Source organism: Nicotiana tomentosiformis, chromosome 5 (genome assembly GCF_000390325.3).
Source record: "Nicotiana tomentosiformis chromosome 5, ASM39032v3, whole genome shotgun sequence".
NCBI classification, from domain to species: Eukaryota; Viridiplantae; Streptophyta; class Magnoliopsida; order Solanales; family Solanaceae; genus Nicotiana; species Nicotiana tomentosiformis.
In genome coordinates this window covers 109314137-109386225 of record NC_090816.1, presented here as the reverse complement: position 1 = coordinate 109386225, position 72089 = coordinate 109314137, and the positions used below count along the sequence as shown (strand labels likewise).

Here is a 72089-nt window from a genome sequence, read left to right as displayed (position 1 = left end):
TTTACGGTTCTTAGGTCCTTGTATTCACTGTCTATACTGTTGTTATGTTATGAATACGTCTCTTAATTACTAGTTTCACCTCTATATGCTTTAATTAGAATTAATTGCTTCATGATCCACTCTTGTTGCTTATTTGATTCATCTGTGCCTTAACTGAAATTGTTATCTCTTCTATCGCCATGTTATCCTTTCCTAACTGCTTATCTTTGTTTGAAGTTATAATTATCTCTTCTGTAATTGTTCACCCTTACTCGAGGCTATGATTATCTTTCTGCTGCTTATCCTTATTGAATTTGTTGTATCTCTTTCCTAATTGCCCAATCTTAAAAAAAGTTAGATATCCTATAATTTAGGTGACTTGTCCTTATTTGGAATTATTCGACTTGTGTTAACTCTCTCGTTGTCGAACTGTATATTGTGGACCGTTGTTACATAGTATTTCCTTTCTTATTGAGTTTTTCTTATTATGACTAGCATTCTCTATTATGGCTACTCCTTGTGAATTAGTTCCTCCGTTTTTTTGAGTTCTGGAATTTCTGAGTTGACTTATTTGTCGTACCCTTGTATTATTGTCATTGTTGTTGTTGTACTTGTTGTGGTGATGCATGAGGTTTCTGCCGTGCGATTATTATTATTATGATGCATGAGGTTTCTGCCGTGCGATTGTTGTTATGAGGTTGCACGAGGTTTCTGCCGTGCTATTGTTACTATTGATATTTGCACATGAGGCGTGACAAGGCGGGATATATATATATATATATATATATGTGGATATATATATATATATGTGGGTTGCGCATTGGCGAGACAAGGTGGGAACATTGTTATGCACGTGTGGCGAGACAAGGCAGGTACTTACTATATTATTGCACACGTGGCGAGACAAGGTGGGCCGTATCAGGGATTGATTTGTGATGACTTGTGATGGCCTGGGGGCATTCTTGTGGTTGATATTTGTGTAGTGGTACACTTACCTGTGTGAGCTTTATCTTGTGAAAAGTTATGAGAAAACATCCTACGTGCTGTCCATTTCTTTTCCTATACTTACTAGCTGGCATGAACTATGTTTGGACACTTGCACAAACATACACGTAGTTAAATACTCTTATCGGTTAAGAGGTTTTCTTGATATTGTTGAGTATAGATGCACACCCTTGTTTATTTTCCTTCTATGTGAGAATGGCTCTATTTGGCACGTGAGTCGTCAGTGTAGTTATAAAGTGTAATGAGGGCACAGGATGTCAAGTATTAGGGTTCAGGTATTGGGACCCGTGAGTGGTGAGTAGTCTGAGGTTCGGTACCTCGTGGAGTCTATTGACTAAAACCTGGTGTGAAAGGGGTCGTTTTGTTGAGTTGTTACTTGTCCTTTTTTATCTGTGATTATCGAATTTAGGTTGTATTTCTGTTCATCCTTCTATGTCACTATTACGGTGTTCCGCTAATAGTTGTTGTTGTCCTTCCTTACTGAAATTTTTGTATTATTTGCCATTTCGCGTAGTCTTTATGTAGAATTATACTCTGTTATTCCTATACTTATACTTGTTCAGGTTATTTAGTCCAGTAGGTGTCTTGATTGTTCCTCGTCACTACTCCACTGAGGTTAGTCTTGATACTTGTTGGGTACCGTTGTTGTGTACTCATACTATACTTCTGCACATTTTTGTGCAGATCCAGGTATTTCGAAGTCAGTTGATCATTAGCTAGTTGTGCGGACTGTTGCTGTGGAGACTCAAGGTAAACCTGTTGCTGCATTCGCAGGCTTCGGAGTCACCTTCTAATTTGTATTCACACTATTTACTTTATTTCAAACAGTTGTATTTAGAAAATTGTAGCAAACTCTGTAGAGCTTATGACTTGTACTACCGGTTTTGAGAATTGTAAATTTTATAGAGATTTCTATTTCAAATATTGCTAGATGTTATTTAATTATTTCTGTTATTCAGTAAATGTTAGGCTTACCTAGTCCCTAAGACTAGGTGCCATCACGATACCTAACGGAGGAAAAATTAGGTCGTGACATTGATTCATGCTATCTTTCTTGTTATCGAATTGCACTCTCGTGAAATCATTGTTACACATTACCTCTCCCTTGTTGAATTATTCTTGTTGAGACTATTATTTCCCTGTTGTGTCTTTCTTTGTGAGTTCGTTCTTCCGTTTCTTTCTGTTCTGAAGTTCTTGTGTTGATTTACTTGACGTATCCTCGTGTTATTGTTGTTGTTGATGTTGTATTAAGTGTTATTGAGCCGAGGACTATGCGTGGTTATGATATTTAAACTGTTTTGAGGAAATGTTGTGACATATGGGCACATATTGTGAAAGTCATTTTGTTGATTTGTTATGTTTTGGCACGCATGTTATTGTTGAAAAGATTATTATTGTGTTTGCACGAGGTTTTAGCCGTGCGGTTGTTATTGTGTTTGCATGAGGTTTCTGTCATGCGGTTGTTATTGTGTTTGCACGAGGTTTCTTCTGTGCGGTTGTTATTATATTTGCACGAGGTTTCTGCAGTGCGGTTGTTATTGTGTTTACACGAGGTTTCTGTCGTGCGGTTGTTATTGTGTTGCACGAGGTTTCTCCCGTACTGTTGTTATTATTAATACGCATACGGTGGTATAAGGTCTGGGTGTTGAAACACATGCGGTGAGATAAGGTGGGTTTGATATGCATGGCTAGTAGGGGAACTACTAGAAGCCATGAGGTGTGATAAGGTGGGCTAAAATGCGGGATGCTATTTCGGAAAAATAATTTCAAAACTAAATATAAAGGCTACCGCGGTGATATAAGGAAAGTTGTGATTCCTTTTATGATTTGAGACTACGAGGTGGTACCTCGGGAGGGCTCTTGTTGTCATTTCTCCTTTTCTGTGCACTTGTCTTTGATTGTTGTTTTCCTTAGCATACTACTATTTGTTTTCCTCCGTGATGCACTTTTTACTCAGTTCTATATAGCTAATCTTGTTGTGTTAATCGCTACTTCAAACTTCATTGCTGCTTTTATTACACTGTACATTTCATGGTGATCGTTTCTTAGGTGTCATTCATTGTCTCTACTCCTATTTGTTGACAGGAATTGTGGTAGAATACTTGCACAAGCATATGCGTAGTTAAATCACCCATATCGGTTTCATAAGGTGAATCCTGGCGTCATTAACCATTATACGTACTATTGTCTACTTGACTTTTGTGTGAGGAATGTTCTATTGACATGTGAGTCGTCTGTGCGGATATGAGTTGTAATGTGGGCACAAGATGCCAAGTGATTAAGGTTCAAGAATTGGGACCCGTGAGCTGTGATTATGAGGTTCGGTACTTCGTGGAAATGCTTGAACAAATCTGGTGTGACAGCGGTTGTTCTTATTGAGTTATTGTTGGTTTTTCCTTTACTTTGATTTCACCGGACTTAGACTGTATCCATTTCACCGGACTTAGACTGTATCCATCTTACTCTACGACATTATTACCTGACTGATTCATGTTAAATATTGTTGTTATTGGTGTCTCGTTGCAAGTATTGTTTGGTATTCCTTATCCTACTTAGTTGTATATTAATAATGTTTTTCTCTGTTAGTTCACCTTCACACTTGTTCAGGTTGTTTAGTCCGATAGGTGTCTTGACTGTCCCTCATCACTACTCCATCAAGGTTAGTCTTGATATTTACTGGGTACCGCTATGGTGTATTCATACTACGCTTCTGTACATTTTGTGTAGATCTAAGTGCCACGGTTATTGCTGATTATTAGTTAGCTGGTTGAGGTGTGGAAACTCGAGGTAAACTTGTCATCGCATTCGCAGGCCTCGGAGTCATCTCTTGATATTTTCATTGTACTGTTAATTCTATCCCGAACAATTGCATTTAGGGATTTTTCTAGCAAACTCGGTAGAGCTTATGACTTGTACTATCGATTTTGGGAATTGTAATTGTGTATAAAATTTTTATCTCGTATTTATCATTCGATGGTTGAATTCTTCTATTTATTTAGTAAGTGTTAGGCTTACCTAGTCTTAAAGACTAGGTGTCGTCACGACATCCTACGGAGGAAAATTGGGGTCGTGACAGCAAAGCAGTAAACTAATGAAAATAACTAAATCCTCGAAATCAATAAATCCAAAAATACCAGTGCTCAGAATCTCATATGATAAATACTGAAAGCTAACACAATACAACAATGAATACAACACACACAATCCGTTGCGGCGCGCAACCCGATTCCGCCGTACAAACACAATCCTCCCTTATTTTACCATATCAATATCAAGAATATCATATAAAATCTGTTGTGACGCACAACCCAATCCCGCCATATCAATATCAAATCCTCTCTTATTTCACTTGTTGCAGCGTTCAACTCGATCCCACTGTATCATCATATCACAATCCTCCCTTATTTTACCTATTGCGGCGTTCAACCCGATCCACAAATAATTTAAATTAACAACAATAATCCAATAACTCCATTTACAAGAATTTCTATAATCAAAGGGTATGAGTACACAGCAATAAAGGAACCATGTAATAATCAAAGGAATGCAATAAATATTGCAAAAATGGCAGGACAAGTAAAGTACGTGACAACTAAGGTGTGCAAGTAAAGTAGTTAAGACAAGTAGCAAATAGGCACGGAGTCATGGAAGGGACTAAACAATTGAAAGATAACAAGACAATAACTTCAACTAAAACATGTAAGAGCAAAATGACAAGTAAGGGGTACAATAAGTACTAACAATGTCAAATAACACATGTAAGAGTAGATTAACAATGAGAGACATAACACATCAGTACAATTCAATTAAAGGCATGAAAAGAGTCCAGATACCTAAACCAGTCAAATACCATATATAGCCCGAGTACCCACTCGTCACCTTGCATGCACGGCTTTCATGTAACACAAATAGTATAATCAACTCGAATCCTAAGGGGTAGTTTCCCCCACACAAAGTTAGACAAGACACTTACCTCGAAGAAGCTAAACCAATACTCTAAAATGACCCTCTCATGTGAAACAATCTCCGGACGGCTCAAATCTAGCCAAAATAACTTCATATCATAAATAAAAGCGATATGAAACAATTCTGAGCTTCGATCTTTAAAAATAACTAAAAAGTTAACCCCGGGCCCGCACATCAGAACCCGATAAAATTTATAAAATCAAAACACCCATTCTGATACGAGTCCAACCATACCAAAATTATCAAATTCCGACATCAAATCGGCCTTCAAATCCTCATTTTATATTTTTGAAAGATTTTATAAAAAAATTCCATTTTCTCCCATTCAAATAACTAATTTAATGTTAAAAACAAAGATGGAATCACAAAATATAATCAAATTCGGATAAAGAACACTTACCCCAAACCAATACTTGAATACCCCTTCCAAAATCGCTCAAATCCGAGCTCTCTAACTCAAAAAGTGATAAAATATCAAAAGCCCTCGAAATAGAGTACTTATATTCTGCCTAGTGATTTACTCATCGCGATCGCGGAACATCACTCGTGATCGCGAGGACAAAATGATGACAGCTGACCAAACCTTCTTCGCGGACGCGTAAAAGAAGTCGCGGTTGCACCCACGCGATCACGGACAATAAAGGCCTGGGGCCCATCCAACTTCCCTTATACGCGATCGCGTAACTAAGAACGCAAATGCGATAGCATAAATTCCTCAACTTCGCGAACGTGGTCGCCTCCTCGCGGCCGCGAAGAATAACGTACCTGAGACCACCATAACACTACGCGAACGCTGAAGTAAAGGGGCGAACGCGATGAAGAACACCAAGTGACAGAAACCAGCAGTCCAGAATAGAAAGAAATGGCCCGTAGCCCATCCGGAACACACCCGAGGCTCTGGGAACCCGTCGAAACATACCAACACGTTCCATATTATAAAAGGGGCCTACTCGAGACCTCAAATCACATCAAATAACGTCAAAACTACGAATCGCACCTCAAATCGAACCAAATAAACTTATGAACTTTCAACTTCTACAACTCGCGCCGAATCATATAAAATCAACCCGGAATGACGCCAAATTTTGCATGCAAGTTCCAAATGACACAACGGAGCTATACCAACTCCCGAAATCAAAATCTTAACCCGATATCAACAAGGTCAACTCCCGTCAACCCTATGAATATTCCAAACCTTCAAATTTTCAACATTCGCCAAATAGTGTCGAAACCTTCTAGAAATATCCAAATGCAAATCTAGCATACGCCCAAGTCCAAAATTATCATCCGGACCTAACGGAACCATCAAAACTCTGACATGGGATCAAACACATAACAAACTTGGTCAACTCTTCTAACTTAAAGTTTCAATAATGAAATTTTTTCTTCCAAACTAATTCTGAATCACCCGAAAATCAGAACCGACGATACACACAAGTCGTAATACATCATACAGAGCTACTCACGCCCTCCAACTACCGAGCGAAGTGCAAATGCTCAAAACGACCAGTCGGGTCATTATAATTGTGAGGTTGCCCCTTGGCTTAAGGTGGAGGAATTTTCTTCTTCTTTTAATAATATATAGATTATGCGATATAATTATAAATTTATTACCTATTTGTAGGTAATTTTCACAAATTAGATTTGTTAACTGTTTTAAAGATTCGGGAATTAATAGCATACAAGAGAAGAAATTATAAATGATTATTTGTAAGAAGAGAATTGATAATCCAAAGAAGGATATAGATAATTTGCTTTAGTATGGAAAAACAACAACAACAACAACAACAACAACAACAACAACAACAACAGCAAAAACCCAGTATAATCCCACTAGTGGGGTCTGGAGAGGGTAGTGTGTACGCAGACCTTACCCATACCTTGGGGTAGAGAGGTTGTTTCCGATAGACCATCGGCTTCCTCCCTCCAAGAAGTCCCCATCTTGCTCTTGGGGTGACTCGAACTCACAACCTCTTGGTTAGAAGTGGAGGATGCTTACCGAAAAAGAAGAAGATAATTTAAAAAGTTACAAGACATTACACAAAGAAAAAAATCAAAAACAAGAAAGTCAATAAATAGTATGGAAAGTTACAATATGATTCAAGTATATGATATCTTTAAATTTAAAAGAATGGTAAAAACTAGAAACAAAAATGAAAAATAAAAAACTTAAATCAATAAGGGATAATTTGGAAAATATAAATTTATAGTGAGGATAGTTTTGTCTTGAATAAATTAATTTTTTGCTTCTGCTTCTTGGAAAAAGTTAGAATTTTTTATTTCTTCCCAAAAGCAGAAAAATTGCTTCTGCTATTGGCCAAAAATACTTCTCCGTCTTAACCAAACATAATACTTTTGAACTCCTAGAAACTTGGTCAAACAAGCTCTAATTTACAAACTTGAAGCTCTTAAGATATGGTGCTACGAGAGAAATGCTTCGCTCGTTCATCTACGCTCGCTTACGCTATGAGTAATTTAAACTTTGTGCGAAACAAATTATATGAGCAGCTTACCTAGCTAGTTAGGTAAGTGTAAATGAGCTGCAGTTGGGGAAAAAGGTATGTAAATTAGATAACATAAAGATTTAACTTACTAGCGATTTATCTTATATTGTTGTAATATGTTTTTTGCCTTATTTTTGAGTTAACTAATAGGGATAGGAAATAAATTAACTAGAGCATAATAGTAGAGTTCCTAACTCGCATCTTCGATGATGCAATATTATTCTTTTTCCTCTTCTATTATCCTAACTCTTCGACATACTATGTATTTTGGAACTCGTTTTAGTTTTTTTTTTTTATAGGGATTTAAACCTTCCTATACTATATATGAAACTTTATTACCCTCCTTAATCAAGTTTTAACTTAATTATATGGTCATATATAATTTACCAATTATATACAAATAAGTTTTAAATGAGTATCCCTTTATATTAGGAATTGAATAAGGAATATCAGTTATTTTCTTATTCCTTTATACTTGCAACCATAACACTACGCGAACGCTGAAGTAAAGGGGCGAACGCGATGAAGAACACCAAGTGACAGAAACCAGCAGTCCAGAATAGAAAGAAATGGCCCTTAGCCCATCCGGAACACACCTGAGGCTCTGGGAACCCGTCGAAACATACCAACACGTTCCATATTATAAAAGGGGCCTACTCGAGACCTCAAATCACATCAAATAACGTCAAAACTACGAATCGCACCTCAAATCGAACCAAATAAACTTATGAACTTTCAACTTCTACAACTCGCGCCGAATCATATAAAATCAACCCGGAATGACGTCAAATTTTGCATGCAAGTTCCAAATGGCACAACGGAGCTATACCAACTCCCGAAATCAAAATCTTAACCCGATATCAACAAGGTCAACTCCCGTCAACCCTATGAATATTCCAAACCTTCAAATTTTCAACATTCGCCAAATAGTGTCGAAACCTTCTAGAAATATCCAAATGCAAATCTAGCATACGCCCAAGTCCAAAATTATCATCCGGACCTAACGGAACCATCAAAACTCTGACATGGGATCAAACACATAACAAACTTGGTCAACTCTTCTAACTTAAAGTTTCAATAATGAAATTTTTTCTTCCAAACTAATTCTGAATCACCCGAAAATCGGAACCGACGATACACATAAGTCGTAATACATCATACAGAGCTACTCACGCCCTCCAACTACCGAGCGAAGTGCAAATGCTCAAAACGACCAGTCGGGTCATTATAATTGTGAGGTTGCCCCTTGGCTTAAGGTGGAGGAATTTTCTTCTTCTTTTAATAATATATAGATTATGCGATATAATTATAAATTTATTACCTATTTGTAGGTAATTTTCACAAATTAGATTTGTTAACTGTTTTAAAGATTCGGGAATTAATAGCATACAAGAGAAGAAATTATAAATGATTATTTGTAAGAAGAGAATTGATAATCCAAAGAAGGATATAGATAATTTGCTTTAGTATGGAAAAACAACAACAACAACAACAACAACAACAACAGCAAAAACCCAGTATAATCCCACTAGTGGGGTCTGGAGAGGGTAGTGTGTACGCAGACCTTACCCATACCTTGGGGTAGAGAGGTTGTTTCCGATAGACCATCGGCTTCCTCCCTCCAAGAAGTCCCCATCTTGCTCTTGGGGTGACTCGAACTCACAACCTCTTGGTTAGAAGTGGAGGATGCTTACCGAAAAAGAAGAAGATAATTTAAAAAGTTACAAGACATTACACAAAGAAAAAAATCAAAAACAAGAAAGTCAATAAATAGTATGGAAAGTTACAATATGATTCAAGTATATGATATCTTTAAATTTAAAAGAATGGTAAAAACTAGAAACAAAAATGAAAAATAAAAAACTTAAATCAATAAGGGATAATTTGGAAAATATAAATTTATAGTGAGGATAGTTTTGTCTTGAATAAATTAATTTTTTGCTTCTGCTTCTTGGAAAAAGTTAGAATTTTTTATTTCTTCCCAAAAGCAGAAAAATTGCTTCTGCTATTGGCCAAAAATACTTCTCCGTCTTAACCAAACATAATACTTTTGAACTCCTAGAAACTTGGTCAAACAAGCTCTAATTTACAAACTTGAAGCTCTTAAGATATGGTGCTACGAGAGAAATGCTTCGCTCGTTCATCTACGCTCGCTTACGCTATGAGTAATTTAAACTTTGTGCGAAACAAATTATATGAGCAGCTTACCTAGCTAGTTAGGTAAGTGTAAATGAGCTGCAGTTGGGGAAAAAGGTATGTAAATTAGATAACATAAAGATTTAACTTACTAGCGATTTATCTTATATTGTTGTAATATGTTTTTTGCCTTATTTTTGAGTTAACTAATAGGGATAGGAAATAAATTAACTAGAGCATAATAGTAGAGTTCCTAACTCGCATCTTCGATGATGCAATATTATTCTTTTTCCTCTTCTATTATCCTAACTCTTCGACATACTATGTATTTTGGAACTCGTTTTAGTTTTTTTTTTTTATAGGGATTTAAACCTTCCTATACTATATATGAAACTTTATTACCCTCCTTAATCAAGTTTTAACTTAATTATATGGTCATATATAATTTACCAATTATATACAAATAAGTTTTAAATGAGTATCCCTTTATATTAGGAATTGAATAAGGAATATCAGTTATTTTCTTATTCCTTTATACTTGCAACCATAACACTACGCCTCTTCGTCTCTCTCTCTCTTCGTCTCTCTACTCTCCTTCTCTTTTCTTTTTTTTTTCAATTTTTCTTCCTTTGATGTTCTCTGTTTTTTTATGCTTTCTTGTTGCATAGAATTTTAATAGAATTCATCAATGGATTTCAATCGTTTTAACTTAGCAATTCCCTTTCATGTTGCACAATTGATGTTCGAATTAAAATTGTCAATCAATAAATTTTGAAGATGTTTGATTCTCCACCATTGACAGCCATTAAAAAGCGTTGAAGCTTTGAATTCGAATTTGAGTTTTCAAAAACTATAATTTATTTGGATTGGATGTTGTTGCAAATAATTGAGAAATTTTTTTGGAGTTTATATCTCAATTTTGAGGGTGTTTGGTGAAGATTAGACTTTATTTTAGCCGAATTTCAGATTTAATAATGGAATGTATATAATTTGTAAGTAATCCTTATTTAGGGCGGGTAATATATAAAACTATGATAATTTTAGTAAATAAATTTCAAATATTATATAGAAAGGAAAAAATCTCTTTTTTATATTAGTATGTTAGAAAAACTAATTAAAATCCATATCCTCTTCATTGACCAGCTCGTAATATCAAAATTTAAAAAATTTCCAAAGTTTATTTTTAAGATTGTTTTTGGTTTGGGCGAGACAAAATCCAACTTCTTCTCAAGGTCAAAATATAATAAATCATTCTCTTAAAGTCTATGCTTGTTTTTAGGTGATCAAATGGTTTTGTTTGGATCCTTTCCCTTATCCCGTTCCACCTTGTTAATTTTCTACCAATTTTTGACTTTATTATTTAAAGTCATAATAAATCATTTAACTAGAATCATCTAGTAACAAAAAACTTCCATCGATGGCAAATTTTTAATCAATCCCTCTATCTCATTTACATGGTAATGTTTGGATTTTGAGAGTCAAACGAGTTTTTCAATTATCGCGATTTTTTCATATGCCTTTTAGTTGTTTGAATTGTTAATTATTGTGACTTATAATATACTTTTTACGTAATTTTTAAATATGTAGATTTTATTTTAAAATATTATATAATTTGAATTTACGATCAATATTAAAAAGTTTAAGTTTGACTCTCAAAATTCATGAACGACGGCGCGAGTATTCTTTTTGCGTATCAGTATTTAAACACTTAGCATCTTCTGAGTTGATTAAAGAGACAGCTATTAGGGATAGTACAATGTACTTCACTACTATCTGCAAATTGAAAAGCTTGTAAATGTTGCCATTTGGCACAATTTTGTAATATTATGAGTTAAGCTGAGCTGGTAGTAATATAATTAAATTATAGTAGATGGCCCTTTTGAAACTGAAGTTACCAGTTTTTATTGTTGAACTAGAACATTTAGCTCAGCAAACCCTTAGCAAAGTGTGAATAAAGACTATAAAATAAATAGTTGATTAGAAGTAGCTAGAATAAAACCAACTTATTTGATGACAGATCTCCCTCCTAGAGAAGCAAAATCTGAAAATTGCTATTTGGCAATTTTCTTTTTAGTATTTAATTTGAAGGAGCGGTAGGGCCGTGAATAAGGGATCAGAGAAAAAAATCCTTGACAATAGTTTACTTGTTGGATACAAATCTAAAAATAGAACTCAATACTCAACACTGAAATACACTTGTATATTGACCCCATTAATTTAGATTTGCGTCACGTTGGACTCATTAGAAAGAATCCTACATGATTTTTTTCTCGACGCTTGAACTGGTTACATCTTGTTAAGAGGGAGAGGGTTGGGGGCGGCTTGCTCAATTATATTATTTCATGAATTGATCTTTAGGTTTGGTTTGCAACATCATGTTTGATACCTTACTAAAACCGGTTTTGAGACATACGAAGAGTCATTATTTTTAAGATAGGTCGACTCCTGACTTGTCCATGATATAACTCTTAATTAGAATATCAAAATTCAAAGAGGCTCAGCTCCTGACCTTTTAACCTGTTTATGACATCTTTTTTTCTTAATAGATTTGGAAGACCTGAATTGAAGCTGGTTTTGACAATCCCAATCACCTATTTGAAACTCAAGCAATGAAATTGGATTCTTAATCCCTACTCAAACTAAAATTAAACCTATGAAAGTCAAGAAAAAATGAGCAATGAGTACATTTTCGAGTCAAAATAGAATTTATCTACAAAACTAGCTTTTTCAGCATGCTTTGTAGGCGTTTGGACATAAAATTGTAATTTTTGAAAAAAGTACTATTTAGAGTTAAGTTGAAAAATGATATTTGGAATTTAAATATGTTTAGACATGCATTTTACTTGAAAAATATTGCAGTTTTGTGAGTGGAGAATTTTTGAAAAACTCGTTTTCGAAAATTTTTTAAAAACTTGCAAATTTTCATGAACAAACGTATTTTTGAAATTATTTTTGAAAAAAAAAAAATTACGGACAAACGGGGCCTTTATATCGCTAAGCCAAAAATACCTCGAGATAAGAAAAAAAATAGTAGTGTAGAGCATGATCAAGAAATCCTTGTCATGCAACAACTTTCAAAAGTACTTTTTAAAATATGATCTCAAAACACATAACAACAAAGTAAAGATTAGCACGCATCTTTGTGTCTCTTCAATTTTAACTTCTTCAAATAACAAGATCTGAAGAATACAATGTCAAATCATAGCCTTAAGTGATTGATTTAATACATGGAATCTAGGGGGACACCCACAAATACAAAGGAGGAAAATAAGAAAGAAAAGAACTTATGCACTTCCCTCCCCTTTTTCTCTACTTTTATTTTCTTTGCCGCGCAAAGATATATACCTTTGTCACGCATCCAACGCTGCGGTCAAGTGGTTAATAAAATTGGTGCAAGTCTTTTAGATTAGGGTTCAAAATTCGATAAAAATATATTACATGATTTTTTTCAATCTTTATATCTTGGTGGACGGAAAAAGTTAGTTTGGATACTATCATTATAAGAAAAATAAAAAACAAAAATACCTTTATCACCTTATTGTGCATTTTAGTGCAAACACCATCCAAGAATTTGAACCCCATGATCTTCACAAATCTTCAAAATATTAATTGCATGTGAGGTGAAGGATTGCATAATATATTTTGCCAAACATAAATATGATCCTCAAATGCCAAATAAGAAAGAATTTTGTTCAATTTTTAACTAGCACCCATGAATAGCCATATATGGCCAAGGGTAAAGCTTTTTCATAATAGGAATGGGAAGCTTTTAATAGGATACCTTTGTTCGGGAACTTGTTGAGGCAGAAATGGAGATAGAATGTATTTTTATGTACTATCAGACATCTTTACTAAGATCAAGTAGTAAAAGTTATTGAAAAGAAGGCCAATATATGAATTCTTTGTCATATGATTTTATTATGATTTGAAGGAATATTTACCACTGAACTTTTGTACGCTCGCAAACTGTTATGATATTATTTAGATTTTAACCTATATATATATTGATCATGTAAAAAGCTTTTAACCTTTTTATAAGAAGTAATCTATCTTATTTTCTACGTTACTAGCCTCACTTTTTATGGAAAATTGCTCATAATATACAAAGAACCGTCATCATAAATAATAAGTATGTAAATAGAAGTATAGAGTATAATGTGTAAGAATTGAAATATGTCAATTTCCACAAATTAAAAGGCAAAACCAGCATTGATTCCAAGAGCATTACAAGGAACCATGATCCTACCCTCTTTGAAAAGAAAAAATATACCAAAAACTCGTTTTTGATAATCAAATATCCAACATTAATTTTTAACTTGAAATTATGTCGGATAGACCTTTTATAACTAGTTAACTACCGTTATATTTTGACGACATTAAGAAAATTTTGGTAAAATAACCTCCCTGCCATAATTTTGAAGTATGTTGCAGTCAGAATTTTCCCATATGAAAAATTTCGACGATTGTCATATTTTGTGTCAAATGGTGACCACCAAATGAAAATTTCTGGTGATTGCTATATTTTTGCAAATTTTAGTGATCAACATATGAAAATTTCCGGCGATTTGTCATATTTTTTCACATCCTGGTGCTACCCTATGAAAATTTCTAGCGATTGTCATGTTTTATGGCAAATCGTGTTGATAACCATATGAATAATTCTGGAGATTGTCAAGAGCACATCCCAATATTAAGGCGTTGGCTATTTTTTCCAGACCTTTCTGCCAGTAAAAAAATCAATAGTGGGACCGAAGTATCTTATTTCTGCCAATCGCCCAATTTTTAATAACTTTTACATCTGACAACAAATAAAAGATTCCAAAGATCGGAGGGTCAAAGTATAAATTAATCCTAACATTCTCCATTAAATATATTGCGCAAAATTCACAATAAAGGTTCATCTCAAACGGTTAAGCTAAGGTCCTTGACGAAGAAAACACATATGCTTTAGTTTATTATTAGTTATAATTGTCCGTTTATTGTGGATTATGTAAATAGAAGTATATATTATACCCTTGGCAATTCGCGTAAGAAAACTACTAACAAACAAACAAAACACAGATTTACACACTGAAGTAAATTGTATTATTAGTTCGCTTAAAATATACTAGTTAATCATTCGTAATAAGTTGGATTAGTTTTTTGAAAAGTATGACAAGTTACTTATTACAACGTAACATCGTAAAATACACTGTATATAAATCTTTTTTAAACTATCAAACGTCCAGCAATAAGAAAAAGTTTAGGACCATATATAAGCCAAGGAGATTCCTCAACAGTGTATCAGTTTTGTTGCGTGCATTTTCATTCTTGTTAAAACTCTACTAAAAGTGTGATGTGGTTAAACAGAAGGAGCTAAAAGTTAATTAAGTTATTTTGTCAACTTAAGCAAAAAGAGTCAGATAGTGATTAGTTATTAATTAAAGCATCAATCTCTACTACCAAGCCGCCCCTCCCACTCACCTTATAGTGGAGTTTGTGAAAAAAGTTTTCATGTCCAAAACAATAAGAAAGAGCTCATAATACACGAATAAAATATATAAATTATTAAGCAATAGAGCTCATATTTGTAGTATTAAAATAATCCCCCCATCTTTTCTTGTTAACTTTCTATGACTTTCTTCTTTTTCCACTTTTACTCGACAACTTTTTTAGTAATAGCAAATATTGAACTTTTGCGCACACACTCGTGACTAAGTGAGATGCAATTTCGCTTTAATTTTTACCTACTAAAATTATATTGCTTGAACATGTAAATATTAAGTGCGAATAAATATTCATATATTTATATAGTTTTTACTAGTGAGGGTGAATTCCACAACTTCCTACTCCATCCTTTTGAAGATCAACTCATATTTTAAATATATCCTTTTTCTGTCCCCATCAAACCGCCTGTCCACTCTTTTTCTATTGTTTCTTTTTCCTTCTATTGTTAGCTTAAAAAGCCCCCCTCTCATCCCTTTCAATATTCCATATACTAACAACACTATCATATCCCAAAATTTCCAAACATCTCCTCTTTTCTTCTTCTTCTTCTTAACTATGACCGGAAAAAGAAGCCAAAACAGCCCGGTTGGTAGCCCGTTATCGGGCAACGTGTCCGATAACTCCTCCAAAGAGCTAGACAAATTCCTCCCTATAGCCAATGTTAGCAGAATAATGAAAAAATCCCTTCCTGCTAATGCAAAAATCTCAAAAGAAGCCAAAGAAACTGTCCAAGAATGTGTGTCTGAGTTCATTAGCTTCATCACAGGCGAAGCATCGGATAAATGCCAGAGGGAGAAGAGGAAGACCATTAATGGAGACGATCTTTTGTGGGCTATGACAACATTAGGGTTTGAGAATTATGTTGGACCCTTAAAAGGTTATCTCAATAAGTATAGAGAAACTGAAGGGGAAAAAAATATCATGGCTAGAAATGAAGAACCTTCTAGATCAACCAATGATAATAATATTATAACTACTAGTAATACTACTACTAGTTATAATAATAATATTGGTGTTCATGGTCATGAACATGTTACAAAATTCGCAAAAAGACCTGAATTTATTCAGAGTTTAAATAATGGCAATTTTGCACAAAGTTTTGGAGATTATGGAAGGGTTAATGTCTATGGTGAAAATCTGGCTAATTTTCATGGGGTTGAATGGTAGACTATTTTGGAACTGTTATTCAATTTGTGTGTATCATCCTTGCGCAAAGGCCATACTAATTGTTTCCAATTTTATTATATGTAATGGTTGACTTATTTGGAAAGTAAGGTTAAAAAGTGTCCTCGTTTCTTAATTTATTGCATAACTTTTTTTTATGTTATTTTCTTTTTCAAATTAACACATTTTATGTACCTTTTAAATGTGTTACGTATGATAGTTGAATTTATATAGGTCTGATTATGTATCTTTCTTATGTAATGAATGAGCTGATTCATTAATGTCATGCTATTATTTATGTCTAGTCAACTTATTGTTGGATATAATTAAGCATCAAATGCTTACTTCTATCTTGAGAAAACCTCATATGATCCTGGAGAGTTTTAAGAGGGTTAAAATTAAGGATTCCCTCTATATTCATCATTATCAATTCTAATTAACTAACTAGTATATATATGAAGTTTGTGAATATCAACAACAACAACCCAGTATAATCTCATTAGTGAGGTCTGGGGAGAGTAGTGTGTACGCAGACCTTACCCCTACCATGAGGTAAAGAGGTTGTTTCCAATAAACTCTCGGCATCCTTCCCTCCAAGAACTCCCCACCTTGCTCTTTGTGAATATCAAGATTAGGATTTCAACTTTATTGGCTCCACATTTTAGAACGACGACTTCAAGTGCTAATAACTGGGTTAATACTTTTATATATTTAATAAATTTCTTAGCACAAATTTATTGTTTGAGCAAAAAATATTGGGCAATGTAATTAATTAGATAGTTTCTTGATTGGGATATATGTGTAGATCTTAATGAATTAATTAATTCCCACTGTTTTACTGTAGAAAATAATATTACTCCAATATTAATCTCATAACCTATTGAACACCTAACTCTACTAAAACTGTGCCTATATTAGACACACCTAACTGACATGGCACATACTAGCCAAGTTATTCTTGACATTGTGAACATTTGTAATTCTGCACTTATTTAAATTAGCCTCTAAAAATAGGAACTTTTCGTTGTATTGACCCAAAGAAGCTGATCATTCACTGTTATTGTTGGAATGGCCCAAAGCCCTAAAGTCTATGTTCGATTTTTGTCAATGGCATGAGATGAGTCCTCACTCATGACTACCCACTCAATAATTATATTAATAGGTCCACCAACAAATAAAATGTTTAAAAGCATATCGTGATATGTCATTTGCCATCTCTTTTTCTTTTACGTTTGGCCGTGTAACAAGAAGATGGTGAAATGTTTATGGATAATATTTGTGATACATATATGATCATAAATGGGCACGTCTGACTTGGTGTCACTCATCGCATCATTTTTGCAGTTATGTCGTGGGTTGATGGATATTGGACGGTATAAATTAACTTATCCATGCCAAATGTTTATATCAAATCATAACATCTTACTATATTTAAGTAATTTAATAAGGTAGGAATATACATTAGTTAATCATGGTTAAGTGAAAAAAGTATATATAAATACTTGACATGCATATATTCATTTGTGTAAACATCGGATGCGAGTAAATTTTATAATTAATGAACTCCTATGCACTCTTTTATTTGATCTTTTTCCTTTTTAACCAAAAGTACCGCTTTATAAACCCGTATTATCAATTATGTAACAAAAGTATTTACAAGAATGATTAGCATATAGGAAGGTACTAATATTTGATTCAGAGGCAGCACAACGGTAAAGCAGCTGCTTTAGGCCTCCTACTTTGAGACTCCAAAATTTGAAAAAATGATATTGTATGGCCACTGTATAAATAATAGTCGAAAAATATATAAAATTTGTATATATATATATTCTTTATGTATACAAAAATTATACATATTTTATATACTTTTTTGACTACCAAATATAAATAATTTCTGGCGCGCGCTAAAAGTGACAATACCCCAAAATTTTCCAACGGTTATAGTTACATATATTAATTTTTCTTTAAGAATATTAGGTATTTTAAAATAAAGTGAACAATTTTCAAGGACGGATGGGACCTTTGGAGAGGAGAGTAGTATTTTGGGATTCACTCACTATTTAACGTGTGAACATTTACCTTCTTGCTTTATTTTTTATATATATAAACATCACTATTAATACCCACATTCTTTTTATCTCTTTATAACCTTTCTATGCAAAAGTGCATTCACTTTTACTATTCTACACTTTTTTGGCCTTCTCTTCAAGTGTTAATGTATGAGCAACTATTTTATAACTACTCACAAAATAAAAGAGCAGAAATACAATTGTGACCTTTTTTTGTTTGTTCTCAATTTTTTCGCATTACATCAAGAATATTGAAGCAGTAAAAATATATGTAGTTATATCTGTTTGTTGAATCATGTTTGATTGTTTTATATTTTTATTATTGTGCATTTGAAATATTTTTAAATAAATTATTAATGATTTTACATCTCTAAAAATTAGGAAAATAAACTTTAAAAAAATTTGTTTTATTACAAAAAGTTTAGGACCGCTATTGAAATTTGGCTTTAGGCGATATATCATTGAGCTGCCCTAATTTGATTAATACCTAAGAGCAACTCTCATTTTGGGCACAAAAAAGGAAAAATTTCACTCCAACCCTCCCCCATTTTTGTCCCCAAAATGGAGAGTGAATAGTGTCTCCCCAAATTTGGGGACAAACTATTCATCTCCCCATTTACTATTCTTTATTAAAATATTTATTATTATTATTATTTAATCTTTTAATTTATCTTTTTATTTATTATTAATTATATTTATATAATATATTTACCTAATTAATTTTTCATCTTAACTTTGACGTATAATTTTGAAAAATTAATTATCGTGCATCTATTTTTTTTTATGTAAAATTAGTAGTTAATTTTATTGTGAGTTATAATTGTATGAAAAAAGATATAACAATCACAAAAAATAAAAGGTGCAAATATAAAATATTTGATGTTGCTACATAATATAATGACTACATGTATTATACTGCACAACATGATAATCGAGAATGAGCGTGATCTTAATGCACTAATTCAAGATGATTTGGAAGGTCCACCTCCAACGGTAGAAATGACAGTAGATGAAAATCAACGATTTCAAGAATTTTTAGCTCGACATAGAAGAATTAAGGGCAAAGATGCTCATTTTGTACTTCTTAATGCATTAATATATCATTTATGGGAGAATACTTGAGGTTGAAGTTGAATATTTATGTAGTATTTCGAATGAATTTTATCGTTATGTGATATGTATTTAATTAATCTTGTATCGCAATGATTTCACTTTTATTTGAATTATTAGTTAATCTATAATAATTGCTTATAAATTATATTATTTAAATTTTTATGAAATTGTTTTAACGGAAATTACAAATTAATGAAAATAAAAGATGAAATTTGTTTAATGGAAATTAAAAAATAAAATTGAAATGAAAGATAATAATATAATATAGAAGAGAGAGAAAAATATAAAAAAAAATATTCTCTTTTTTTTGGGGGGGGGGGGGGAGGGGGAATGGAGGAATGGTTGGAGTAAGTTGTGGACCAAAATAGGGGTAAAGGTTGGAGATGCCCTGATAAGCCCCATGTTTTGCTGAAGTCACTAAAATCCAAAAGGAGGACAAACCATTTGGCTAATGTAAATAGTCCTTTTGTGTTTTTGGGGAATTTTGCATAGCTATCAATAGTTTAAGGAGATAAAAATTATACTTTTTGAAAAGAGTAGTATTTGGAGTTAAGTTGAAAAATAATATTTAGAAGGGGAAAAAATATCGTATACCCATCTATAGAAACTATTTTCTTTATATGCCTAAATATAGAAATTACATAGGAAATCCTTAAATAATTACATCGTATATCCCATTTATTAATATACAGAATCCCAACTATCAATATTTTAGGGGATACCATCCCTTAAATATAGCCATGATTACTGAAACGTGTATGTAAAAAATATTAAGATTCACCTCTCTCCTAATTAGGGGTGCGCATTCATGCAGTTCGAATTGCATATAAAAATTTCGGTTTGGATTTTCGATTTTCGAATTGAAGAAATGACAAACCAAATCCAATCCAAATAAGTTCAGATTAGATCGAATTTTTTAAGTTCGGTTCCGGATTAATCGGTTTGGATAGTTTGGATTTTCGATTTTGAGCTTATAAGTTAAGATGTTCTTCTTTTTACAAAAATGAATATCCAAATGAAGTACTCATGTTAAATTGCCTGAAATTCTTAGCGCAATCATCCAAATGAAGTATTCGCGTAATGCAATTATTATCAAAAAAAAAAACAATAGAGACATTATTACGGCCGATAAGAAGTAGAAATAATAAAACCATGTCCAAATAGAAAGTACTCTTACAGTAACTTGGTAATTAATATTAAATATATGAGATAATATCTAATGGGTAGTGTATTAAACTTATTACTATTGACATATGGATAATGGACTAAATATAAAGTATAAGAATTTCGGATTTTCGGATATGCAAAAATTCAAAGTACCAAATCTAATATCCAATCAGAAATTCAGAATTTTTAAAAATTAAATCCAAAATCCAATCTGCAAACCAAAAATCCAAAATATTTGGATTTTAGTTTGGATTTCGGGTTTGCCCAAACTGTACCCACCCCTACTCCTAATCAAAACATATTCCTCTTCTCCACCATATTTTTTTTCAGCGTACAAGTTTTATGTAATCCAATAAAACTTCATCAGCTGCAATGGAAGATATACCAATCATGATTCAATTATAACTTGTATACAAAATTTGGGGTCAATCGGACTTGATTCGGTAGGTTTCAGCATCAGATGTAGAAGTTTGTAATTTTAAAGTTCATTAGGCTTGAATAGATGCGCAATTCATATTTTTATCATTGTTTGATGTGATTTAAAGGCTCGGCTAAGTCCGTATGATATTTTACGACTGGTTGGTATATTTGGTTGAAGTCTCGGGGACCTCGGGTTGATTTCGGATGGTTAACGGATCAAAAGTTGAAGTTGTGATATTGGTGGAGACTAGGCTCTGCTGGTGTAACCGCACCTGTGGAGCTTTAATCGCAGGTGCGAGCTCGCAGAAGCGAGCGAACGATCGCATATGCGAAAATGATGAGGATGGTCAGTAGTCGCAGGTGCGACGAGAAGATCGCAGAAACGGAATCGCTTCTGCGGAGGAATGAGCGCAGAAGCGGAAAGGCCTGGGAGGCTTGTTGATCGCAGAAGCGGACATGGTCCGCATGAGCGCGTGCGCAGAAGCGTTCCTTGGCCGCAGAAGCAAAAGTGCAGATGCGTATTTGGGTCCGCTGATACGGACGTGCCTGGACTAAGTTAGAACCACACATGCGATGGAAATTTGGCAGGTGCGGAGCAGCATATGCGGCTGTGGACTTGCAGAAGCGATTTCGCTGGGCAGAAGCGATTTCGCTGGGCAGAAAATGGCCAATTTTGAACCTAGAGAGCTCGGATTGAGGCGAGATTTTGAGGGTTTTCCAGAGAAAATATCTGGGTAAGGATTCTTGACTTGTTTTTAATTAATTCCCACTAAGATATCATTTATTCTTCCTTTAATTAAGGATTTGGGTTGTGAAATTTGTGGAAAATGATGAAAAAATCCTTAGGCCAAATTTTGAGGTTTGATTGAGAATTTTGTATCGGATTTGAGTAATTTTGGTATGGGTAAACTCGTGGTCGAATGGGTGTTCGTATTTTATGACTTTTACCCGATTCCGAGACGTGGGCCCGGATTGACTTTTTGGGGCAATTTTTCGATTCTTTGCTAAATTTGGGTCGTTCGGATTTGAGTAATTGCTTTTGACTAGATTTGGGTCGTTCGGAGTCGGAAAGTCCAGGAAAAGGCATTCGCATTGACTGATTGAGGTTGATTTGAGGTAAGTGACGTGTCTAACCTTGTGTGGAGGAAACCCCCTTAGGATTTGGTACCGTTGTAACAATTTGTGATATGTGAGCGCCGTGTACGCGAGGTGACGAGTGTGTACACGAGCTAATTATGGAAGTTCTGGCTTTTGCTGATAGACTTCTTTTAAATTTCTTAACTGAGTTGTCTTAGCATGTGTAGTAGTCATGTTTAACCTAGTATCGCATGTCGACGTGTATTAATGTGATGACTCAAAAGGTCATCTTATGTTTTAGTACTCGATTCTGCGCTCTTAAGCTTTAAAAATCTCATTTTATCCTCTTCGATTTGCGTGCGCAGTCCGAGCGTGTTTCCGGAAAGATTTTATGTTGAAAATTGATGAAAATAAGAATTTCTGTCTTAAAAGTTGATTTTAGTTGATTTCAGTCAATATATTTGGTAAACGGGCCCAGATCCGTATTTTGACGGTTCCGGTGGGTCCGTATCGAATTATGGGACCTAGTCTTATGCCCGAAATCGAATTCGGAGGTCCCTAACTCGAGTTATGAATTTTTGATGAAAATTAAAAGTCTGAAAATTAATTATTTTTAAGAATTGGTTGATGTTTAGCCTTATTGATACCGGATCCGTATTTTGATTACGGAGCTCGGTATAGGTCCAATATAATATTTATGACTTATTTGTAAAATTTGGTAATAAACGGAGTTGGTTTGACGTGATTCGGACGTCCAGTTGAAAAAATAAAAATTTTAAGGTCTTCTTGAGAATTTCATTTGGTTTGGTACTAAATTGATAGTCCTAGGTGTTATTTTGATAATTTGATCGCGCGAGCAAGTTCGTATGATATTTTTAGACTTGTGTGCACTTTTGGTTTAGAGCCCCGAGGGCTCGGGTGAGTTTCAGATAGGCTACGAAGTGGATTGAACATAGAAATCATAGCTGGTGTGCTCTAGGTCTGCAGACTTCGCATTTGCGAGGTCTGGCTCGTAAATGCGAGCACCGCATTTGCGAAGAAGCTTCGCATTTGCGAGCAGTGGGGTTGGAAGGGGACTTTAGCATTTGCAAAGTTCAGGATCGCAATTGCGATCATCACACGCCGCATTTACGAACTATTGTTCGCATTTGCGAAGATGGGTTGGGACTCGGATTCTCGGATTTACGAGATTTCTGTCGCATTTGCGATGGTTCAATGTTCGCAATTGCGAACAAATGGTTCGCATTTGCGAAGGCAGCAGAGATACGAGGAGTTCACATTTGCGATATTTTTCTCGCATTTGCACTGCAGCTGATCAAAATGACTTTTGGACGGGATTTTTTATTCAATTCCCAAATTTTCAAAACCTAAAACATAAGAGGCGATTTTTCAAAGACCATTTCTTCCCCAAATCATAGGTAAGTGAATTTAAACTAGTTTCTTTTAATCTTTCACTACATTTTTACAAGAACTTTAAATTTAAGGTTTTCATGGTAGAATTGAGGGTTTGGGGTAGAAACTAGGAATTTCAAAATTTAGGGATTTAGACCTCAAATTGAGGTCGGATTCCAAAACCAATTTTATATCTCGGCTCGAGGGTAAATGGGCAAATGGATTTTGGTCCGAACCTTGAATTTTGACCAAGCGGGCCCGGGGTCGATTTTTGACTTTTTGGAGAAAAGTTTGGGAAATTTAAATTTATGCAATGTAATTAATTCCTTTAGCATTATTTGATATTATTGAGTCATTTTTGAATAGATACAAGTGATTTGGAGGTGGATTCTAAAGTAAAAACCATGATTGAGTATTGAATGGCCTTCGGAGCGAGGTAAGTGTTGTGGTTAACCCTGACTTGAGGGAATTAGGAACCTCAGATTAATTGCTATGTGAAATTCATGTGAGCGGCGTATATGTGAGGTGACGAGTACTTATGCGCTGCCAATTTATCTGCTCTCCATGTTTCTTCCGTTTTTCTTATATTGTCTCTTTCCCATGCCTAATTGCTACGTGTTTAGACTAATGTTGTTAAATTAATCGTTCTTATCATGTTTACGGATCTTCTGCTAATAATTTAGTATTTATTTCGAAGTTGAGATTGATGTTGTGGAACCAAATGCTGAAGTAAGGCTTGTACTTGTTATTCTATCTCCCTATTGTTAATTGTTCATTGTATTATGGTAAGGGAGAGTGTTAATACACAAAGGGTGATGCCGTGCCATATTGTGATTGTAAAAGTACGAAGGTTGATGTCATGCCATATTGTGAGTGTAAAAGCACGAAGGGTGATGTCGTGCCATATTGTGAGTGTAAAAGCACGAAGGGTGATGTCGTGCCTTATTGTGAGTGTTAATATACGAAGGGTGATGTCGTGCCAAGATATGAGAGTTTATGCACGAAGGGTGTTGTCCTGCCGTTTCTATTGATATTTGGGTGAGGTTGAGAGTAAAAGCATGAAGGGTGATGCCGTGCATTTTTCCTTGACTGTATTTGTGTTCCTATTGATTCATAGTATATTGGTTGTTCCAGTTATCATTATGTTGTAGTTCTTTATCTCGTATTTCCCCCAGTATGTTTTCCCCTCCCGATATTTCTTGTCTAGCTCTTCATTACTGTTATTTGGATATACGCTGTTAAATTATACAGGTTGATTTGTAGGTGCCTTACCTTAGCCTCGTCACTACTTCGTCGAGGTTAGGCTCGACACTTACTAGTACATGGGGTCGGTTGTACTGATACTGCACTCTGCACTTTCTGTGCAGATTTTGGTACCGGCTCGGTTGATCGAGATTTTAGCTGTTGGACCGCTATCCGGAGACTCAAGGTAGATCTGTCGGCGCTCACAGACCTTGAAGTCCCCGTCTATCTTTTCTGTTATACTGTTTCTTTCATTTAAAGAGTTGTATTTCTTTCAGACTATTACTTGTAGTGGATTGTAGTGGATTCTAGAATGCTCATGAATTGTGACTCTGGATCCGGGTAGTAGTAATCAAATGCAGTCTTTATATTATTCCGCGCATACTATATTTCATCTTAGCTAATTATTGTTATTTACTGAATGAAATAAGGATTGGTTTAAATGATTCTCTAACATTGGCTTGCCTAGCAAGTGAAATGTTAGGCGCCATCACGGTCCCGACGGTAGGAATTCCGAGTTGTGACAATTAACCTTTACTTGAAATTTGTGCAACATGTTTAGTTGAATTTCATGTTTCTGTGATTATTGTATTCGGTCTTTAACTGTAGGATTCCTTGCCGTAAATTCGTGATTCCATAATTTATGAGTTACATATTTACTTTTGGGACTATGAGGCGGTATCTCGGGAGATCTCCTCGTTGCATATTTACTTTTGGGACTACGAGGCGGTACCTCAGGAGATCGCCCTGTTGTGTATTTACTTTTGAGACTACGATGCGGTACCTCGGGAGATTCTCTTGTTGTGTATTTACATTTGGGACTACGAGGCAGTACCTCGGGAGCACCCCTGTTGTTTACCTCTATTTGCTGTGTTGTTACCTTTCTGTAATTTCTTGTTGTTCATTTCTTAGTCATTTCATTTTATTATTATATTTTCTGCCTCATTTCCTTTTATTTCAGTAGGGCCTTGACCTGACCTCGTCACTACTCTACCGAGGTTAGGCTTGGCACTTACTGGGTACAATTGTGGTGTACTTATTCTATACTTCTACACATCTTTTTGTGTAGATCCAGGTTCTTTCTACCAGACCAGATACCAGTGAGTTGGACTGTACGTGGAGACTTTAAGGTATATCTGCCAGCGTCCGCAGACCTCGGAGTCTCCCTCTATCCTTATTATGTTGTTTCCCTTACTCTCTTTAGACTCTGATGTATAGAGAAACTTAGCATTTTTCTCTTAGAAGCTTGTGACTTATTTCTACCAGGTTTGGGGTGTTGTAAGTATTTGAATCGCAGTTTCTATTTATATTTCATGTGTGGAGATTTGAGTTTAGTTTCATATTTAGTTATTCCGCAAATTATTGGCTTACCTAGTCTTAGAGACTAGGTGTCATCACGATATCCTACGGAGGGAAATTGGGGTTGTGACAAGTTGGTATCAGAGTATTAGGTTCATAGGTGTTATGAGTCACAAGCAGGTTTAGTGGAGTCTCGTGGATCGGTACAGAGACATCTGTACTTATCTTCGGGAGGCTATGGAACTGTTAGGAAAAATTTCACTTCTTGATTCTTTGTCGTGCGAACTTGTTGACTTCGGGATTCTAAATTTCTATCTTTCTATTCTCTCACAGATGATGAGGACACGTACAGCTGGATCAGATGACCAGACACCCGCGCCCCCTGCTAGAGCCTCGAGAGGCTGGGGCCGGGGTAGAGGTCGAGGACGTCCACATGGTGCAGTCATGGCAACCGCACGAGCTTCTATAGAGGAGCTACCATTAGCTCCAGTTGGAGGGAAAGCACCTGAGATGCCTGTTACTGCACCAGTCCTCCAAGAGACTCTAGCCCAGTTTCTGAGCATGTTCAGCACCTTGGCTCATGCAGGATTGATACCACTTGCTCCTGCCATATCTCAGGCCGGGGGAGGAGTACAGACACCCACCGCCCGTACTTCAGAGCAGTGGGTTCAGGTCAACCGGGTTCTAGAGATCATACCGATGCAGTCGGTAGCTCTAGTTCAGCCCGAGGTTAGGGCAGCGGTTTCTGAGGCAGTGCAGTTCAGGCTCGAGAGCTACAAGAAGTACCACCCTCCTACTTTCAGTGGCTTGGTATCATAGGATGCACCAGATTTTCTTTAGGAGTGCCATCGTATCCTCCGTACTATGGGTGTTGCGGAGACTAGTGGGGTTTCCTTCACTATGTTCCAGCTTAGAGGAGCAGCTTATTAGTGGTGGCGAGCTTATGAGTTGGGTAGTCCAGCCGAGGCGGCTTCACTTAATTGGACTCAGTTCTCAGATATGTTCTTGAGGGAGTATGTTCCCCAGAGTCTCATAGATGCATGGCACGCAGAGTTTGAGCAGTTGCGCTTGGGTTCTATAACCGTGTCAGAGTATGCGATCTGATTCAATGATTTGGCTAGGCATGCACCAGCCTTGGTTGCTACTGTCCGGGAGTGGGTTCGTCGATTTATTGAGGGGCTCAACCCCAATATCAGATTTAGCATGGCCTGAGAGTTAGAGATGGATATTGCGTATCAGCAGGCAGTAAGGATTGCTAGGAGGTTGGAGGGTATGCTGACACGGGAGAGGGAGGAGAGAGAGGCCAAGAGGTCTCGAGAGTCTGGCACTTATAGTGGTACTCATGCCCCAACTGCAGTTCGTCAGGGCAGGGGCTATATGGGTCTCCCTATTCATTCAGCACTTCCAGCCGCCAGCGATGCTCCAGCCACTCCTAGGCCCTAGGATCCTTATTATGCACCGTCAGTGTCTAGTGTACCTCCTGTAGGGGGTACTTTCAGCGGTCAATCCAGCCGATCAGGCCTGAGCCAGTCGCCGCAGCCACGTCCTCCGAGAGCTTGTTTTGAGTATGGTGACACTCGTCATGTGGTGAGGGATTGCCCCAGACTTATAAGGGGTGCACCTCCACGGATTTCTCAGGCACCGCGTGCTCCACCGGGTCCTCAGGCTTTGATTACAGCACCAGCTACCACTCCACCTGCACCGCCAGCTAGAGGTGGAGGTCAAGCAGGTAGAGGTCGTCCTAGAGGGGGAGGTCGGGCCAGATATTATGCCCTTCCTACTAGGACAAAGGCAATTGCATCACATTCTGTCATCACAGGTATTGTTCCGGTCTGTCATAGAGATGCATCAGTCTTATTTGATCCAGGCTCCACTTATTGCTATGTTTCATCTTACTTTGCTTCGTATTTGGGTATATCCCGTGATTCACTGAGTTTACCTGTCTATGTGTCTACACCCGTGGGTGATTCTATTGTTGTTGACCATGTGTATCCATCATGTTTGATTGTTCTTAGTGGTTTTGAGACCAGAGCCGATTTATTATTTCTCAGTATGGTAGATTTCGATGTTATTTTGTACATGGACTGGTTGTCATCCTATCACGCTATCCTTGATTGTCATTCCAAGATAGTGATGTTGGCTATGCCAGGTCTACCGCATCTAGAGTGGAGAGGTACCTTAGATTATGTTCCTAGCAGGGTTGTCTCATTTCTTAAGGCTCAGCGAATGGTTGAGAAAGGGTGTGATGCGTATTTGGCCTATGTGAGGGATGTTAATGTTGATACTCCTATCGTCGAGTCTGTTCCGGTAGTGAGGGACTATCAGATATATTCCCAGTGGATCTTCCGGCCATGCCGCCCGATAGGGATATTGAGTTTGGCATTGATTTGTTATCGGGCACTCAGCCCATTTCTATTCTACCTTATCGTACGGCCCCAGCAGAGTTGAAAGAATTAAAGGAATAGTTGCAAGAGTTGCTAGATAAGGGCTTCATTCGGCCTAGTGTGTCGCCTTGGGGTGCACATGTCTTGTTTGTAAAGAAGAAGGATGGTTCTATGCGAATGTGTATTGACTATCGCCAATTGAACAAAGTTACAGTGAAGAACAAGTATCCATTGTCACATATTGATGACCTATTTGATCAGCTTCAGGGTGCGAGAGTGTTCTCTAAGATCGACTTGCGTTCAGGCTATCATCAGTTGAAGATTCGGGAGCCAGATATCCTGAAGACTGCTTTCAGGACTCGGTATGGTCATTACGAGTTCCTAGTGATGTCTTTTGGGCTTACCAACGCCCTAAAAACATTTATGCACTTGATGAACAGTGTATTTCAGCCCTATCTTGACTCTTTCATCATTGTGTTTATTGACGACATTCTGGTATACTCCCGAAGTCGGGAGGATCATGAGCAATACCTGAGGACCGTGCTTCAGACCTTGAGGGAGAAGAAGTTGTATGCAAAATTTTCAAAGTGAGAATTGTGGCTAGAGTCAGTGGCATTTTTGGGTCATGTAGTATCGAGTGAGGGGATCAAGGTAGATCCGAAGAAGATTGAAGCAGTGCAGAGTTGGCCCAGACCGTCCTCAGCTCTGGAGATTCAGAGTTTTCTTGGTTTGGCGAGGTATTACCGTCGATCTGTAGAGGGTTTCTCATCTATTGCTTCACCTATGACCAGGTTGACCTAGAAGGGTGCTCCGTTCAGGTGGACCAAGAAGTGTGAGGAAAGCTTTCAAAAGCTCAAGACTGCTTTGACTGCAGCTTCAATTCTAGTGTTTCCTACTGGATCGGGGTCCTATATGGTGTATTTTGATGTGTCATGTATTGGTCTCAGCGCGGTTTTGATGCAGGACGATAGGGTGATTGCCTACGCATCTAGACAGCTGAAGGTGCATGAGAAGAACTATCATGTCCACGACCTCGGGTTAGCAGCTATTGTTCATGCCTTGAAGATCTGGCGGCACTATTTGTATGGTGTTCCTTATGAGGTTTTCACCGATCACCGGAGTCTACAACATCTGTTTAAACAGAAAGATCTTAACTTGTGGTAGCGGAGATGGTTGGAGCTGCTTAAGGATTATGACATCACCATTCTTTATCATCTCGGGAAGGCCAATGTGGTGGCCGATACCTTGAGTCGCAAGGCGGAGAGTTTGGGCAGTTTAGTATATATACCAGTAGCAGAGAGGCCTTTAGACTTGGATGTTCAGGCCCTGGCCAACTAGTTTGTCAGATTGGATGTTTCTGAGTCGAGTAGAATTTTGACTTGTGTGGTTTCTTAGTCTTCTCTTTATGATCGTATCAGAGAGCGTCAGTATGATGACCCCCATCTGCTTGTCCTTAAGGACACAGTTCAGTACTGCGATGCCAATGAAGTCACTATTGGAGATGACAGTGTATTACAGATGCAGGGCAGGCTATGTGTGCCTAATGTAGATGGTTTGTGTGAGTTGATTCTTCAGGAGGCTCACAGTTCGCGGTACTCCATTCATCCAGGTGCTGTGAAGATGTATCAGGATTTGAGGCAGCACTATTGGTGGAGGCGGATGAAGAAGGACATAGTGGAATATGTAGCTCGATGCTTAAATTGTCAGCAGGTTAAGTATGAGCATCAGCGACCGGGTGATTTGCTGCAGAAGCTAGAGATTCTAGTGTGGAAATGGGAGTGGATCACTATGGATTTTGTTGTTGGGCTCCCACGGACTCAGAGGAAGTTTGATGCAGTTTGGGTGATTGTGGATAGATTAACCAATTCAGTTCATTTCATTCCTATGGTTACTACTTACTCTTTGGAGTAGCTAGCTTAGGTTTACATTCGCGAGATTGTCAGGCTTCATGGCATACCAGTATCTATAATCTCTGACTGGGGTATACAGTTTATATCGCGGTTCTGGAGAGTTGTACAGCATGAGTTGGGTACTCGGGTGGAGTTGAGTACATCGTTTCACCCTCAGACGGACAGACAGTCTGAGCTCACTATTCAGATATTGGAGGATATGCTTCATGTGTGTGTGATGGATTTTGGGGGTGCTTGAGATCAGTTCTTTCTACTTGTGGAGTTTGCCTACAACAACAGTTATCAGACGAGTATTCAGATGGCCCCGTATCAGGCTTTGTATGGTAGACGGTGCCGGTTTCCAATGGGTTGGTTCGAGCCGGGCGAGGCTAGGCTATTGGTTATAGACTTGGTTCAGGATGCCTTGGAAAAGGCTAAATTGATTCAGGATCGACTTCGTACAACCCAATCTAGGCAGAAGAGTTATGCGGATCGGAAGGTTTGCGACGTTGCATTCATGGTTGGGGAGCGGGTATTGCTCGGGGTTTTGCCCATGAAGGGTGTTATGAGGTTCGGAAAGAAGGGCAAGTTGAGCCCTAAGTATATCAGGCCTTTTGAGATTCTTGAGAGGGTTGGAGAGGTGGCTTACAGACTTGCACTACCACCTAGTCTCTCTGCAGTTCATCCAATATTCCATGCTCCGGAAGTATCACGGCGATTCGTCTCATGTGTTGAACTTCAGCTCAATCCAATTGGACAAAGATCTATCTTATGTTGAGGAGCTAGTGGCCATTTTGGACATGCAGGTACGAAAGTTGAGATCGAAGAATATTACTTCAGTGAAGGTTCAGTGGAGGGTTCATCCGATCGAGAAGGCGACTTAGGAGACCGAGCATGATATGTGCAGTCGTTATCCTCATCTTTTTACCACTCCAGGTATGTCTCTATACTCGTTCGAGGATGAACGTTTATTTTAAGAGGGGGAGGATATAACGACCTGGCTAGTCATTTAGAGAGTATTAGCCCCGAACCCCTAAATATTTCTCCCTCTATTTTATTTTTGGATTTTGTGACTTGCAAGAAGAATTTATTTTTGGTTTCGGAGTGAAATGGGACACATAGTCCTTAAAAGGGGGAAGTTTAAGTCGTATGATTTGACTGTAGTTTGAATTATGTGAAGGTGACTCCGGAATGGAGTTTCGATGGTTCCAGTAGCTCCGTAGGATGATTTTGGTCTTAGGAGCGTGTTCGGATATTGAATTGGAGAGTCGTAGGTGACTTTAGCGTCAATTGGCAAAAGTTAAAAAATTGGATGATTTTTGGGAAGTTTGACCGAGATTAGTTTTGATATCGGGGTAGGATTCTGATTCCGAAAGTTGGAGTAGTCATGTAATGTTAATTATGACCTGTGTACAAATTTTGAGGTCAATCGGACTTGATTCGTTAGGTTTCGGCATCAGATGTAGAAGTTTGAAGTTTTGAAGTTCATTAGGCTTGAATCGATACACAATTCGTATTTTTAGCGTTGTTTGATATGATTTAAAGGCTCGACTAAGTCCGTATGATGTTTTAGAACTGGTTGGTATATTTGGTTAAGGTCCCGGGGATCTCAGGTTGATTCCGGATGGTTAACAGATCAAAAGTTGAAGTTGTGAGATTGCTGAAGACTAGGCTCTGTTGGGGTAACCGCACATGCGAAGCTTTGATCGCAGGTGCGAGCTCGCAGAAGCGAATGGACGATCGCAGATGCGAAAATGATGAGGATGGCCAGTGGTTTCAGGTGAGACGTGAAGACCGCAGAAGCAGAAAGGCCTGGGAGGCCTGTTGATCGCAGAAGCGGACATGGTCCGCAGGAGCGCGTGCGCAGAAGCATTCCTTGGCCGCAGAAGCGGAAGCACAGATGCGCATTTGGGTCCATTGATGCGGACGTGCCTGGACTAAGTTAGAACCACACCTGCTATGGACATTCCGCAGATGCGGCTGTGGACTCGTAGAAGTGATTTCGCTGGGCAAAAAGGGGCCAATTCTGAGGGTTTAATCTCATTGTCCATTTTTGAACCTAGAGAGCTCAGATTGAGGCGAGATTTCGAGGGTTTTTTAGAGAAAACATCTGGGTAAGGATTCTTGACTTGTTTTTAATTAATTCCCACTAAGATATCATTTATTCTTCCTTTAATTATAGATTTGGGTTGTGAAATTTGTGAAAAGGGGTGGAAAAATCCCTAGGCCGAATTTTGAGGTTTGATTGAGAATTTTATATAGGATTTGAGTAATTTTGGTATGGGTGAACTCGTGGTCGAATGGGTGTTCGTATTTGTGACTTATACCCGATTCCGAGATGTGGGCTCGGGTCAACTTTATGGGGTGATTTTTTGATTCTTTGCTAAAGTCGTAGCTTTATTATTTAAATTAGTTTCTTGTAGTTGTATTCATTGTATGTAATTGCTTTTAGCTAGATTTGGGCTGTTCGGAGTCGGAAAGTCGAGGAAAAGGCATTCTCATTGACTGATTGAGTTTGATTTAAGGTAAGTGACTTGTCTAACCTTGTGTGTGGGGGGGGGATCCCTTAGGATTTGGTACCGTTGTAACAATTTGTGATATGTGAGCACCGCGTACGTGAGGTGATGAGTGCGTACACGAGCTAATTGTTGAAGTTCTGATTCTTGTTGAGTAGACTTCTTTTAAATTCCTTAACTGAGTTATTTTAGCATGTGTAGTTATCATGTTTAACCTAGTATCGCATGTCTACGTGTCTTAATCTTTACTTGAAATTGGTGTAACATGCTTAGTTGAATTTCTTGTTTCCTTGATTATTGTATTCGGTCTTTAACTGTAGGATTCCTTGCCGTAAATTCGTTGTTCCATAATTTATGAGTTGCATATTTACTTTTGGGACTACGAGGTGATACCTCGAGAGATCCCCCTGTTGCATATTTACTTTTGAGACTATGAGGCGGTACCTCGGGAGATCCCCTATTATGTATTTATATTTGGGACTATGAGGCGGTACCTCGAGAGTGCCCCTGTTGTTTACCTCTATTTACAGTGTTGTTACCTTTCTGTAATTTCTTATTGTTCATTTCTCAGTCATTTTATTTTATTATTATATTTTCTACCTCATTTCCTTTTATTCCAGTAGGGCCCTGACCTGGCCTCGTCACTACTCTACCTAGGTTAGACTTGGCACTTACTGGGTACCGATGTGGTGTACTCATACTACACTTCTGTACATCTTTTTGTGCAGATCCAGGTTCTTCCTACCAAATCAGATACCAGTGAACTGGACTGTATGTGGAGACTTCAAGGCATATATGTCAGCGTCCACAGACCTCGGAGTCCCCCTTTATCCGTATTATGTTATTTCCCTTACTCTCTTTAGACTCTGATGTATGGAGACACTTAGCATTTTTCTCTTAGAAGCTTGCGACTTATTTATACCGGATTTTGGGTGTTGTAATTATTTGAATCGCAGTTTCTATTTATATTTCATGTGTGGAGATTTGAGTTCAGTTTCATATTATATTATTCCGCAAATTATTAAGCTTACCTAGTCTTAGAGACTAGGTGCCATCACGATATCCTACAGAGGGAATTTGGGGTTGTGACAAGTAATTGTATATTTTTTTTCTCCTTTAATGAAAAACTCTAAAGATGTGACTAAGATTAATGACATTTTGGTTTTTAAAATTCTGAATGTTTGTTTTGGGCCAAGGGCGTTCGGCAGGCCAAGATTTTATTTGACTGAAGATAGAAGATACGTGTCACGACCAGAAATTTTCACCTTCGGGACCGTGATGGTGCCTAACATTTTACTTGCTAGGCAAGCCAACGTTAGAAAATTTTTAACCATTTTTAAATAAATCAATTTAAGTGAAAGTCAATTATTGAAATAAAGTACGAAAGACCACAACAACTGAATCATCAAAATACATCTCCGTATCTAGTGTCACAAGTGCACGAGCTACTAGGATAATACAAATAAAGGTCTGAATAATATTTAAGTTGTTTGAAAGATAATACACAACTAAGATAAGATAGAAGGGGACTCCAGAACAGCGGACGTTGTGCAGTTATACCTCAAGTCTCCTCTGGGTAGATGAATCCTAGCAAGTCTATGGTATTCCGCTGGGACCAACTCCAAAATCTGTACAAGAAGTGCAGAGTGTAATATGAGTACAACTGACCTCATGTACTCCGTAAGTATCGATCCTAACCTCGACGAAGTAGAGACGAGGCTATGACAAGACACGTACATAAATAACCTGTACAGGCATATACAAATACGAAGCAACAATAATATAATAATTAACAATTATAAATTTGGGAAGGAACATGCGAAGGGGAACGATATAAAAATTTCAGCAGGAGAAGTGTCACGTAGCAGCCGATTAATTCATCAACAATAAAATGAGCAGCTGATAATATGAAAATGACACGACATCACCCTTCGTGCTTTTACTCTCATTCTTCCCATAAATTTATAAATAAATAATAAGATTGGCATGGCATCACCCTTCGTGCTTTAACTCTCTTCTGGCACGGCATCACCCTTCGTGCTTTAACTCTCTTCTGGCACGGCATCACCCTTCGTGCTTTTACACTTTTTGAAAATGATACGGCATCACCCTTCGTGCTTTAACTCTCTTCCTCACTTCATAATTTAATAAATAATAATGTGAAATTGGCACGGCATCACCATTCGTGCTTTTACACTCTTCTTTACCATGAAAATAATAATATAAATTTGGAAGAGTATTAAAATGCGGGTGAATACCAGAATACCGACATCATCTTTCAAAATATTCAACAATAATTTCATGAAAAATGATGAAATAAACAATAATAATTTAAGCAGAAATATCTTAATTAAATAGGCAATTATTCACAATAAATAAATTTTACTCGCATGCTTTGACTCAACCACAATGCATAAGTACTCGTCACCTCACATATACGTTGTACCCGCACATTTAAATCACGTAGCAAATAGACAAATAAGTCCTACTCCTTCAAATCAAGGTTAACTACGACACTTACCTCGATTTACAACCAACTCAAGATTCCAATAAACCTTTGTCTCGCGAATTCGTGTCTGAAAGCTTCAAATCTAGTCACAAATAATTCAATATACTCAACACGAATCATAGGAATTAATTCCATATGAATTTATAAATTTCCCGATTAAAAATTCAAAATTCATTTTAAAATCGATAGTGGGACCCACGTCTCGAATCCAGGAAAAACATATGAAATCCGGACACTCGTTCCGATATGAGTTCGATCATACAAAAATTATCGAATTCCGACATCGGATTGGCTTTCAATTCTTCATTTTATATTTTTGAAAGATTTTATAAAAATACCAATTTCTACCATCTAAATCCGAAATAAATGATGAATGTTGACATGGATTTATGAAATATAAACACTTTCGAATATAGAATGCTTACCCAAGTTGAAATCGTAAAAAATCCCTTTGGAATCGCCTAAATCCGAGACTCAAAACTGAGTAAAAATGGTTAACTCCAGTTTTTAAGCACTCTGTCCAGCATTTTTTTGTATTTGCGGACTTATTTTCGCACCTGCGGACTCGCATTTGCGAGACAAAGCTCGCATTTGTGAAACAGGACAGCCTGTCCAGTGGCCGCATCTGCGCCCAGAGATGTCGCACCTGCGACATCGCAGAAGCGTTCCAGGGACCGTAGAAGCGGTCTGCCTCGCAGAAGAGGCTCGCCCATCGCGGAAGCGGTTGCGCACCTGCGCAAATTTCTCCGCAGAAGCGAAGCTCGGCAGGGCTGTCCAATATCGCAAAAGCGACTAGAATTCCGCAGGAGCGACCATGCACCTGCGCACAGAATGTCGCAGGTGCGACACACCAGAACCAGCATTGGGCAGCAGGTTTCAATTGCTCTGTGGCTCGTCCGAAACTCATCCTAGCTACTCGGGACCTCGTCCGAATATTCTAACAAGTCCAGAAGCATAATACGGACTTATTCAGAGTTTCAAATAACGTCGAAATTACAATTCACACATCGATTCACACTTATAAATTTCAAACATTTTAATTTACAAAACTTGTGCCGAAACATGTTAAATGAATCCGGAATGACTTCAAATTTGGCACACAAGTCATAAATGACATAACAAAACTATTTCAATTTTCGGAATCTCAATTCGAGTCCGATATTAATAAAGTCAACTTTGCGGTCAAACTTTGGAAATCTTTAGCCTTCAAACTTCCAATATTTCAACAAATGGCGATAACTCAAGTTAGGGACCTCCAAATTAAATTTCGGGCATACGCCCAAGTCCCAAATTACGATACGGACCTACCGGAACTGTCAAAATACTGATCCGGGTCCGTTTGCTTAAAATATTATCCGAAGTCAACTCAGTTGAGTTTTAAAGCTCTAATTCACATTTTAATCAATTTTTCATATAAAAACTTTTTAAAAAATTATACGGACTGTGCACGCAAGTTGAAGAATGATAACTAGTGCTTTTCGAGGTCTTAGAATACAGAAATAAATGTTTAAATTAAAGATGACATTTTGGTTCATCACAATACGTGAGATAAATCAGTGAGATAATCTAGTCCCTTGAAAGGTGGATTTGTTTAATGGCATATAATGAAATTAAAAATTTTTAAATGAAATAAACTTTTAAAAAGTAGGTATACATGGTAAAATAAATATTTTAAAAGTATATGGAGTTAACTGGCGTTTTCAGTGAGTATACCGCGTAAATTTCTCTATTTGGAATTTGAAATTATGTTTGGACATGCATTTCACTTGAAAAAATGTTAAAATTTTGTAAGGAAAAATTATGAAAATCTTGAAAAAGTGATTTTTTGAAACACTCATTTTTGAAAAATTCCCCAAAACATGCAACATTTCATGGATAAATATATTTTTGAAAAAAAATGTAAAAAAGAAAAAAAAAATTATGAACAAGGGGGCCTTAATATTTTGCGCATATGTATGGGCTAAAGAATCTCAGAGTTGAGTAGGTTTCCTGTTAAAAAGAAAAATAGGACTCAATTTTTTTTTTTACAAACCCGAAGTTCCCTATTCTTGAGCACATTTTATTGATAAATGCTCGAGTACAACTCCAATTATTTCTCGAGAATATATGGAAACATACTCAATACATTTTATTGGATAGTTGACCCAACTCATAGTTATTTAAACTAACCTTGCACTCAATTGGTAATTTTTTATTTATAAAAAAACAGTTTATTGAATTTCGTTTCAAATATAAAATTTCGCTCAATGACATATTTATTAATTATATTTAACTTTAATTGTTGATATAATATTCATATCATCAATGAAGAAAAAAAATCAATATCGACACTTCGAGGACATCCAACGAAATCAACATGTACCTCAATTTTATTCTTCTATAAAATATAACTTCGAATTTTACATCTTTTAGCTTGGAACTTAATTGGTCACTGCTACAACCAGATATCCAAAAACGTTCCGATAAATTTCTCATAGAAAAGAAAAAGAAAGAAGAAGGTAAAACTGTTTTTCTTTTTCTTTTACTTAATTGGAGTAAATATTTTTTGAGGTGCAGTTGACCCCCCTGTAAATAATGGAGTAAAAAATATTACCAAATCATAACAAATTACTACGACTCCTAGAGTCCTAAGACCTACTATATTGGAATTCTAGCCGTTGCCAAAACAAATGTGTCAGTAATTTTTTCCTTAATTAATTATAATTATGTTTGGTGTACCACAGACTAACGTAAAAACAAAAACATCTCCATTATTCTTCCAAAATCAAGATTTCAAGAATTGCATGGACCACCACCACCCCCCTCTATCTCAACCCGTGGATCCACCGCCGGAGCCAACCTCCGACACCATGGCTAAGGAAATCCCACCGGAATCTTCAGACTCCGGCGGCGTTATGAAGAATAAACCGAAGAAGAAGAAAAAGAAGAATAAATCGTGCGACAATGATCTTTTTGACCCTCAATCTTCTTCCGCTGCCTCCTATGCCCCATCGTCTTGTTCTACGACGTCGTTTTCTCAAAGGGGTATTAGGATTTCGGCAAGTCGTCGGAACCCTAGAGTGGTAATTGGGGCCGGCAGGCAGAAAAGTGATGAGAATGTTGAAGCCCTTGCTCTCCCTCTTGGCATGTCTATTGCTGCTGTTCTTGCTCAGGTTCCTTTTTTATTTTTATTTTTATTTTTTGGAATTGTAAAATGTAGCACCTTTCTTGTAATGTATGTGGTGCTTGCTAGTATCCTAGTTATATCTATTTATTTTTAATTTTAGTAAAATTTTGCACCTTTAGAATGCAACAAGAATCAGTCTTTTATGTGAAATTTGTGAACCTTTTTAAAATATATATATATTAAAGTGAAATTTGTGAACCTTTAGGATGCAAGATTCGATTTTTATGTGAATTTTATGCTATCGTTGAGCTTGGGATTGGTTTTTAGCTGATAATATTCATATTTATCAATGGGGTTTATTGTATTTACTAAATACTGTGATTTGTAATTGTGGATGGAAACTATTTTATTTCTTTTTAAGTACATTGTTCGATTACATGAAAAAGCTTCAGTCTTTTTCGTGAAAGTTGTGTTATTTGTGTCGAAAGAAGTGATCTGAATTATGAGATTGAAATTTAGCTGGCAAAGCTATATCAGTTATTTGTGCTTCTTGTTGTTACCTCTTTTTGGCGATGATTTGGAATTACAGGTTGAAATTCTTGAATTTTCTAAAGTTATTAGAAAATGTAGTGAAAGGAGGTGTGTGTAGCTGCTATGTTGCAGCGGCTTATTTTGAATATCATGTTTCCTTTTGTGTTGGGTGTATCCTTTTGTGTTATTTTGAAGATCATGTTTCAACTGTTTTTGTATATTTCTCTATTATTTAATAGGCTTGATAACTTGTTCATAGTCATATGACCTCACAATAACATGTGTTTTCTACAACGAGCTACTGACAAGATTGTTAAAGCTGGCTCAACATTTGTGTCGTAAAATATCAAAAGCAGAACAGTCTAGGTTGTTACGACAGTTTCTGTAATCCAAGATCCCCTAGCTGTTCAACTTGCAGTATTGTTTGTTAAAGAAACGAAAGCAACAAAACTAATAATAATTGTAAGATGATTAGTTTTCGGGATACTGGAATATATCTAGGACGACACAGTTTATATTAAGTTAGGAGCCTAACACTTCATACTTGATAACGAGTCTTATTCCTTGTATCTACTAGTATGTTGTTTTTTCAGTTCTAAGATGGTATCATTCAGGTCAACTGTAGCTACGATGGGAAGAACTAGAAAGTCGTTCATCGAGTGTGTGTGCATTCTGCTAGAAGTCTTTAACATCTGAATTGATCTAGATCTTAAAACTGGTATGCTTAGCCGAATAGAGTGAAACTTCAGTTTATTACTAAGGTGGATATTGGTAGTTCTTATTTGGGGAAAAGAAATATATTAAGTTTCATCTTTTGTGAAGTTGACTCTTGATTTTTGCATTCATTATATATTTTTCTTTTCGAATGCTAGTTCCATAATTTTGTATTGTAGCTAGATAGTCATTATGAGAAAACTAGGTATATTTTTTTAATTGTCTTAGGTGGAGATGTCTTGATCCCTTCTCAATCGCCTGGATTGATGCCCCAATGAATTTTGATTCTCTTCCTCTTCTTTTTGAGTCATAGTCTGCTTCGGTGGTTGTTGCTACACCTGCTTCCACTTGATAGTTGTCCCCTGCCTATACTTTCAACCCTAAGGCTACACATTTATAAATGTCAGATTTGTTTTATATTACTAAATAGTGTCACTAGGTTGATTACCACTCTTGGACGGAAATGCTCTCATGATGCACAATGAGGGTAACATCTTTGATTGTCTCATCATTTTTTTTACTTTGCACTTTTCTGTATTGTCTATCAGTGACAGAAATGTCATATTCATTGTGCATGTTAGCTTTTATCTTTTCACTTGTTCCTATAATATCCATTTATTAGTTATAAAATTACCTCAAAGAATTTCTTTTTTGAGGAATAAACTCAGGACAGTAGTTGATTTCTCTTAAGCTATCCCGTATACTACCGTCATAAATATTTTTATTTCTAATAACCCACGGAGTTTTCTGAGCACGAGCTCACCAAAGGCTTTTTCCTATTGTGCCATCATTCTTGAAATTGCCTCCTGCAGTTCTGTTACCATGTGGCCATCAACTTGTCCTATTGTAATGACATGGCATCCATGCTTAGGAGGTCGACTCAACTGTCTAAGGTCTAGGAAAATATTTCGGTGGAATGATGTTAGAATTTGATGAGTCATTCATGTTTAGCTTCTGAGTGTCTTGTCTTGCCAGTTTCTTTTACTAAATCTATTCTCCGTCTCGTTGTAAATTCATTTGCTCATATTTAGAAACCTCTTCTCTCTTCTGTTGATGGTTCAAACTTCAACAATGTTTGGGTTCTTTTCTTTTTTTTTCGTTATGATCATGGCGTGATTGAATTTTTTTAATAAGCTTCACGGTATGTGCGTCACAGAAATTACAATGATAATGATAACAACGACGACAGCAATAGTAACAAAGGAGGATATTATACTCTTTGTTAATAGCACATATTGTCATTTAATTTGACGGTGTTACCTTTTGAGATATAAGCTGCCTTTTACTACTAAAAGCCCTATAAACCTTGCATATTCTGATGTCCATATAATTCAAACATGAGGGGTGCTTCACATTCTAAAGGATGAGTTTTGTCTTGTTTGATACTGCTTCTTTTTGCTGCTGCAAAGTTGTCACCCTCCTTATTACAGGAACTTAATATGTTGATAGTCGCTCATGAGTTGTGACCACTGACCATGTTTGTTATGTGTTTATAAGGATATAGTAAGAGTAGGCTGTTAATACAGTTTATGTTGCTTCATTTAGGTTTTGGAAAGGAAAGATGCGGCTGGAGAAAAGATATCGTTGGATCACCTCTCAGAGGTATGAGATAGTGATAGAACTTAATAATGGTTTGCACTTCGCAGAACCATATTACCATATATCAAAATGAACTTCAAGGGTGTTTTATCTTCTCTGTCCAAGCGAACATCCTTACTTGATTGAATTTTAGATTACAACAATAACCTGTCGTCATGGACATGTTTACAACATTTTGTATTTCCTCAGAGAAATCAGATGTATAGATTTCATGATTTTATTTTCTCTCATTTTTCAACAGATTTGTACTTTGGCTGTCCGAGAGTCTTTGGCCAATGTAAGCAAAATCCATCTTCTCTCTCTTAAGCTAATGGTTTGTCACTAATACAGTCAGCTCAACATAGTCGCGATGTTAAAGCAGCAGACTTTCTACTTTTGGCTTGTTTTGGAAACAGGTCTTTGGTGACCAGTTTGAGTCTTTCGTGAGGAACTTTGAGAAATCATTTCGTAGTACCCTGATGACTCTCAGATTAATCAATGAATCCTCTATGAATAATGGAGAACAGAAAAATTGTTGTGCAGCAAAGACTTCTGTCTCAGAAAGATCTGTGCCTTTGATTTCCAACAGACTAGAAAATCTTACATGTGATCCTGACTTCAGCGAGTTTCAATCGGAGTCATGTCAGCAGAGTGCCATATCAGATAACGAACTGAGTAATCAAGAAGAAAGAAGTGATGGTACATGTCTTGAATCGATAGGTCGGCAGCTTACCCTCTATGATAGGGAAGGAAGGCAGCAATTGGCTTCTATTTCTTCAAGCATGATTTCATCCACTACAGAGATTAATCGATCTGTGAGTAGCACTTTGGAAAGATCTGTCATGGAGCAAGCTAGGTCGAATGACCTCAAGACATTTGAGATTGGTCTTACAATGAGGAAATTGCAACTTAAAGAAAGGCAGCTGGCTCTCAGTTCTGATGCGAACCTTTTGGAGAGGGTCAAACTTTCTTTTGGTTTCTCTAAGACGTCCTTCAAAGCTGAAAAGTTTAAAAATCAAGTAGAAGACTCAAAACATGCTGAGCTGCTTAAAACATGTTTAGACTGCCTTGTTGCTGGTTTATTTATCATGCTGGTGTGTCTTGGATATGGAACTTATGTTTTCTCTCACAAAAGAATAACTGAAGCTACAGCATCCTGCACACCTGTCATGGTAAGTGATATCTGATTCTGAATTGCATTGGTTTTGTTTAAAGGTTTTGTTAAGAGTTCTAGTATAGTATTGACTCAAGCCAATTGCCTCATCTCCCCTTCCACATGGTTCCTTTAGAATCTGTAAATGGCAGAAACTTAGCAACAAAAGAAGAATGGTTAACTCTTTTCCCGTTGCTACATAAAGTTTTTTTCATTGGAGTCAGTAGGGGGTGGCTGGAATAGATGTAACATGCATCATTTTCGTTTATGTCACAAGCTCATTTGAGTCCCTTGTTTATGCAAGTCCGAGTCAAAACGAAAGGTGTCGGGTACATGCATGCAGGAAGTTCTTGAATAACGAAGCACATTTTCAAGTTGGTCAAAGGGTGGAAAAGAGGGTTGATGGTTATAGTTATGATAAGGCACAATAAATATATTTTAGCTATATAGTTGCCAAGTGGCATGTATTGCTGGGAAAAAAATGGTTTCTTTATATCTAAATGCTGACTAATGATTTCTATTTTCTCTTTCTTTCACTTCCTTTGTTCTTTTTATTTAACAAATTCACCTATATAAGCGATGCACAAAAAGGTAAGGACTTTTTTCTCAAGGATACTTGTCGTCCTAAGAAGTTGATGTTATTCGTTATAGATGCTGCTTTTTGTGTTATTTCTAAAGCATGGACCCCATGGATGATAATTTAATTAGTTTGCCGTTTCTATTTATTCATGTGTTGCCAGTGTATAGCATATATTAGCTATACCTATGCTAATGACACTGGACATATTTTTTGTTCTAGGAGTACAAGTCGTCCTGGTGGATGCCCAAATCAATGTCAACTTTCAATTCAGGACTGCAATTCTTGCGGTGTCAGGTTCAAGTTCTCAGTCGTATGCTATTTGGTGCTATCCTGATATTGGCTATAGCCTATTTACTTCTCCAACGTTCAGTAACTTCAAACCAGACGATGCCAGTTACTTTCATTCTGTTGCTGTTGGGAGTTGGCTGCGGTTTTGCAGGGAAGTTTTGTATCGACACCCTGGGGGGCAGCGGATATCATTGGTTAATTTATTGGGAGACTTTGTGCTTGCTGCATTTCTTTTCGAATGTCTGTATCTCAACTTTGTTCCTGATCCTTAACGGGCCTGTCACGGTGTCAGAAAAGAGCACGAGGGATACGAGATTACCCTACTGGATGAGGAGATCTGTGTTTTATACCACATTACTTCTTTTTCTCCCGTTATTATGTGGTATGATGCCTTTTGCTGGCCCTGGTGAGTGGAAGGATCACTTTTCTTCACTGGTTATGGACGCTTTTATAACTCCAGTTGAATACTAAAAGGGAGAGATTTCAGGCTTGTAGCCCTATTTGGATGAAACGCTATTTTGATCGTTGCATGTCAAGGAACTTTAGCTTTGTATCGTTAATTAGTAGAAGACGAGTGTGAAGTGTCAGGCTTAAGGGTGATTGATTAGGTTTATTATTTTTGCATGTAAATTTATTTGTATCATTAGAGGCTAGCTGAAAGCGCAAGATGAGGCCTTGTATCATTAGTTTTCCTTTATTTTTGGTTTATAATTGGGAGAAAGCAGGTTGAGTCTTGTAACATCATCTTGTGAAAATGCAGGATACACTAGTACCAAACATCATCTTGTAGTATTTTCTTTCTTTTTTATTTAAATTAAAGAAATATTGGCTTGTAGATTGTACTGGTCTGGTACCAATGTTCTGTGATCTGTTTATATGCTTCTTCAGGATTTGTTGTATACTACTTTTGATCATTTAACCTGATTGCTCCTGGGATTTTTTTTTCATTCTGTAATTTTTGTTCTTCTTGGACAGGACGTTGTTCTTAGGTTATTACACGGCCAATAACACACTCAGAACATAAAAATTAAACAGCAATTATACCTGCCTTCTTTTCATGTAAGCACTGCACCCCAATGTAAATCTATAAATAAAATGCTAATTTCATGGGTAGATGGTTTTGCTACTTGGAACTATTTAGATGGCAAATTTCTCCTTCCCAACGGATAAACTCATCTCAAATTTAATTCCGAGATTAGTTATCCCTTATCTCTCGTACCAAACGAGTTATTACAAGATATTTAATAGCATCTCTACCAATGACCACCCAATCCTCTAATGTTCACGTTAATTCCTACCTCATATTTATCATTGCTTCTTTTCTTTTTGGGCGAAGGAGGGGGAGAGTGCAGTTTTTGAGTATTTGTACCATGAATTTTAGCACTCACTCCATTACTATTTCCTTATTAATCTATTCAGAAAAGAATCATACTCGGTATATTTAAAAATAATTTAAATTTAAATTGTTAGTTACTTTTAATGACATGCTTTAAATTTACATAAATCTTATGACACGTTTAACACTACTAGTTCCAAAAGTCTTTCTTTCTTCGAAAAATGCCAAATATACCATTGTACTATCAAAACATGATTTAAATATATCTTTCGGTATACTATTTGGCTATTCTAGACCCTATCATTATACTTTAAAACAAATACTCTAATTTTGGATGGAGTGTCACGTGGCTGCACTAGATTAAATCTGAGGCACTGCTAGTGTCGCAGATTTTCTTTGGTTGTTCACCTCAATCCATGGATATTAACTTCAATTCCATTTACTTGACCTCTTGATATTCTTAAAACAAACTTCATATTATCACATTATCTTTCTCTGTAATTGCCCATAGATGCAAACCAGCAAAAGTACTTGTCTCTTCTGAGCATCCACTAGGATCAGGCTTGGGTTTGTATGCAGCTAACTTTCTTGGGTTTGTATGGTTACAAGGTGGGTTGCTCTGATGGTAAGTACCCTCCACTTCCAACCAAGAGGTTGTGAGTTCGAGTCACCCCAAGAGCAAGGTGGGAGTTCTTGGAGGTAAGGATGTCGAGTTTCTATTGGAAACAGCCTCTCTACCCCAGGGTAGGGGTAAGATCTGCGTACACACTACCCTCCCCAGACCCCGGGTAGGGGTAAGGTCTGCGTACACACTACCCTCCCCAGACCCCACTAGTGGGATTATATTGGGTTGTTGTTGTTGTTGTTGTTGTTGTTGCTGTTGTAACTTTCTGTGTGTTCGTCAGACTTAGTAACCATGCATATCAGCCACTAAGGTTGGCAAGTATTTGTAAAGAATGAGCTGGAGTTAGTGAATAAATGGGTTTTCGAGGGCGAGAAAATAATTCATTATAGCCAAATAATGTAACAAGTGGTATATTTAAATCATTTTCGATAGTATAGGATATATCTGACCCTTTTCCGTTCTTTCTTTTTTAAATGTTAAGCCAATGCCTAAACAAACTGCGACACATAAATAAAAGGAAAAAGGGTCAAAATTACCCCCTTAACTATGCGAAAATGATCACTATGTCCTTCATTTTACTTTCGCCCCACTAATGTCGACATTACAAAATTAGTGCAAAATTATCCCTTTTCCGTTAAGACCCTCCACCATATGACCAACACCATCCCATGTGGCATGACATATCACTGAGGTGGACATCACGTGGATGCCTCCTCTGCCCCAACTCGATTTTACCGGTCCCACACTTCTTCCGCCACCACTATCTCTCCCTCCACCCAACCACATGCCCCAAGTAGAAATTCATGGCTATAAAGTACCTTCTCTACTTTCCATATGTACCCAGTATGTTTATCAATAGACCAAAGGCAGAGTCAAAGCTTAAGCAAATGAGCTAGATCAGGCATAGCTCCAATTTTTAGATTGAACTCCAAAAATTTCACCGGTTATCACATGGTGTCCAACTCGGTGATATATCAAGGTCATGGAATGGTATTGGCCATGGTGGAGGACCTTAATGGAGAGGTATTTTTGCACTAGTTTTGTAACATCAAGGGCATTACTGGAGCAAAAGTGTAACGGAGGACATAAATGATCATTTTCGCACAGTAGAGGAGTAATTTTTGGCCCTTTTCCCTAAATAAAAAAGTAGGGAGTAGGATCTCCATAGCCTAAAGAGACTCATTTGCTTTTTTTAGCAGAGGCTTTCAGTGTACATAAGTAGCCATACCATAGCTGCAAATACTAGCAATGTCCTTATCCCAATCGAAAATGCAGGAGGCAAGCAGTTAAATTTGGTCCTGCTTAAGAATAGCCATGCTCACATTAGTATCATATCAGAAGAACACCTCCATGAGTGGATACAACATTCACTCAAATTTATTTGAAACTAAAAATTTATAGCTTAAAGTCAAACTGGGAACCAACTCTTAATTGCAGCTCCTATTGTCTGTAGGGGTGAACATGATAACTGAAGCTTCAGTTGAAAAGGATTACATTTGTATCCAAAATGAGAAAAAAATTCACAGCTAGCGAAGACAAGAACACGTTGCCAAAATTTTTTACTGAACTCTAGCTATAAGGTTGAGACGAAAAAACTACATTTTGCTTCTGTGGATCTTCTACATCCTCAAATAGTTCCATAAATCCAAATGGTTGCTTCAAGGTACAAGCCAAGTTGAGCAGTATGATTCCATCATGCAGCTCCAAAGTAGGCATCCAAAAGTACATGGTTCGACAATATAGTCGATTATATTTTGATGCATCATTCAGAAAACTTTGTGAGCCTTTCCATAGTATCTGTTTATGAATGGAGACTGCAAAGAAAATTTGGAAACAAAAGAAAGAGGTGAGGACCACGAATTTTATTTGCAACATATCAAACAGTTAATAATCTATATTGAGTCTTAACATAGATCTCATTTTAATGTTGTGTTACACTAAAGCAGCAACAGCCTAAATCTTGAGGGTTCAACGCTCTCAAATTATCAGTTTCATCAAAAATCTCATACAATTGTTACGCAGCCATGTGATCATGCATAGACCTATTTATACAAAACTTAGGACTACGAACAGGATACTGACCTTGACCTGAGATACATCAGGAGCATCAGGTGAGGGCATTGGATAAAATTTATAAAACTTCATACTTTGAAATGCAGCTTTTGCTTCTTCACTCATCTCCTGTATAGCTTTTTTCCTGGCTTCTCTTGCCTAAAACGTGGAAAATTATAAGTCGTGAAAATTCAGCAAATCAAGCACTCTGGTATTGACACAAACCAACAGTTTTAACACGAAAAAAGATACAGGATTGCGACAAGATTCTCAAAATATACCTCTCGATTATTCTTCTTTCCTTCACGAACCTTCTCCTTCACAAATTCCTATAATGACAAAGATGATTCATTGAAGTTTTATAGTTTTTTTGACAAGGTAAAGATTTATCACCGATGTACAATGAGTACTGTCATTTGATATCACAAGGAAACGTTACCATAAATTCATCTTTTTTATCTGCCGCTAACTCCTCTGCCTCAATAAATTTGTCTGCCATTTCCTACAAATTATCACTCTAAGTTAATAGATGGTAAAATGGCTTGAAAATGGAACTATACACGGGCATATACAGATTGGTACGACTTGAAACTAGCAAAACTTGCAATACTTGAACCAATAGAGGAAATGCTAATCCTCCTTCGTTTCATATTGGAAAATTTACCTCTTCAGTAAAATGAAAATTTTATCTCGTTAAATCAATTCAACTTAAGTATAAACTGTAACTATTTTATATAGAGCTTCGCCTCTCTCCTTGAATGGAACTGACACCAACAATTCATACAAATTAAATTTTATTTTATTTCAAACTTGATGCAGTATTCTATCAACTAATTACTCTGCTTCTTCACGTGTCAAAGTTTATAATCTTAAACAGTGTTCAAACTTGACACAAGTTTGCTCTTCAATCTCCAAACGCCTTTGGTGAGAAAAATGACAACCCATAGGATGATTATTTAAAGCCTCGCTCGAACTGCTAAGAAAATAAAAATTTGTCCACTCTTACATTTGTCTAAAAACATGGAATCATCATAAGGAAAGCCAAATTGGAGAAAAGGCAGGATCTGGTCAGAAATGGCAGAGTGACGTCCAGAAAAGGTAAACGATATTCTATTGTGGGTTCCAATGAGAGTTTTCTCCTTTCCATTTTATTCTAGTAAAATGGAGAAGAGAGAAGTTTGGTTTTGGTTGGAAAAAAAATTCTTAGTGATAGTCCAACAAAAAAGAGAGTTTATTTCAAGGAATTGCTGGATTATGTTTATTGTGTGTAAGCAAACGCTGCAACAGCAGAAATCATAAAGCTAACATACTGAATTGGATAGTAGCAAACAGCAAGTTTGACATTAAGATTTGTAACGATCCTTGGAGTTTATCAACGCTACTCAAATTTTTTAAACCTCAAAATCCAATCAAACTCACAAATATGGTATCTCAGCAAGAACCTCTGAGTTCTTGCAGTTTACTAAATTAGGATAAATGGAATTCAATTATGCAACAATCACACAAATATCGAATAGTTTCTTTTTTCAGCGGAACAAGTTTCTCTAAATTTAGGACACTAAAAGGAGAAAATGGAGAAGTTTCTTTTTATAGGAGAAATAGATAAGTTATCAAGCTGGTGGTCAAATGTCTTAAAGAGCTTCCACATATGAGGCCAATCAAAGAACCAACTAAAGAAATTCTGAACAGCATTTTAATTTTCATTTGGAAAGAGGACGGCATCCAAAAGTAGACAGGTGGCAGGGAATAAAAAGAGAAGGCTTTTAAGCATACCTCTGGCTCATCAAATTCCCAATCAAACTCGCAAAACACCTGAAGCAAAACAAAGTCAAAACGTTCATAAAATTGTGAAGACCATGCCTATATGCCTATACTTCTCTTCATACAACCACTTATGAATCTAGGATACAACATTGCCCCCATGTCACTCCCATCTAATAACAATATCAAACCAAGAAAAGTCATCCTCAAGCAATCCCTTTTATGACGCTAGCATTGTGGAATAGCTATTGTATAGTTTACTAGTATTTGAAAGCTTACAGGCGGTTCTGTTGGGAATAAGATCTGCACGATGGTGCTCTGTTCAAGTTCATCTTCTGCAAACGGCTGATAGAAATCTGCCAAGAAAATAAATGTCAGACTTCTACCCAGAAACAGAACCCATCAAAGACAACTATAACGATTAAAAAACGTACAGAGCAAGGAAAGTTAAAGTTGACAGTTTATCGTCTCATTCACAAGTGAAAAACTGCAAAAGAAACAGTAGAGGAAAATGTATGAAACCGAAGCACCAAGCTAGAGTCAACTAATATAAGAAATCATTAGATATCATCTTCTCAAACAAACTTAAATCCACATATAAAGGGGCTTACATGCTTGATATTCAATTAAATAATTTTATGATGATTATCAGAAACATCTTAATGATTTAACGATGACGTTTTATAACAGATCAAGTATATGTAAATACATATAAAAAGAAAAAACTATCAGCAAATCAGACAGCAAAAAGTCAGTAACTAAAAGAGTTTAATTTTCTACACATTCAGAAAAGGTAGAACTAAATTATATTCAGTGCTAGCACACAGACAATGCAACTTTAAAATATTGAATTTTCTGAATTTTAAATAGTGACTTGTATCATTCAGCGATACAAAATTAAGCAATCCAGCCAAAAAGCTTCACTCAGAAGATAGTTTTCTCAAAACAGCTCATTAGAGATATATTAAAATTCATTCCGGAGACTCCCAGCCAGGGATAAGCACAGCAGTACTCCAAGCTTTTATTCTCCACTTATAGATGTTAGTACCCAGCCATGCCCAATAAGTAAGCCTTACCACAATTAGGCATTACCCAATGCACCTTATACAAAGAAACATGTCCCAAATCTGACTGTGCCATCTCAGAATGAAGAAAAAGATAGGATAAGTGACCGACTCATCCTCCTTACAAATATAGAAGCAATTTGCTAACCTAAACCCCCTCCCCCCTGTTGAATGTTATTCTAAAGCAAATTAACCTGCAGTGCAACTATTAATCTCAGAGGTCCACATATCCTCCAAGCAAGTTTATAAGGATGCTAATCATCAAACTTGTTGCTTTTAGAAATGAGAATTAATGAGAAAGGCTTGATGAAGACCGTCTTTACATGTTAATAACTCAAGTCCACATATCCTCCAAGCAAGTTTATAAGGATGCTAATCATCAAACTTGTTGCTTTTAGAAATGAGAATTAATGAGAAAGGCTTGATGAAGACCATCTTTACATGTTAATAACTCAAGTAGTTATGGACTAGCAAGTCCTAAGATCTGCTTCAACACAACAAATGCGGGGGAGGGTGGGAAGGGAGTTACCTCTGAGGATAGATTCTGAAAGAAAGATATACGCATCAATTATCATGATACTATAACAGAATCAACTAATCTCAGAATTTAAAGCAGCATAAAGGTAAAACTTAAGCTACGTTAATGATGGGCACAAGGAAACAAATAAAGGGCTTAATCTCCATAGCTATTGGAGTTATCTTACTTACAAGGTAAGCAATATTCAAACTTCTTCACTCGCTCCAGCTTCAAGTGTTTTAAACCAGCCCTGGAATAAACAAGTAGAAAGATATTAATCACGGAATGTTTTCCATTGTCTCCTATCACCTCTTTAACACAAAAGCATCATGCATCTTATGACAGTGAAAAATTCTCCTCAGATACCATACTGAGAAAATTGAGTGCCTTACAGACCAAATACCACCAGCCAAACCATCAAAGAAGAATGCAGGAGGTAAGGAAGCTGACCTTCTTTGAGTACACCTCAGAATAAAAATTTGGGATTTGAGTCTTTCAACTTGAGATTCCCTGTTGGTCAGCCAAAGAATAAAAGCAGCATCAGAAGCCAAGATATAAAACAGTTACATAAGACATACAAGAGAGGCAACAAGAAAGAAAATTAACCAAGGGACAATACCGTTGTTCCAAAGGAACGTATGTTGTTTGAAGCCATAAAGACATACATAAGACTTACAACGACAAAATGAGAATGAAAATGAAGCTGTTAGTGTGTGTGTGTGTGTGGTGGGGAGGGCAAATACCGATTTTCCAAAGGTATGTATGGAACCCAGTCCATTTTCATCTGTTTCATTGGCAGTATCTCTTCAGCTTCCCTTTGTACAGAGTTTATTCCAATTTTATCAGAAGGTGGAAAAGGAGATACAACCTGTTCAAAAGGAGGAATAAAAATGACACTGAAAGAGAGGAGATTATATAATGTATGTTTAAGGAAGAACAAAGAGTTTATAACCAGCCTGTACATGAGGTAGAAGGATGTCAAGTTCTGAAATCATTTTACTTTTACAAAAAGCACAAAAGCTAGAACCATGGTAAGGTTCTTGTCTCAAAAAAAAGGGAAACCATGGTAAGGGCACCTTAATAATACACTAGAAACCGCAGAAAGTCGATTGAAGTTATCAGCAATTGTTCTCTAGTTCTTTTTCTGTCTTTCCTAGGTTTAGTCTCTCTCTCTCTCTCTCTCTCTCCGCAATGTTAATACTCTTCTATATGGCTCAGCCCAAGAAATTTCATTACTCGAGTGTACAACCTTGTCATATTTTCAAACTTCTTAAGGTCACTATCAATAAGGGGATGGGCTCAAAAGTAAATTCTTTGTAATCTCCATGCCATCCATTTACGGGGGGACCAGACTAAAGCTATACGCCTATACCCGACAAACAAGAGGTCAAAATGGGTCAAATTGAAAAATGCAACCAATTTAATTGTTATGAGCAGTGAAGAATATCTAAACAGAAGTGAAACGCATAAGGTTAATAGTTCTAACTATTTCAATATAAAGCTAGATCTTAGAGACTTACAGCAACCACAACAGGTATACACGTCACTTTTGATTGGCCCTGAAAAAAAACCAATTGTGCTGCAAAAACAAAAGACCAGTTAGTCATGAAGCAAATTAATTGAGTCCATGCGAGGATATTAGTAGCAAGAAAAAACAGAATAAGAAGTTGAAAGAATACGATCGCCTATGCTAAAGAAAAAGTGTTTCAGAGTACATAAAACAGAACTTCTTATTATGAACAGTATCAAATAACTAATCACAAATATTGACAGGAAAAGGAAGGTAATCAATCAAATGTAAGGGTCAATTACCCATACATGAAATTATGCAGCAACACTCAAGTAAATAGAAATTTGAACATAGAAAACGGTGAGAAGATAAATATTCACTAAAAACATTGGCAGAAAAAGAAGAGAATGAATCAGCTGAAAGGGTCAATGATCCCCAGGTGAGAACTTGCATAGGAAGATTAGAATAAAGAGAAAGTTGAGCATGAAAATGATGAGAATATGACTATGCACAAGACAATGACGGAAAAAGAAGGGATAAATCAGCTGAAGGGGTTGAAGATGTCTAGGTGAAACTATATATCAAGATTCAGCACTAAACAGAAAGCTGAACCACATTGTAGAAGCATTGCACCTTCAAAGATCACAGCTATAGTCAAGCTACTTGGAGCATATCACATGAATATGTCCATAGAATAAGTAAGGCGACAAGCTTCAGCTACCACTTACGTTCAGTACAACCAAAAAGATAGACTTTCTTTCCATGCAATTCTCCGCCTTCTTCAAATGCATCCTATCAGAAAACACACAAGACCTTTGAGTTATCTGGTCTTTTTTTGTTTGAATAATTTGCATACAGAAACATAAGGCAGATAATGCACTGTCTTTCTTAATACAAAATTTTATTGAATCAAAAAACAAACTGAAAATAACCAACTCACTTCGAGATTCGAGAAATTCCATTTGTATTGGTAAACCATGTCTATCTGATCCCACTGGCACCGAGCAAAAGAATAAATTCAAATTTCAGAAATTATAAGCAAGAAATTAAGTACCATAAACCAGAAAGCCATGCCAATGAATAAACAGAAAGCCATTTTCAAAAAAATGAATAAACAGAAAACAATCAAATTCTAACCTCTGTGCCAACAGGAAAAACCTCTTGCCATAGATCTTCCTGCAAAATATTCCAATTGAAACTGTAAGCTAGCAGGCAAAAGTATTATTACCTGTCTACAAGAGCAAGGAGGAAACTGCAAATCTTCTGCAATAAAAGTTCAAACGAGTACAATTGCAACTATGAATCTAAGCACAAAATACTATCATCAAACCATTTAGCAATTCAAAGAAACATATCTACCCTACATTATTAAAGGGAACAACAAGATTTCGTCAAGGCTCCCCTACACAAGATTACACAAAATACCCCAAAAAAATATTTAAGCAAAAGCCCGAGTGAGCATTAACAATCATGGCAGTACCAAACCACAAATGGAGTAATTAGCACTTCAAACGATCCAACTTAACCTACATTATCAAAATAAAACAACCAATAAAAAAGTAAATCAAATACTCGAGCAAAAACCCATATCATTACAATCATTCAAGAACATTCAGCTATGAGAATCCTCCCAATCCATTCTACTTTATTGAGTTATTCAGGCCTATTAACAATCATTGAACTACCAAAGCATAATATTTAGCAGTTTAAAGATTCAACTTACTTAACATTATCAAAATGGAAGAACCAAAATAATCCACAAAAAAAGGGGCAGGTAGCATTACCAAATTACGCTTATCAGGGAAATACTCAGTCTCAGTTTGAGGCTTAGCAATCTTGGCTCGTTTAGCTCCGCGCTTAACAACACCTTTGCTAGGCTCTCCTCCTTTGTCATTGTTCTTAGGCTCTTCTTTCTGAACAGATTCGCCTTGCTCCGCAGCTGATTGGGATTGGGCTTCGGCGGTCTCATTCTTGTTGGTCGCTTCTTCGGTGGTTGCGGTTTGTTCTTGGCTACTAACCTTCTCCTCTTCCTTGGACTTGCCTTTTCTTCCTCCTACTTCTCTAGCCTTTCTCTTTGTACCTTTCCTCATTGTTTATTGATTTTAAGGGTTTGTTGGGGGTGAGAATTTGAATTGGAAGAGGAAGAGAGACGATGGCGGAAAATAGAACAAACCCAGAAATAGAGAGAGGCGCTGAGGTAATAAGGAGGCAATTTGCGTGAAGGGGGGTGGGTAGCGCGTAAATCCAACGCGACCAAACTGACCTTTAGTGGGAGGGAGATTGAAATTTTTGGTTAGTTTCCCCCCCTTCTCAAAACTACATAGAAGTACTCAGATTCATGTTCTTGTAATTTAACCCTCTTAACGTCGCCCTAAATCATAATTAAAGGGAATTAAGACAATTAACTTAACTAGTGGTTCTGAATAATTTAGGGGTCGTTTGGTTATTGGTTAGGATTATGCAGGTATTAGTAACGTAGAGATTAGTTACGTAGGATTTAGTTATACAGGATTTAGTTATGTTATGATTAATTATGCAAGAATTGGTTATGCGATAATTAGTTATATAAGGATTAGTAAAATATAAATATAATTTGAGTATTATTTATTATTAGTCTAGTTTATTCTATTACAAATATTATTATATTATAGATATATTTTTAAACGAAAAAATACAAATATGAATAGAGGGTATTCTTGTTATTCGTGTTTTAATATAAGTATTACTAATACATATATAAGTTATTCCACCTTCTACCCTATATATAAAATATATAAATTCCTTCGTTACTTATACATATATTAGTTATGCGGAAAAAAAAAATATGAACTAAATATTGTATTAGCAATTCTATCTTTTATGTGGAAAAGAGAAAAAACTAACCAAATATTATATAACTTATGCTAGATTTTATGTGGAGATTATTTTTTTCTAATTTTGTAACCAAACAATGTATAGAGTTATCCTAATTTTAGTACATGGATAACTCCTATCTAACTGACTACCAAAACGAGCCCTCGGTCATTTTGTCATCATAGCAAATAAAATGGGTTCGATAGAAAGTAGAGGTGGGCATAATACCGACCGAACCGATAATTTCAGTTTATACGATTCAGTTTATTCATTTTTTCGGTCGGTTTGTAGTTTACATATTTTACAAGTTCGGTGTTCGGTTCGGTGTTCGGTTTTAGTATTTCGGTTTTCCGATTAACCAAAAAAACGAAGTTGTTTTAAGTATGTGTAACACCCCGAAAAATTTCGAAGAACTTAAGCGCTGGTAAAAAAGTTGATGTGTGCTAATTATATTATTTTGTGTGCGGACGAGGACTATTAATATAATGGATATCAATTGGATTTGATAATAAGTGTACGAGGCATATTATAAGTGATGTGGGTCTAAGGAGAGCCCTAAGTCCAAGTCAAGTTGGAAATTACATGATAGGCTAAAAGTTCCAAATGAGTACGCATAAGACCAAACTTTAGACGAGCATATATACACATATATAAGGAGTTACGTGATGGATGAACTGTCAAATTAAAGATATTCGGGTCTAGTTTAAAACACTTCAAATCGTTCGTCATTTGGACACTCCTACAAGAAGTTATGACTGAATTACCAAAGACTGTCAGAATGTAATTCTGTGGTCAATTCTGCGACCGCAAAATCATTATGCGGGCCGTAGAAGTGGTATGCGGACCGCATAATGATCGCAAAATTGACCAGTGCAGCCCATTTCTGGGCATCGGTTTTGCGGTCCATTGTGCGATCTGCATTCCCATTCTGCGGTCCACCGCATACCTCAGTTCGGAGGGTTAATTTCCCTATTTTTATAACCCGATCCCATTTTGATAAATAAGCTTTGGGGTTTATTTGGGGGCAAATATCTGATGATTTTAGAGAGAAGTGAGAGTGTTCTAGAGAGAGGAAGTAGATGAAGTATTTTGTTCACCAAGATCTTGTTCAAGCCTTGAAATCCAACAAGGAAATCTCACAAGATCTTCACTCAAGAGGTAAGATTCAAACCTCTAGTATTTAATTTCGAGTTTGGGGTAAAAGATGGGTGATTGGGAGAATGGTTTTTGGGTATAAGAATATTATGCATATATGCTTGTACCAATAAGGTTTGTGGAAAGATTGATGAGCTCAAATAAGTAAGGATTGGTTTGTAGAGTGAAGGAAATCTTGTAGAAAAATCTTGTAACCAAATTTGCACACCTAGTGTTTGATAAAATGCTCAAGTGAGCTGAAACCATGAATATCTTCCTAATTATGGTTCATTTTTGTTATGTTTCTAAATAGATTTAAGTTGCTAGAATTTCCGGAACCTCGTAGTAATGTGAGGAAAGCTCAAGAAAGATTGGAGCCGTCCGGAGGTCAATTCACGTGAGAAAGTTATTTTAAAATATCGGCCTAACTTCAAAAAAATAAGTATCTTGCCTAACTTTGAGTGGGGGAATTACCCCTTAGGCATCGAGTCTTATGTGCCATTTGTGAAATATAAAAAGCCGTGTACGCGAGGTGATGAGTACGTATTCGGGCTTATATGTGTAAAATTTATTGGGTTAAAGTCTTAGGTATTTTTGTGTAGTAAATTGGATAATTGTTGGTATTTATTAAATCATCTATTTGACATGCCTCAATCCTTGTTTGTTGAATTTGTTTTTAAATGATAATTTGGTGTGATTATCACTTGAATTTTTATGTGAATTCCGTGAGTTTGCTGATTTGATATTTCCTGGAAAATATTATATTATGGATTTTTCATCTGCTAATAAGTTTAAATTGAGGCGTTAATATAATTATCAATCATTTGGATTAATGAAGGCATTACCATATACTGAGTTATTTTTCATCTATGTTGTTGTTGTTCTTGAGGTTTTGTGTACCTTGTGTGGAGCCTTAGGCTACTTGCTGTGAATTTAAGTGAATTTGTTGTATATTTAGAATTGGTTGTGGCCTACGAAAAAAATTGTGATATGAATTATTGTGTTGTCGTAATAATATTCTGAGTAAAATGTTGTGTGATTTGAGTTATTATTATGAGGACATAAGTGTGGCATTCCACTGTTGATATTACGTGGGTATAAGGGTGGCATTTCACCATAGTTATGTGTGTTGGGATATTGCCCGGACGGAGTGATAAGGGTGGCTATTAATAAAAGCGATAAGGGTGGCTATTGATGTTGTCATGGCGGAGAGATAAGGGTGGCTATTATTATGAAGTGATACGGGTGGTTATAGGAGATATAAGGGTGGCTATTGTCAGGGATGATACATGATGATGTGGGATTATTTTGTTGGTGATTTTTATATGATGTTGTGATTTTTTCTGGTATTTATTTTTATCTCTTGTGCAACTTGTCTTGTTGTTGGTAATTCAATAATAGTCCGATTCATGTTGAAATTGTGAGCATGTGGCTATTGCCGGGCAGATTATGTTATTGGCACGTGAACTGTCCGTGCAAATATGATAGAAAATATGGGCACGAGGTGACAGGAAAATATAATGAGTATGTTATTGGCATGTGAACCGTCCGTGCAGATATGATATGAGATATGGGCACGAGGTATAGTGAAAATATGAATGTGAGCTGAGACCTGTATTTTATGATTATGAAACGAGGTATCACATAGTGACTTTTATTTGAAGGAATTATATTCAAAAGATATTTATTTGAAAGAAGTATATTCGAAATATATTTATTTGAAAGAGATGTATACACAAAAGATATTTATTTGAAATGAGTATATTTGCAAGATTTTTATTTGAAAGAGTTTTATGTTCAAAGGATATTTATTCGAAATAAATATATTCAGAAAGTATTTATTCGAAAGAATTATATGTGAAAGATTTATATTTGAAGGACTTGTTTAATTGGTTGTACCAGTCACGACCCCAATATCCCTCCGTAGTATGTCGTGATGGCACCTAATCTTTAAGACTAGGTAAGCCTAACAATTATGTGGAATACAAAACTGAAACTCAAATCTCAACATATAAAATAAATCAAACCATGATTCAAATAGACACAACTCCCAAAACCCGATAGGAATAAGCCGCAAGCTTCTAAGAATTTATTCTAAGAGTCTATATACATCATAGTCTAAAGGAAATAAGGAAAATAACATAATAAGATAGAAGTGGACTCCGGAGTCTGCGGACGTTGGCAGATATACCTCGAAGTCTCCTCGTACGGATAATTCACTGATGCCTGGTCTGATAAGATGTACCTGGATCTGCACAAAAAGATGTGCAGAAGCATAGTATGAGTACACCACGGCGGTATCTAGTAAGTACCAAGCCTAACCTCGGTAGAGTAGTGATGAGGTGAGGTCATGCCCTAATAGAATAATAAAAGACAGGGAGAAAATTTTAACAATATAATAACAATTATGACAATAGGGATAAATTAAGTAAGTAGTATGTCACAATTTAACTACACAGAATAAGGGCAATTAACACCTCGCGAAAGGAAAATAGAAATTTAGAACTTTAAGAAAAACACCAAAAATAACTTAAGGCAATGCAGCCATAAAGAAATATCAACAAGGGTACTCCCGAGGTACCGACTCGTAGTCCCAAATCATAAATAAATTCACAATATCTCAATTCCTTATATCACCTTGGGAGCCTTCGCATTAAATTTTAAAGAAAATATTTTTTCTGAAATAGCATTCCGCGTTTTAGCCACCCTTATCACACTGCATGACTTCTAGTAGTTCCCATACTAGCCACGCGTATCAAGCCACCCTTATCTCACCGCATGCGTTTCAACACCCTGACCTTATACCACCGCATGCGTATCAATATCACAATATATCACAGCTTGGACCGTATTTTATCTCAAAATGTCAAACTTCGACGAAACTCATTTTCTTCGATTCGCTTACCCTCTCACCTTCGTGAATTTACTTATATCCTCAAAATAATCTTGTCCTTGAGCTGATGTCAATTATCATACTCCAAATCCAACGTACAATACTACGGGGTGTAACACTTAACATAACTCGTTTCTTCTTGCACACATCTTAAGCTCCCAAATTTGACTAACTCCCAAATTTTCAGAAAGTTCAGCAGAGTCTCCTCTGCAATTGGGCCTAACCACCTACTAGAGGACCACCAAAACAACTCCTAATAATACATCCACAACTCAACAAAGTATCAAAATATATATCAACAACACTGATCTCAACATTAAAGGCATTACATTAACAGAAGTAGTATCTAGACATGAGTTGCACATATTCAAATCATAACACATAACAAGTAACCTTTTGAATCACAACCATTTGGTTATACGGGCAAGTGAGAATACTTCCTTTTCTTTGACGGAGGCTGATCTCAATTTTCGGACTTACCTAATAGGGATGACAACTAGGTACCTCTTATAAGCCAATTACCCATTAACTTCACCTTCAATAGTTTCCACCGAAATGATAGGAAAAAGAATTTCAACAACCTTCTGGAACCTAGATACATGATGCATCGGGTGCATGGACGACAACAATAGGAAAACATCATACTCATAGTGTAAGGCCCTGTAAATATTTTGCAAAAAGATGTATAATGTTTCGTGGTGCAGAATTGGTTTTACGTGTTGAGGATATAGGAATAAATTCCATAAGAAAATATAAAATTTCTAACAAAATCCGAATTTTAACCCAAAAATCACTCATGGGACCTACGTCTCGAAATCCGACGAAACTCACAAAATTCGATAACTCATCCAATTACTAGTTCAACCATACTAGTTTCACTCAAATCTGACTCCGAATCGACATCGAAATTTAAAAATTCGTTTTAAGAGATTCCTAAAAAAATTCCCCAAATTTTCATCTCAAAATACTAATTAAATAATAAAAACAATGATATATTCATGCAAATCCGAGTTATAGTCACTTACCCCAATATTTTTCCTTGAAAATCCCTCAAAAATCGCCTTTCCCCAAGCTCCAAATTGTCAAAAATAAAAAAACGGGACGAAACCCTCGTTTTATAACTTAAAGTCTTTGTAAGACTATACACTATCTTGTTATGTTTTTTGTTTTTCCATATATATAAAACTTTCCCTAGGCACCTTGCCTAATAGATTTTTTTAAAAAAAAAAAACTTAAAGTCTATGTCCAGGTGCTGCCCTCGATTTCCAACCTCGATTTTTTACCTCAATTTCCAGCCTCGATTTTGACCTCGATTTCCAGCCTCGATTTTTGACAGATAAAGGAAACTAGATCAACCAAAAACCATCAAACTCAACTTCATCAGTCTCCCAACTTCAATTCTTGATCTGTTAACCATCCAAAACTCACCCGAGGCCCTCGTGACCTCAACCAAATACACCAACAAGTCCTAAAACATAATACGAACTTAGTTGAAACCTCAAATCCCATAAAACAATGCTAAAATCACGAATCATACCCCAAATCAAGCTTAAGGAACTTAAAAATTTTCAACTTCTACAATCGATACCGAAACCTACCAAATCAATTCTGATTTACCTCAAATTTTGCACACAAGTCATAAATAACATAACATATCTATAAAAATTTTCAGAACTAGCTTCTGACCACGATATAAAAAGTCAACTCTCCCGTCAAACTTCCCAAAAAATCAACTTTCGTCATTTCAAGCCAAATTTCACTACGAACTTCAAAAAAAAAAATCGGACACGCTCCTAAGTCCAAAATCATCATACGGAGCTATTGGAATCATCAAAACTCCATTCGAGGGTCGTTTACGCATAAGTCGACATCCGATCACTATTTGAACTTAAGCTTTAAAGCATGAAACTAAGTGTTCCAATTCAATCCAAAACCTCACCGGACCCAAACTAATCACCCCGGCAAGTCACATAATAAATTTAAAGCATAAATTGAGCAGTAAATAGGGGAATGAGGATACAACTCTCAAAATGACCGGCCGGGTCATTACAGTACTTGCGTTTCTTATTCGTTTGAGTAATAATTATGATGTTCTTGTTGTCTTGCTATTTACATCACTAGTTGATTGTTATTGCTATCACTGCCATTTATTCTCCATTATTTTTGTATACTATATTGCATATGTTAATAGACTAGTGAGTGTCTTGAATGTACCTCGTCACTACTCCACCGAGGTTAGTCTTGATACTTACTGGGTACCGACTGGGGTGTACTCATACTATACTTTTGCATATTTTTGTGCAGAGCCAGGTATTGGAGATATCAGACTCGGGCAGAGTTAGTGTGTTGATCGCAAGGATTCAAGGTAGAGTTGCTTGGTCATCGCAGTCCCTTGGAGTGTTTCTATTTTATTGAACTGTCAACTCTTATTCAAACAGTATTGTATATTCGATCATTGAGATCATTACCAGTCTTGGGAGGTTGTTATATTTGTTTCCGCTTTTGGTTTCGACACTTGTATTAAATTATATGTTTAAAAAAATGGCTTGAAATGAAATTAAAATCGGCTTACCTAGTCTTAGAGACTAGGTGCCATCACGACGCCTGAGGTGGGATTTTGGGTCGTGAATAGTTGGTATCAGAGCTCTAGGTTCATAAGTTCTACGAGTCACAAACGAGTCTAGTAGAGTCTTGCGGATCGGTACAGAGACGTTTGTACTTATCTTCGAGAGGCTATAGAACTGTTAGGAAATTTCCACTTTTTTTATTTCGGTCGTGCGGAATTTGTTGAATTTGGAATTTGAGCCTTTGTATCTCTATTATCTCACAGATGGTGAGGACATGTGCTACCGGATCAGCTGAGCAGACACCCGCGCATACTGCTAAGGCCGCAAGAGGCCGGAGTCAAGGCAGAGGCCGAGGAAGGGCACGTGTCACAGCTAGAACATCGGTTAGAGGGGTAGTTGAGGAGCCGCCAGTTGCTCCAGTTGGGGGACAGGCACTAGAGACACCTTTTATTACCTCCGTACTTCAGGAAACTTTCGCACATTTCCTAAACACGTTTGGTACATTGACTTAGGCGGGATTGATCTCCGTTTAAACAAATATTTCACAGATTGGGGAGGAGTTCACACTCCTACCGCCCGTCCTCCAGAGCAGTAGGTTCATATTGGTCAGGTTCCGATTATAGTACCGGTACAACCTGTTATTCCGATTCGGACTGAGGTCAGGCCAGAGGCATTAGAAGACGAACAAAAGAGACTTGAGAGATTTAAGAGGTATAGTCCACGTACCTTCAGTGGCACAGCTACCGAAGATGCCCAGGGATTTCTAGAAAAGTGCCACTGTATTCTCCGCACCATGGGTATTGTAAAAGTGAGCGGAGTTGCCTTTACTACATTTCAGTTGTTATGAGCAACGTATCGATGGTGTCAAGCTTATGAAGAGGGCAGACCAGTCGATGCAACACCACCAACTTGGGCTCAATTTTCGGAAATATTTTTGAAAGAGTTTGTTCCTCATACCCTCCGGGATGCATGGCGCACAGAGTTTGAACGGTTGCGTCAGGGAACCATGACGGTGTCAGAATATACTATGAGGTTCAGTGAGTTAGCCCGACACGCACCTATCTTGGTTCTTACAGTTAGAGAGCAAGTTGCAGATTCATTGAAGGGCTCGATTATAATTTTAAAATAAGCATGGCTCGAGAATTGTAGACTGACATTCCATTTCAACAAGTAGTATAGATTGTCAGGATGTTTAGAACGTGTTCGAAGTGAGGAAGATGAGTATAAAGGGACCAAAAGGTCTTGGAACTATGGAGGATTCAGTGGATTCTACTCTGCAGCTATGACTCATCATGGCGGAGGCTCGGGCAGTCGGTCGGCCCAGTCCGCAATTTAGAGTTTCCATAGTGCTCTAGTTAATACTTTTAGTGTACCACCAACACGAGGTTCTTAGAGTGGTTATTCCAGTTATCTGGCACATACTCAGTACGAGCAGCCGAGACCTCTAAGAGGTTTTTATGAGTGTGGTGATATCAGGCACATCACAAGAGATTGTCCCAGACTTGGGAGAGGCAAATTTCATCAAAACACTCAGGCTAGATGCTTTATTCCAGTTAATACCCCACATGCACAACTTGTTAGGGGTGGAGGACAGGCGGGTAGAGGGCGCCCAAGAGAGGGAGGCTTGGCCCGTTGATATAATTGCTATGAATTGGATGAGGCTGTTACACCAGATGGTGTCATTACATGTATGAATTAATTTATAATAAAATGAGCACTCTTATTTTGATTCGATTATCGGGGTGGGAACTCTTTCCATGCTCCTTATATGGGGGATTTGTGAATTTGTACTCCACTTCCATGTTTATTCCTGTTGGGAGACTTGATGGTGTTAGCCGTGTCTATTATTTTTTTGTGTACATTATTGTGGGCTATGAGTCCCCAAAGACGACTTCTTATTACTCACTACAGTGGGTTTTGATGTGATTTCGGGATAATTAATTATAATTTTATGAACTATATGCCCTACAGGTATGGGGGTTCATTATGTGTTGTAAAAATTATTTACGAAATTTATTAAAAAGAAGAAAGAAAGGGAATGAAAAATTTCAGTTGGCATAATGTGCAAAATACCTGTGATTCAGAGTTGAGGACGAGATCCTCGCATTTTTATATGGTGTAAGATATTTAAACCGGGCTACAAGCCGCGGTGGAAGTTATATAAGGACGATGTCCTTGTGGTGAAAAAAAATTGAGTTTAAATCCTCCCTCTGTGAAATTAAAATTTGTACTATAGTATTAATAGGGAGTCATGCCAGTTGGGCTTATTTGATAATTTTGTATGTATTTTCTGTGCATATTTAGCCATATTCGTGCTGTAAATATTGAGTTATAGCCTATGAGATGAGTGCCCAGGTGGCATTAAATGTGACTTGTTAATTCGGGTAAATAATTATGAGGTCTTCATACCTCGCGTGTTGCTGTCAATGTTGTGAAAATTTTAAAATGAGATTTTGGTTAATATAAGATTAATTGAGGTTGCTGAAATTAATTATGAACAATTATTATGACCAAAGATGTGATTATGGGCACACATATAATGTGTGTGTAGGCACGAAATTGCTACCGCCGGTTAAGACTAACACAGTGTGTTAATATGGGAAATCAGGCCTTATGAAATCTGAAGGAAATAGGCCAAACTACGAGCATGATGTTTCCCCCATCATTGTCCTCCATATACCCGGTGTTTCATGTGTCTATGTCTAAAAAGGTAGTTGGAAATCCTTTATCTATTGTTCTGGTGGAAGCTAGTGGAGGTGAAGTTAATGGATAGTTAGCTTTTGAGAGGTACCTAATTGTCATCCTTGTCAGATAAGTCTGGAAGTTGGGATTGCCTACGTTAATGTGTTATGGTGAAGTTTGTAAGTCAAGAAGGTCACCTTGAAGGCCGAAAGTGTTGTGGAAAGAAAATATTTTCGCTTGATTGTATAGAAATTGGTTTTGATTTGAAAGGTACTTTCTAGGTGTTATGATTTAAAAATGTGCAGTTCATGTCCAGATATCACTCTTGATAATATAATGCATGTAATGTTGAGATTTGTGTTGTTGATATACATTGTGATGCTTTGTCGAGTTGTGGATGAGTTGATAGGGTGATTTTGGTGATTCGCTAGCAGGTGGATAGGCTCAGTTACAGGGAAAACTTTGTCAGAATTTTTAAGAATTTGTAAAAATAGCCGAATTTTAAGGGTTTTATATAAGTTAAAATTTTGAAAAAGAAGTATGAGACCGAGGTAGTCATAAGTGCCTATGTATGATGGTTGGAGGTAAAGGGATGGTAACTCTACTCTTAGAAGTGACTTGTAAAACATTCGAGGACGAATGCTCTTAAGTGGGGGAGAATGTAACACTCCGAATTTTTTTTAAAGTACTTAAGCGCTAATAAGAAAGTTGATGTGTGCTAATTATATTATTTTGTATGTAGGCGAGGACTATTAATATAATGGATATCAATTAAATTTGATAATAAATGTACAAGGAATATTATAAGTGATGTGCGGTCTAAAGAGAACCCTAAGTCCAAGTCAAGTTGGAAATTACATGATACGCTAAAAATTCCAAATACGTACGCAAAAGACCAAACTTTGGACTAGAATATCTACATAATTATAAGGAATTATGTGATGGATAACCTATCAAATTAAATATATTCGAGTCTAGTTTCCAACAATTTAAACCATTCGTCATTTTAACACTCCTACAAGAAGTTATGACCAAATTACCAACGGCTGGCAGAATGTGATTCTGCGGCCAATTCTGCTACCGCATAATCATTATGATTCGGCGGGCCACAAAAGTGGTCTGCAGACCGCAGAATGGTCATAGTGCAGCCCAGTTCTGGGCATCAGTTTTGTGGTCCATTGTGCGACCCACCTACCCATTCTGCAGTCCATTCTGCGACCGCAAACCTGAGTTCGGAGGGTTAACTTTCTTATATTCACATTTTGATAAATAGGCTTTGGGTTTTATTTTGGGGCAAATATCTAATGATTTTAGAGAGAAGTGAGAGTGTTCTAGAGATAGAAAGTAGATAAAGTGTTTTGTTCAACAAGATCTTGTTCAAGCCTTGAAATCCAACAAGGAAATCTCAAAAGATCTTCACTCAATAACAATTAATAACGCAATTAAGCAAAGAAATATCTGAATCTGATACACTCCCAAAGAACTGTTAGTACAAATCACGAGCTTCTAAGAATAGAGTTTACAAAGTTTGTATGAAGTAAATACATCATCTGTTTGAAAATTTCATAAATAAAGTTTTGTGAATCTAAGGCTACCATGAACAAGAGGCAGCTACAACAAGAACGTAGGTACATCTTGAGATCCAGCTCCCAATGAACACAACAACATTTGCAGCTTACATCTGCATGCAAGGTGCAGAAGTGTAGTATGAGTACAACCGACCCTATGTACTCAATAAGTAACAAACCTAACCTTAGGTTGAAAGTAGTGACTAGCTTGTACCAAGGTCAGAGTTCAACTCCAATAATCAACAACAGTTCGTAACAACATAACGCAAGTAATAAAAGAAGTAACTTAAAGATAAAATGCTCACCTTAATCATGATTTCTGAAAATAATTCTGCCGTTCAAGTATATTAGTGAAAGCCCAAATCGTTCACCGAAGTTGCCAAAAATATGAGTAAGTTTGAAAAGAATAATTTTCCCAAAAATCCTTTTAATAATAAATAAGATGTTTAATTTTCTTTTCAGATAGCTAGTGTTAAGCAAATGCATCATTATGCCCATATATCAACATGTGTGAGAAATCATGAATGACGTGATACCGTACAACATGAGGAAAATACATCTCTATGCATGTATGTCATGTGTGCATGTCAATGCAATGTATCTCAGAGATGTACTCATGTATTCACACTCTCAGAGTACTCAATCTCACTTTCTCACACATTCCACTCATCATGCTCAATCACTCGGTACTGTATATGGCCAATTCGGCCCAGGAAAAATCCATCCTGTAATATACACATCAACTAATCATCAGTCACTCAGTACCGAGTAGGGCCAATCCAGCCCGTGGAGAAGATCCATCTCCAAGTATATAATATCAACCGCGCTCACTCGGGTGTGTGCAGACTCCGGAGGGGCTTCTTCAGCCCAAACGCTATCTCGTTGCGACGTGCAACGCGATTCATATATATATACAACCCTAAGGCTCGTTGTGGCATGCAACCCGAACCCATAAATATCACTCATAATCAGGCACTCGGCCTCTCTCAGTCATCAATCTCTCCAGTCTCTCTCTCACGGGCTCACAATGTCATGATACTAGCCCTAAAATAATGATATGATGCATCAATAAATAACAACAAAGACTGAGATATGATATGCATGTGAATGCGTATGACTGAGTATGTAATGCAATGAGAGCAGATTACTCAACAACAAAAATGACCTCAGTGGGTCCCAACAGGATACGCATGTACTATAGACATGGCTTCTAACATAATCACAGCTCGATAACTCTAGTACGTAAAGATTTCATGATTGCAGACAAGTTCAGGTAACTACACAGTACCACAGAAATAATGGAAATCACAGTTCACACAGTGCACGCCCATACGCCCGTCACCTAGCATGTCCGTTACCTCAAAACCAAACACATAATAAGGATATTCAGGGTTCATACCCTCAGCTCCAAGATTAGAAGAATTACTTATCTCGAACAAGCCAATACCAATGCCGAGCAAGCCAAGCGATGCTCCAAAGATGCAATCACGCGCGTAGCGACCTCCGACCGGCTCAAAACTAGCCAAAAGCAACTCAAATACGTCAAACAAAGCCCAAGGAAATAATTCCAAATGATAAAGATCGAATCCTTAATCAAAACCCAAAATCGGCCAAAAATGACACCCGGACCTGCTTCTCGTAACACAACAAAAGTCACAAAATCCGACAACCCATTCAATTACGAGTCCAACCATTCTAGTTTCACTCAAATTCGATGTTCAAAACTGAAAAATTCATATTATGAAACTTTAGGCCAAAACCCCCAATTTCCTCTTTAAAATTCACAATCCAATTACCAAAAACGAAGGTAGATTCGTGATATAAAATCAAAAATGAATAGAGAACACTTACCCCAGCCCACAAGATGAAAATTGCTTGAAGAATCGCCTCAATCCGAGCTCCATAACTCCCAAAATGAAGAAAGAACCAAACCTTTCGATAATATAGCTTCTTTCCAGCGATTCCGCATTTGTGGACAATTCATCGCATCTGCGACCACTGCTTTTGCGGTAAAAAAATCGCTTCTGCGAAAACAGCCTGACCCAGCACCCCTCGCACCTGCGGTCTTTAAGCCGCTTCTGCGGTCGCGCTTCTATGCACTTGAACCGCATATGCGGTTGTGCAGGTGCGTCCAAGCACCCACACCTGCGATCCTCACGCCCAGCTCCCCTTCACGCTTCTGCGACTCCTCTGCCGCTTCTGCGATCATCGCACATGCGCAAACCAGCCACATGTGCGATCACACCAGAACTAGCAGCTTAGCAAAAATCCAAAAATGCAACTAGATGATCCGAACCTCGTCTGAAACTCACTCGAGCCCCTCGGGACCCCGTCCGAACATGCCAACAAGTTCCATAACACAATACGGACCTACTCGAGGCCTCAAAACACACATAACAATATTAAAATGACGAATCACACCTCAAATCGAAATCTATGAACTTTGAACTTTCAAATTCAATAACTCGTGCCGAAACATAGCAAATCAATCCGGAATGACTTCAAATTTTGCACACAAGTCATAAATGACATAACATAGCTATTTTAATTTCCAAAATCGGATTCCGACCCCGATATCAAAAGTCACCCCCTAGATCAAACTTCTCAAAAATTTAACTTTTGTCATTTCAAGCTTAATTCCACTACGGACCTTCAAATAATTTTCGGGCACGCTCCTAAGTACAAAATCACCATACAGAGATATTGAAACCATCAAAACTTCGTTCCGGGTTGAAATTCATAAAAAAGTCAAACTTGGTCAACTCTCTGAATTTAAAGCTTCAACCATGAAATCCATTCTTCCAATTCGATTCCGAATAACTTGAAAACCAAAACCGACGATTCACATAAGTCATAATACATCATACGAAGCTACTCATGCCCGTAAAATACCGAGCGAAGTGCAAATGCTCAAAATGACCGGTTGGATCGTTACATTCTCCCTTACTTAAACATACGTTCGTCCTCGAACGTGTCCAGAGTTGTTCTCAAAGCCATCAAACCGCCGTATAACCTTACCATGAACACACTCGAGGGTGATCCCACGTCACCCTATCCCATACAGGTCCGATAACACAACATAGCTGAAATTTCTCAATTCAACCTAGCCCACAAGCCTTAGAATCCAATTTCTAACATCCAAAATTTCTTATAGGATCTGAATCTCGCAACCTACACCATGTATAAGTCTGAACAAGTTGTACCAAGCCGCAGCCATAACCCAAGATAAAATCGTATGATATATTGCATAACACATATAATCGTTGCAAGGATTTCTAATCATAATCGCTGCTCAAAACAACCCAATGCGGGTAACAACCTCATATCAAGCAAAGCCTCGTTCTAAATCTTCGTACACTGCCGATAATGAAAGAACACGCAAAAACTCATAACCATTCATCAAATCAACAAGCCACGGAGCTCCCTCTCCTTCAACAAGAACTATAGCCAATTCCTAAGCCGACTTCCGATATTATCCTTCCAAATATACCGTAATCAAATCTGATAGCACCCGTCCTAGATCCGACGACTTCATCTTATCGAATACCAACTACTCGACTGACACGCAATACCAATACTACCCAGAGCCACAAACCGTGCAATCCCTGCACCCATACGCAATAATTCAAATGTACTCAAACATGCAAAATGACTCAAATGGGAGAACCGTCCCGCAATCTCAACAAATACCACCACAACGCAATGCTAAAAGCCCATCACCCACCGTAGAACTATAATATACGAATCTAACACAAATGATCATATCTCAACATTACTCTTCCACAATACGCGACCCCATCCAAGCACTGGTCCATATGAGATACTTCGGGCCACCATGCTTTAAAATGAATAACCACGTGAAGTTTGACATCAAGTACCCAAAGTGCATTACCATAACCATGGAGAAGCAAATGACACAATGCCACACAAAACCCGAAAGAACATAACTCGTACGCCACCAACCATGCACTCCCCAATTACTCATCTCGCTCAAAATTCGCTATAAAGCCCAAATAGAACTGCATTATGTGTGCTTATAACCAACGGATCACAACTCCTCGTAGCATAGCAGAGTAACTCACATATCATTTCAGAACACGAATAAGTTCAACAACAACCGAATGGCATATCCCTCAATAATAACAGTATGGAGCCAACCAATCCGGCTCGGGGTAGAATACACATCCTAATTGGGTCTACCAATGGACCCCTAAATCAACTCCGGGCACCCACAAATAGATAAATAACCCTCTGAAAGCCCACGATGACTGAATCATAACACATACTATCGTCTAGCTAGCTTCGGCCATGACTTCATAGTCCACAACCATGAAACAATGCTCTTGAGAACTCCCAGTCTCCAAATCCATAGAACGCACGAATCACCATATCTGATCCCAACTCCACCGCCCGAATGTCTAACACATCTATCATACACGATCATCCCACGAGGAATACTTCTAAAAAATTTCCGTGCCGCATAGCAAAATTTGAATATCAGCAGTCGAACAACCAAGAGAGTGTCGTTGTACCAATGAAGTATCCATAAATCAAAATACATTGCCCCTTCTGAAATGTATACTCTCATCAAGCCATACCGATTAGTACTATCATTTACCTAGTCATCTAAAACCGTCCATGCTGCTTACAAATTTATGACCTTCCGTTCAAAACTGAAATGTGATCTCGCTCACATAAATCTCAATCCCACGCAACAAACTGCATATACCATGCCATCATATGAAAAATACGAGAACTTCATAGTCCACCCTGAGTCACAAGCAACTACATACTCAATTAGCCAAGGACCTTCCATTTGATTTCATCCCGGAGAAAATCACTATACATCACATGCTCCTCACGCCAGTAGGTAATATATCCCTCGAACCGTGGTAGAAACCATTGAGAACTCTTCGAAGTCCATTTGCACATAACCAAGCTATCATCGAATCTCTCTAACTCAACCCAGCAACGCAGATCACCAAAACTCAAGAGCATTGCCACGAAACACCTGTAGAGACTAGCCACATCATAAGTACCTAAAGAACCGATTACATCTATTACTTTGCTGATCCAACCTATTACCACACTGTCCTATTTCTCCAAGTCCCTTCCAAATTGCCTTTAAAATGATACTTCTCCTTGATGGGACACCACGATCTTTAACCAAAATTCACCACACAAGAGACCCTAGTATAAAACCACAAAGCCCTAAGGCCCATAAGCTACTGACTTCCCTCTTAAGCACCCCAAAGCACCACAACCGTGACACCCACTCTAAAGAGACATTATGTGAACCTAAAACTATTTCCTTCACCTTATTGATGCTGACATGCATAATCCACAATGGTATAAAAATGCCACAAGTCTCGACACCATCCAATGTAACTCTCAGTTTCTAGCCATATACAAATCTTGAAAATTCCAAATCGCTACATATAAATCTTGAATCCATTAGAACCATTCTCGAGAGTCATCCACTCTACTCAGATCACAATTAAATCGACCAAACGGACCGAACGACCTGTGCCTCATTAGCACACCAACACCCAAGGGAGTAACCCACACTCTTAAGTAACCGAGCAAATTCCTACTCTATGTACACTACATCCATCATGAATAACCACTCAATTATTTTATGATTCCCATATACCCATAGAGTGTAATACAACCTGTATCCAGAAATTCCTTTACCCGAGTCATCCTCGATCTCGACATCTATAAGTCATAACTGATTCACTAGTATACCCCGAACCGAAACCAATACAACACATAATCGTGCAATCAACTCGTCGATAGCAAAATCCCCCACTTGGCTCAAAGCCATGGAATAAAACATCTGATTACTTACAGTAACCATACCCTATTACGATCATAATACCATAGTGAGATTCCACTAAATCCTTCATCCGCTCATGCAACACAAACCATCTGCAACTCTCGCGTCCATCCTCGTGATGGTTAAGCCAACTTCCACAAGCGATCTAAACTCAAATTGCAACATATATCATTCACTGGTAAAAGAGAACTCTCTACAAAATATCATAGGGATCACACAACCTCAGGACACCTCGCATGAGACAACCCACATGCTTTGCCTCAAACTGACATCTCCCTATACCCTTCCACAGTCACGACTACTACGCAATCACTTAATCTTCTCGATTCTGAACTCATCAACAAGACATGTGAATCTACTTCACTCCACAACTAAACAACATGAGAGATCCCTCAACACACCCATAACTCGAGACCATAC

General features: G+C 37.1%; 3 protein-coding genes across 3 annotated transcripts; 2 read left to right on the top strand and 1 right to left on the bottom strand.

Annotated features, from left to right (window-relative positions):
• Window positions 1-15632: 15632 nt before the first annotated feature.
• Window positions 15633-16244, top strand: LOC104090009 (nuclear transcription factor Y subunit B-1-like). Its single transcript, XM_009595037.4, has one exon. The coding sequence runs from the start codon at window positions 15633-15635 to the stop codon at window positions 16242-16244; it is 612 nt and encodes a 203-aa protein (XP_009593332.1).
• Window positions 16245-38032: 21788 nt separating this feature from the next.
• On the top strand, window positions 38033-44103 carry LOC104090007 (protein CPR-5). Its single transcript, XM_009595036.4, has 5 exons — window positions 38033-38470; window positions 41215-41271; window positions 41510-41545; window positions 41664-42419; window positions 43200-44103. Exons 1-5 carry the CDS (start codon window positions 38102-38104, stop codon window positions 43737-43739), a joined length of 1758 nt encoding a protein of 585 aa, XP_009593331.1. The 5' UTR covers window positions 38033-38101; the 3' UTR covers window positions 43740-44103.
• A 2460-nt stretch (window positions 44104-46563) lies between these two features.
• LOC104090006 (protein HEAT INTOLERANT 4) lies at window positions 46564-54362 on the bottom strand. Its single transcript, XM_009595035.4, has 14 exons — window positions 53918-54362; window positions 53271-53309; window positions 53074-53127; window positions 52862-52925; window positions 52144-52202; window positions 51367-51491; window positions 51074-51133; window positions 50815-50873; window positions 49322-49398; window positions 49055-49093; window positions 47721-47783; window positions 47563-47610; window positions 47312-47440; window positions 46564-47043 (listed from the first exon to the last, which is right to left on the bottom strand). Exons 1-14 carry the CDS (start codon window positions 54221-54223, stop codon window positions 46996-46998), a joined length of 1170 nt encoding a protein of 389 aa, XP_009593330.1. The 5' UTR covers window positions 54224-54362; the 3' UTR covers window positions 46564-46995.
• Between the last annotated feature and the right edge of the window lie 17727 nt (window positions 54363-72089).

Coding starts and splice junctions, on each gene's coding strand:
- LOC104090006 (XM_009595035.4), bottom strand. CDS start 54,223: ATGAGGAAAGGTACAAAGAGAAAGGCTAGAGAAGTAGGAGGAAGAAAA. Junction 52,926..53,073: donor GGAATTTCTCGAATCTCGAA/GTGAGTTGGTTA, acceptor GTTTTCTGATAG/GATGCATTTGAAGAAGGCGG. Junction 49,399..50,814: donor GTTTGAATATTGCTTACCTT/GTAAGTAAGATA, acceptor TTTTCTTGGCAG/ATTTCTATCAGCCGTTTGCA.
- LOC104090007 (XM_009595036.4), top strand. CDS start 38,102: ATGGACCACCACCACCCCCCTCTATCTCAACCCGTGGATCCACCGCCG. Junction 38,471..41,214: donor TTGCTGCTGTTCTTGCTCAG/GTTCCTTTTTTA, acceptor TGCTTCATTTAG/GTTTTGGAAAGGAAAGATGC. Junction 41,546..41,663: donor TCCGAGAGTCTTTGGCCAAT/GTAAGCAAAATC, acceptor TTTTGGAAACAG/GTCTTTGGTGACCAGTTTGA.
- LOC104090009 (XM_009595037.4), top strand. CDS start 15,633: ATGACCGGAAAAAGAAGCCAAAACAGCCCGGTTGGTAGCCCGTTATCG.